Consider the following 61,033-nt stretch of genomic DNA (forward strand, 5'->3'; position numbering starts at 1 on the left):
TAAAATAAAATAACAATAAAAATGCGATAATTAAAAGTGCAATTAAATATAAAATAAAAGAAATTAAATATGAAATAAAAGAATTATGCTTATTTAAACTTCCGTAATCATGATGTTTGACGTGTTGATTTTAGTTTTATGCCCATGGGTTAATTGTCCTTTGTCCTGGATTATTTAATATGTCCGTCTGGTTTTTGTCCATAACAGTCCATCAGTCATAAATATAAAGTGCGAGTGCCCTCGTCAAATTATCCTTATACCCGAAGTTAAATATTCCAACTAATTGGGGATTCGAATTGTAACAAGGTTTTAGTACTTTGTTTAATGAATACACCAGGTTATCAACTGCATGTAAACCAAGGTTTTACTACTTTGTTAGCAATTACACCAATTACCCTTGAATGTAATTTCACCCCTGTTTTAATTATTCTAGTGGCTATTAATCCATTCCCGTGTCCGGTTAAATGAACGATTATTCGTACATATAAATACCCCGCCCATCGTGTCCGATCGAGTGTATATGGTAATTTATAGGGACGCCCAATTATAAATCTTTATATTAACATTAACAAACTTTCATTTAGTTAAACAAATATAAAGCCCATTAATAGCCCATAGTCTAATTTCCACAAGTGTCGTTCTTTTGTCCAAACCCCAATTATGGTACAAAGCCCAATTACCCAATTTTAGTAATTAGCCCAACATCATGATTACTTCGTTTTAAATAAGCATAATAATAACTTAGCTACGAGACATTAATATAAAAAGGTTGAACATAACTTACAATGATTAAAAATAGCGTAGCGTTACACGGACAGAATTTCGACTTACACCCTTACAACATTCGCTAACATACCCTTATTATTAGAATTATAATTAAAATTAAAATTAAAATATAAATTATATATATATATTTTACATATATATGAGAGAAGAGAGAAAGATGGATATGTTTTTGGTTCACCAAAGCTCGATTTTTATAGGAGGTGTGGCCTGACTTTTCATGCCATACGATCGCATGGACTTCCTTCTTCCTGGCCATGCGATCGCATGGCCAGCTGGGAGAGCTCACATGTTGCTTGTTTCCTTGTGCCGACGTTTTATAAATAATATAATATATTAAATAATTATAAGAATTATTTAAATATTATATTATATTTATGTGCATAGTTGACTTGTAATTTTTAGTCCATTTCGTCGAGCGTTGAGAGTTGACTCCGGTCCCGGTTCCGGATTTTCGAACGTCCTTGCGTACAATTTTATATTTTGTACTTTGCGTTTTGAATCTTGTACTCTTGTAATTTCGAGACGTTTCTTATTAATAATTGGAACCTCTTTGATTGTCTTTTGTACTTTTGAGCTTTTTGGTCGTTTGCGTCTTCAATTCGTCGAATCTGTCTTTTGTCTTCACCTTTTATTATTTAAACGAATATCACTTGTAAATAGAATAATTGCAACTAAAAGCTTGTCTTTCTTAAGGAATAATGCTATAAAATATATGTTCGTTTTTAGCATTATCAAATATTCCCACACTTGAGCGTTGCTTGTCCTCAAGCAATATCGTCTTGAAATACTAGAATCACTTCTTTATTCTTCACACTTTGTACATCAGTGATTTTTATACGACGGTATAAACAATGGTAGTAACGATATGGTTTACAGTCCCACATGACTATAAAAATTTAGATCCATTAAGGAAATTGGATCTTTATGAAAACATTTGATCTTTTGAAAATTAAATCTAGTTTTTACCCTAGATAAGTTTTCCGGAATAACCCTTTACCGGTGTTTGCAAAATATTTTTGTGGGTTTGGTGGGTTTCAGATTTGAAAATTTTAGCTCAAAACTTGCGGTTTTGTGTCACCCACTTGCTAACCTTGTATTTGGAAAGCAACACGTCCAGTTTACTTGTCCCGTATATTACCTTTCGGTAAACTACCGTCCGGTTGTAAAGGAAAGCGTTGAACAAGCAACTGTTAAGGCAATGTCCCCTGACATGCTTTTAATTATGGTCTATAACGTGTCGGACGCAATTACTATCCTTGGTAGGAGCAATAGTAAAGCTTACCCTTATGATTTTTCGGTATGGCACAAGGTCCTGTCTTTGACCACTATGCAACCACCGTTCTTACGGTTGACACCCGATTTGGTTCAGGTGACCTAATGAATTCCAGGTGAATTCCTAGGATTTCCCGTTCAATGGTAATGAACGCATTAAAAATAGGGTTTTCAGAAAACAAATCGGTTTGTAATTTTGATCAAAATATTTTCTCGTTCAAGCTCGAGTTTAGATATCATTGAATTCCATGAGTTTGTAATTCTCAATCTTTAAGGTCAATCTCTAGGATTGAGTAATATCAGTCTTTAAAGCTGATTTTTAATCTTTAAGGAGATTATCCTTTCTGGGGATCTGATTCATTAGTCTTATCTAGCTAATTTGCATGGTGCCCCCCCATTTTACAAGATAAATCCTTCTCATGGTTAGGATAAATCTGACCACATGGCTACCCTGTTTTATGCTGAGGTCCGTGGATTTCCTGCTGATTTTAGTGATGACTTTTCTGGATTTTTCGTCAACCTACAACTGGTCTGGACGACAACTTCTTGACCTAAATCAAGAAGCGCGTGTCTTTTTCGGAAGACTTTACTTCCTTTTAATGATGGAATTGATTCATCGTGTAGATCCATCTTTTCTTTTCTTTCATTGGGTAAAACAGTTTAGTTTATTCCAAAGCAAAAGTATTTTCAGTTATTTGTTACAGATATATGTGACATATGTTTAAGATAACTTGGTAAATTTTCCCACACTTGGCTTTTATTTTCCTTTTTTTTATCGTCCTCTATTCCATTTTAAATGAATTTCAACATTTTGGTTTGTTTCTCAATTTATGTCCTTTCCGAGGTAACAATAATTTCGGTGTTAACACCTAGTTTTATCGTTCATAAATATGTATAAACATGATTTTGAGTTCATTTAATTGAAAATTTTGAAAAATTTTACTAGAATTGGGTAGTCAGTATATAAGACTAGAGCTGTTCTTTATTATCAGAGAGCACTAGATTCTAATACAACTACTACGTTACTAGTATTTTTAATGGTTACCAAGTGTATAAAGTAAAAAAAAAAATTTTAAAATCCGAAAGAATTTAACCCCTTCCCACACTTAAGATCTTGCAATACCCTCATTTGCAAGAAATCAGTAACAATTTAAATTATTGAGGGTGATTTGTGTGAAAATGATTAAATTTTACCAAAGTTTCCAAATATATTGGCGTTTGTTTGCTGAATGATAAATGGTGCACATCATTTGTTCATTCCGTCTGTTGTGACATCACATTTATTTGTTATCTTGTCGTCAAAATTAGTAGCTTTTGCTGAACTTAATGCCAGTCTTTGAAAATGTGCTGTTTTACCCTGTTTTGAACAATCGACAATATACATACATACAAGTATAATCATGCATGGCAATTTGAAATGGGACTTAATATCCCACTTTCAAATTCTAAATATGAAATATTAGTACACAATAATAATAAAATAATAAAAATTACACAAATTTATCCAATAACATAATAGAACCACCAGCTGCTATATCTATGTCTTTCCTTGTAGTGATGTCGCATCCTTGGTAGAATATTTGTACTATTTGACAGGTGTCTAAACCATGTTGCGGACATCCTCTTAACAACTTTCCATATCTTGTCCACGCCTCATATAGAGTGGCGGAAAATGAGCAGGTCGAGTAGGTACATAGTTATTTGGTACCTGATATGATAGCTGGCTCATGATTTGGTGCTGATGAACTAACCAGCTATCGTGTTGGCGTCACCTATAATCCTCGTATACTCGCTCGGAGTTCCACTGCTCATACATACTATGTCTTGCCGCGTTCGTCATTGCTTCCTCATCTATACGAACGTGGACGTCAAGAATAGCATCTCGAAAGACATCCCTAATGTCTTCCGCCTCCTCCATTTCCTTGTCTGAGCCTCTCTCTACCTGAGGATGAGATCCCTCATAGGGTACTGCCTGGTTACGTCTACTTTTCAATACCTTAGCACCCACATAAACTTTCAATCCTAAGGGCTCAACCTGTTCTCTACAAATCTGTAATGGACCCCCTTGGTTCCTATCAACACCTAAATACTCTCCAATGAGAGTAACAAAAATACCTCCTCCTATTATACTCCCGTCCTGCATTCCCTCTACCATTTTAGATAAATAAAAAGCAACACAGTAAGGGATATTGACAAAGCTTCTAGGATCCCGAATACACTTTAGGTAGAATAAATCATATAAGGTAATTTTTTCTTTATTATGACCTCTTTGTGTAATCGAGTTGGCCAAAAATCTATGAATAATACGAAGCTCGGCTCTGTCAATATGTGTATAGGAGTGTCCTCCTGCTCGTGTAAAAACATCAAAATGTGACATACGCCTCCAAATGGCGTCAGCGTCAAAGTTACTATCTACCCGTTCACCATAATGAATCAAGTTTGTACAATCGGGTAATAGCAACTCACCAGGAGTATATATCTGTAAGGCCCTGGCCATGTCCAGCATGGACATTCTGTACATCCTACCGCCAAGGATAAACCTAAGAAATCTTCTATCATCTATCCTAACTATATTTGTATCAAGTGATACAGTACTCATCAACTCAACACACCATTCCTTATATACAGGTCTACGAATGGTGAAAAGACGTTCCCAATCTGTAAAAGAAGAACTGCCATACCTTTGAACTAAAAGCTGTCTAACACGGTCAGCTAGATGGACCGTTTCCAAAGGGGCCCAATCAATTACCCTTGGCACCTCTACATTTTTTGTTACCAATTTGAATTTGTTCCTTTGATATGTCTCGTAATCTCTCCATCTTCTATCAAATCTCAGATTAGGATGTAGAGTGTGCTCAGGAATCGTTGGGAATTCTACTGGCGGCCTCATTGGGAATACTATGAATTCATCAACAAACTGTACTGGATCATAATAAGGTATGTGCTGATCAGGCTGTTGTTGTTCCTGTTGTGGTTCTTGTTCGTGTTGCATTTCTGGTTCTGGTTCTGGTGCTGGTCGTCTAGATGATGATGCTCCTGAACCTCCAGTATCGGCTCTCTGTAAAACACATTAAACACAAAAATTGTGCATCCAAATATGCATTAGTGTTAGAAAAATAACAACTTAAAACAATCACTATAACATGTTAAATCAAAATTAAACTTATACACATTTTCACAATTTTTCACAATTCTACACTTTTCAAATAAGCACATATGAAAATGTATACAAAATTCATAAGCATTTAACTCAAATAACATGTCAGAATATTCATTATTAATAATTAAACAAGTCTCAAATGGCAAATATATCACATTAATCAAGTTCATGAATTTTGGACTTAAAAAGTCCACTTTAATCTCCAAAAATCATGTTTAGGATCATTGTTTGGATCATTTAATTATCTAAACATGTTACACTACTCAATTTAGCAATAATTCATGACAAAAATCAGCCATAACCTGTTTATATCAAAAAGCCCCAAATTGCTCAAGAACACAAACCCTAGATTTCTAAAAATTTTGAAGTTTTTGGCTTCAAATCATGTTAAATAGCATCAATCTAGGTTATACATGCATAAAATACTAACAATTTAACACTAATTACACTAGAAATTAACAAAATTGCATTAGGTAAAAAATTGGTAATTATCACAAAAACTAGGAATTTATAGAGTTTAGGAGTGTAATTTTTACCAATTTGCTGAAGAATGAGAATCTAGGCATGATTAGAGCAAGAAAAATGACGAATTACGGTGAATTTTGGTGAAATTTGGTGAATATTTGGGAGTATTTTCGGGTATGTGTGTGTGTTGTGGTGTAGAAGCAGACTCTCTGCTGTATTTGTTCCTGACCAGCATTTGGTCCCCATGCGATCGCATGGGTTCCAAGTGAAAACCCCATGCGATCGCATGGGGTGCCGGCTACAGTGTTTTCAGCCTTTTTTTTTTTTTTTTTTTTTTTTTTTGTAAAACCTTATGCTTTATAAAACTTATAATTAATTAAATTTTTAAAAATTTTGTTTTCCTTTAGGAGCGAGGCCGTTTCGGATCGTTGTCCTAATCTGTCCCTCGACAAAATTTTAAAATTTGTCAAATCAAAGCGCGGTTTTTAAAAGTAAAGATTTTTTTGGTTTTTTAATGTTTTTGGCATACTTTAATTCAATAAGATTAAAAATAATGATAATAAAAGTTCTCGTCCCTCCCTCGGGTAAAGCAATTTCGGTTCAAAGACCTAGTCTTCAACTTACGACGAATTTTAAAAATCATATCTTTAACTTAATGAGATAAAGTAAATTTTTGTTTTTAAATTCACACAACATAAATATAAAATTCAAAAAAAATCACACCAAACTTAAAATTTGAAATGCATAAAATTAAAAATTCATATTTTAAAAATTAAAAATTCACACCAGACTTAATTTAAAAATTCAAATATTTACAATTTTAAAAATATTGTTTTTACAAAGTTTACAATATTAATTTAAGATTTAAATATTTATTTTAAAAACATGGTAAAAATAAAATTAAAAATCTTTTTGGCTTTTTATCCCACTTTAATCAATCAAATATTATCAAAAATATGCGCCCCTCTTTTCGGTAAAGTAATTTCGGTTCCAAGACCTAATTTAACTCATGACGAATTTTTGAAATATTTTGGGTTGATTGATTAAAGATATTTATACCTTAAGAATAAACGTTAAATTTCGCAGTGATGTAATAAATTTTTGAATGATATCAATAATTTCGGTCGCCAAACCTAATTTTATTTAATACCAATTTAATACTTTTTAGCGAACAAATTAGCGTTTATTATCAAAAGGTTAAAAAATAAAAAAAAATAAAAATAAAAACTGTACAAACATACCTGTGAGATAAATTTCTTAGTTATATGATCTATCCCATTCATAAGATAGTCAGTTTAATTGGTTTTCCATGGCTACATAGGCGTAACCTCGAGCATTCAGTGTCTTTTCTTCTAAACATATGAACGGTCCGTCTCTGCATAAAGTAACAAATTCGGTATTTGAATAGGTTTGATTATTGGAACATTTACCTCCATGTGACCATTTTCCGCATTTGTGACATCGTTCTAGGTGTCGTGCTCTTCTTTTCGCTGCGGATTTTGATTTTCCTTTACCAAATTGTAACTTATTATCTTCGCATCTGGATTCTTTTCTAACTCCGTCCATTCTTTCTCTGATTACTGATACTAATTCACTCGGTAGTATGTCATTATTACGTTTAGTGATCAAAGCGTGTAGCATTAGACCATGGTTTAGTTCACAGGCAGTCTTCATTTTGTAAAAACCTAAAAATAAAAAAAATTCAGAATGGGGGGAGAAGACTAGTTCTTTAGGGTCTGCTAGGGAAAGACCATTCGGGTTCCATTTTCGAGAACTACACGAAAACAGACAATCTAACTCTAACAGAAATACATATTATCCTTTAAAGACTTGATTCTCCCCACACTTAGTTAGCTGTGGTGTCGAAATTGTGATTAACTTCGTTGTCGACTTCCATCGGACCATGTATGTAATGTTTAACTCTGTGACCATTAACTTTAAATTCAATCCCATTTGAATTTATCAATTCTATCGTTCCGTATGGGAAAACTCTTTTGACTATGAATGGTCCAGACCATCTTGATTTCAATTTTCCAGGAAATAGCTTGAATCGTGAATTGAAAAGAAGAACTCTGTCTCCTTCTTTAAATTCTTTTGAACTTCTGATTCTTTTATCATGCCATTTCTTCGTTCTTTCTTTATAGATTAACGAATTTTCGTATGCTTCATGTCTTAATTCTTCTAATTCATTTAGTTGACTTAATCGTAGACGTCCGGCTTCATGTAAATCAAGATTACATGTCTTCAAAGCCCAAAATACTTTGTGTTCAATTTCTACTGGAAGATGACATGCTTTTCCATAAACAAGTCTAAAAGGTGTGGTTCCAATTGGAGTTTTGTAGGCTGTTCTAAAAGCCCAGAGTGCATCCTCCAATTTAATGGACCATTCCTTCGGATTTGATCCTACGGTTTTCTCTAGAATACGTTTTAAAGCTCGGTTGGTATTTTCAACTTGTCCACTTGTTTGTGGATGATATGCGGTGGAGATTTTATGAGTTACTCCATATCTTTTAAGAACTTTCTCAAGTTGATTATTACAGAAATGAGTACCCCGATCACTTATTAAAGCTTTCGGTGTTCCAAACCTTGCAAAAAGACGTTTTAAAAAGTTGACTACAACTCGTGCATCGTTTTTTGGGAGAGCTTGTGCTTCCGCCCATTTAGATACATAATCAATGGCTACGAGTATATATAGATTATTATGAGATTTTGGAAATGGACCCATAAAGTCAATACCCCAAATGTCAAATACTTCACATACTTGGATGACATTTTGTGGCATTTCATCACGTTGACTTATTTTTCCGGCCCTTTGACATGCATCACAAGATTTGCAAAGAAGGTGTGCGTCTTTGTAAATTGTAGGCCAATAGAATCCAGCTTCATAAACTTTTCTTGCTGTTAGTTGAGGCCCATAATGCCCTCCTGTTGGTCCTGTGTGACAATGGTTTAATATTTTACTAGCTTCATCTCCAAATACACATCGGCGTATTATTCCATCGGGACAACTTTTAAACAAATGTGGATCTTCACAGAAATAGTGTTTTATATCACTGAAGAATTTCTTTCGTTTTTGGTACGATAATCCTTTTTCAAGGAATCCACAAACTAAGTAGTTTGCATAGTCTGCAAACCATGGGATTTCTTTATAATCTATCTTCAATAGATATTCATCAGGGAAGTTGTCTTGTATGGCCGATTCATTTAGAACTTCTAATTCGGGATTTTCAAGACGAGAAAGATGATCAGCGGCGAGATTTTCTGCTCCTCTTTTATCTCGGATTTCAATATCAAACTCTTGTAAGAGTAAGATCCAACGGATTAATCTTGGTTTAGCATCTTGTTTTGAAAATAGGTATCTAAGAGCAGAATGGTCGGTATAGACCACCGTTTTTTCTAGAACGAGATATGATCGAAATTTGTCAAAAGCAAAGACAATAGCAAGGAGTTCTTTTTCAGTAGTTGTATAGTTCGTTTGTGCTCCTTGTAATGTCTTACTAGCATAATATATATGTTGAAATCGTTTTTCAATCCTTTGTCCTAAAACGGCTCCCATTGCAAAATCACTTGCATCGCACATTAGTTCAAATGGTAGATTCCAATTTGGCGTTATCATGATCGGCGCATTAGTGAGTTTCTCTTTAAGAATATTAAAAGATTTGATACACTCATCTGAAAAGATGAATGGCGCATCCTTTTCTAGGAGTTTATTCATAGGAGTGGCAATTTTAGAAAAATCTTTTATGAAACGTCGGTAAAAACCGGCATGCCCTAGAAAACTCCTAACTCCTCTAACATTGGTGGGATGTGGAAGTTTAGCAATTACATCTACTTTAGCTCTATCCACTTCAATTCCTTCTTTTGAAATTTTATGTCCAAGAACGATGCCTTCTTTAACCATGAAATGGCATTTCTCCCAATTAAGTACTAGATTTGATTGTTCGCATCTAATTAGCATTCATTCCAGATTAACTAGACATGATTTAAATGTATCACCGAAGACTGAAAAGTCATCCATGAAAACTTCCATGCATTCTTCTATCATGTCGTGAAAAATCGCCATCATACACCTTTGAAAGGTTGCAGGGGCGTTACAAAGTCCAAATGGCATGCGTTTGTAAGCAAAAGTACCATAAGGGCACGTGAATGTGGTTTTCTCTTGGTCTTCGGGTGCTATTGGAATTTGAAAATATCCGGAAAATCCATCTAGAAAACAATAGTAACTATTTCCGGCTAATCTTTCCAACATTTGATCTATGAAAGGTAAGGGAAAGTGATCTTTTCTGGTGGCGTCATTTAATTTTCTATAATCAATACATACACGCCATCCTGTTACAGTCCTAGTAGGAATAAGCTCATTTTTCTCATTTGTAATGACAGTCATGCCACCCTTCTTAGGTACGCATTGAACTGGGCTTACCCATGGACTATCAGAAATTGGATATATTAAACCTGCATCTAGCAGTTTAATAATCTCTTTCTTAACTACATCTTGCATATTAGGATTTAGTCTTCGTTGGCGTTGCACATACGTTTTATGACCTTCTTCCATAAGGATTTTATGTGTGCAATACGAAGGACTTATTCTTTTAATATCATGAATCTTCCATGCAATGGCTGGTTTATGAGCTTTCAACACAGAAATGAGTTGTGATTTCTCATTTTCAGTAAGAGAAGACGATATTATTACAGGTAATTCAGATTCACCATGTAAATAAGCGTATTCCAAATGGTTTGGAAGTGGCTTTAACTCTAATTTCGGAGGTTCTTCTATCGATGATTTGTATCGATATCTGTGTTCTTCTTTTAGCATTTGAATTTCTTCTGTTATTGGTTCATATCCATTAGCTATAAGTGTAGCTAACATTTCAGCTTCATCAATTGGTTCATTACCTTCTCCTAAAGAACATTCTCCTGTTCCTTGTAATTCTGGAAATTCTTCTAATAATTCTGCATGTGCATCTATAGTTTGAATATAATAACATGTATCATCTGCAGATTGTGGTTGTTGCATTGCTCTATCAACTGAAAAGGTAACACTCTCATCCTCTATACTTAGGGTCAGTTTCTTACCGAACACGTCTATCATTGCTTTAGCCGTGTTTAAGAATGGTCTTCCTAATATGAGAGGAACTTGAGAATCTTCTTCCATGTCCAAAACAACAAAATCTACTGGAAATACTAAAGTACCAACTTTAACTAGCATGTTCTCCATTATCCCTCTAGGATATTTTATTGATCTATCGGCTAGTTGTATGCTTATTCTGGTTGGTTTCAATTCTCCAAGGTCTAGTTTAGCGTATAGTGAATACGGCATTAGATTTATACTAGCACCTAAGTCTGCCAATGCTTCTATTGAACTAAGACTACCCAGAAAACATGGAATTGTGAAACTTCCTGGATCAGATAGTTTTTATGGTATCTTATTCAACAGCACTGCTGAACAATTAGCATTCATAGTAACAGCCGAGAGTTCTTCCATTTTCTTTCTATTTGAGATTAGATCTTTCAAGAATTTAGCATATCTTGACATTCCTGAAATCACATCAATGAAAGGAAGATTTACATTTATCTGTTTAAACATATCCAAGAATTTGGATTGCTCGGCTTCAAGTTTTTCTTTCTTCATTTTACTCGGGTAAGGAAGTGGTGGTTGGTATGGTTTAACATAAGGTTTATCCTTAACTGTGTTATCTTCATTAATCTTTTCAACTACCGGTTCTTTTTCCTTATCTTGATCAGGTTGTGGTTCTTGTGGAGTAGGAATGGTTTCATCAGAAGTTACAGGTATTTCAGGTGGTTTAAGTGTTGTACCACTTCTTGTGGTAATGGCTTTAGCTGTTTCATTTCGGGGGTTAGTGTTTGTATCACTAGGTAGACTTCCCGGTTTTCTTTCACCTATTAACCTTGCTAGGTTACTTACTTCTTGTTCCAGATTTTGAATAGAAGCTTGTTGATTTCTAAATGCTTGAGCATTTTGTTCATTGGTTTGTTTCTGAGATGTGAAAAACTGTGTTTGAGTTTCAACTAGCTTCGTCATCATATCTTCTAAATTCGGCTTTTTATCATCGGTTTGTTGTGGTGGTTTGTTTTGAAAATTAGGTCTTTGCTGGTTGTAAGTATTATTGGATACTTGTTGATTGCTAAGACCTTGTTGGTTGTTGTATGGAATATTTCGGTTATAATTCTGGTTTTGATTGTAAATCGGTCTTGGCGGTTGATATTTATTCTGATAATTATTTCCAGGCCTTTGGTTTATGTATGAAATATTCTCTCTTTGTTCCATTGTTAATTCAATACTGAGACAATCTTTTGTCAAATGTGGTCCTCCACACTGCTCACAACTAATTCGTATTGAGTGAATATCCTTAGTCATCTTTTCCATTCGTCTCTCCACAGCATCTATCTTTGCGAAAATAGAATCTAAGTCATGACTAGAATCGGCTCTAGCTGCTTTAGATGATCTAATGATATCTTTTTCTTGGTGCCACTCATGTGAGTGGGAAGCAGTGTTATCAATAATTTTGTAAGCATCAGTTTTGGTTTTCTTCATAATAGAACCACCAGCTGCTATATCTATGTCTTTCCTTGTAATGATGTCGCATCCTTGGTAGAATATTTGTACTATTTGACAGGTGTCTAAACCATGTTGCGGACATCCTCTTAACAACTTTCCATATCTTGTCCACGCCTCATATAGAGTTTCATTTGGTTTCTGTGTAAACGTAACAATTTCTGCTTGAAGTCTTACGGCTTTAGATGCAGGAAAGAATTGTTTAAGAAATTTGTCAACTAAAACATCCCATGTATCGATCGCCCCTTCAGGTAATGATTCCAACCAATCTTTGGCTTCTCCCTTTAAAGTCCAGGGAAATAACATGAGATATATCTGTTCATCCTCCACTTCTCGGATTTTAAATAGTGTGCAGATCCTATTAAAGGTACGTAGATGTTCATTTGGATCTTCCTTCGGCGCACCACTAAATTGGCATTGATTAGTCACCATGTGTAGAATTTGTCCTTTGATTTCATAATCTGGCGCGTTAATGTCTGGATGAGTAATTGCGTGACCTTGGCTAGTGCGTTTAGCTCTCATTCGGTCTTCCATACTTAAAGGTTCCAGATTCTCCATAATTGAATTTGTTGAATCGGTATCACTAGATGATTCTGATTTAATGGTTCGTTCCTCAACAATCTCTGTTTGAATGATTGGTGGCTCCGGAGGAAAGTTTAATGGTTCAGGATCTACGAACCGTTCCTAAATATTCTCCGGATTCTCAATTGTGAGGTCGGGTTCAAAAAATGGATTATCGGAAATTTGAACTGAAGTACTTGGTCGACTGGATGACGATTCTAAAGAAAAATCAACGGCGGTTATATTTGCTAAATGTCTTGATCTAGTTACAGGTGGTGAACGTACAAAAGGTGATGAACGTCTTGCTCGGTGCATTCACTGAATATCCTATTAGTTTTAAAAAGGAAAGAAAAATTATAATAAGTTATCCAACCAATAGACTTTTCTGATTTTGCCCACGTTTCGAATAGCCAAAAGATGCAGCAGAGGGGCAGGATTCGTTTGGTCTCAATATAATTGAGGACTGTTTGGCTCCAATAACCCGGTCCACGTACAAATCCAACTATCACTACGAACCAGAAAATTTTGATGTCTATCAATTTAACCACTCAAAATAAATTTTCGTAATTTTAAGAAATTTAGATAAGAAGTAGAATAAAAATCTATGTCCTAAAACTAGAATAGCGAGAAATAAGAAAGAAAAAGAGTTCGTCGAAAAAGGTCGAAAAAGAAAAATGGTTGAAAAATAAAAGGTGACGGAAAAATAAAAGAAACTTATAAAAACTTAAAAATACTTTACTAACCTAACCTTATTACTACAACTAACTTAAAATTATAATCGCAAATTGAGATTACTAATTGGAATGATAATTGATACATAGTAAAAGGTGTCTAAAAATATTAAAGCTTACAGAAAAAACTAAATCCCAAATGGAAATAACTTAAAAAGAAACTAAAACTTAAAAAGGCGTCGCAAAATTCTAGAGCACCTAAATCTTAGTCTAAAGAAAAAGCACTTAAGGAATTCTACGGCAAAGCCTAAAAATCTAGAAGTAAAAATAATTATGGCAAAAACTATGAATTAAAACTAAATATGAGCTAAAAATACAAAAGTTACGCTAAAACGATTAAAAAGGGACAAAATATAAAAATATATAAAAAGTTGTAAAAAGTACAATTTTTATAAAAATATTATTTTTATATTATTTATTTTATAAAACTATTAATTTTATAATTTAATGAAAACTAAAATAAAACTAAATATAACAAATTAATAATAATAAAAACTAAACTAATAAAAAAAAAATACCCTAATTAGGGTTTTAATTATATAATAATAATAATAATTTCGTAATTATTGCAGCAGGAAGTCAAATCTGGCGTGTCAGATGGGCTCATGCTATCGCATGAGTCCTCAGTTGCCCAGCCATGCGATCGCATGGGCTAGGGTTTCGGGCCATAGAGTGGGCTGCTACAGTACAGGCCGAATTAAATTTTTTTTTTTTCTGTTTTAATAAAATTATGTAATATATTTATATAAATTAAATAAAACTTATATTTTTATAAAATAAAGATAAAGAAACTTTTATATAACTTACAAACTCTTAAAAAAATATTTATATTTTTGTTTTTATTTTTATATTTTCGAATATTTAAAACGTATTTCTACAAAACGTACTAAAAATAAAAATCTTTTTTTTTTATGTGTGTGGCGTTTCGCTTCGGCGTTTCCCCGGCAGCGGCGCCAAAAATACTTGATGTGTTGCGAGGTGTATACGAAATATTTTATATTTTACTAGGAAAAACTATTAAATACGATACAATTTTACACAAGATATTTATTTATTTATAAAATGGATATACTTAAACCTTGCTACAACACTTATAGGCAGTGTACCTAATCGTACAGTAGTGTAGTTTTTAGTAAGTCCGGTTCGTTCCACAGGGAAATCTTTAAACAAAGCTTGACGCTATATTAGTTTACTTTTTATAAAAATACAAATATATATATAAGTAATATTATTATTATAAAGGGGGGTTTTTACCGTTTAATGACCGGTTTGTCGATTTTAAAACTTTAGTCGCAGTTAAAACCTAATGTAAAATATTAAATAAATAAAAGACTTAATTTAAAGCGTAAAGTAAATAACGATAATGAAATTGCGAATAATAAAAGTGCGATAAAATAAACTTGCGATAATTAAAGAGTACGATAATTAAAAGTGCGATAAAATAAAATAACAATAAAAATGCGATAATTAGAAGTGCAATTAAATATAAAATAAAAGAAATTAAATATGAAATAAAAGAATTATGCTTATTTAAACTTCCGTAATCATGATGTTTGACGTGTTGATTTTAGTTTTATGCCCATGGGTTAATTGTCCTTTGTCCTGGATTATTTAATATGTCCGTCTGGTTTTTGTCCATAACAGTCCATCAGTCATAAATATAAAGTGCGAGTGCCCTCGTCAAATTATCCTTATACCCGAAGTTAAATATTCCAACTAATTGGGGATTCGAATTGTAACAAGGTTTTAATACTTTGTTTAATGAATACACCAGGTTATCAACTGCGTGTAAACCAAGGTTTTACTACTTTGTTAGCAATTACACCAATTACCCTTGAATGTAATTTCACCCCTGTTTTAATTATTCTAGTGGCTATTAATCCATTCCCGTGTCCGGTTAAATGAACGATTATTCGTACATATAAATACCCCGCCCATCGTGTCCGATCGAGTGTATATGGTAATTTATAGGGACGCCCAATTATAAATCTTTATATTAACATTAACAAACTTTCATTTAGTTAAACAAATATAAAGCCCATTAATAGCCCATAGTCTAATTTCCACAAGTGTCGTTCTTTTGTCCAAACCCCAATTATGGTACAAAGCCCAATTACCCAATTTTAGTAATTAGCCCAACATCATGATTACTTCGTTTTAAATAAGCATAATAATAACTTAGCTACGAGACATTAATATAAAAAGGTTGAACATAACTTACAATGATTAAAAATAGCGTAGCGTTACACGGACAGAATTTCGACTTACACCCTTACAACATTCGCTAACATACCCTTATTATTAGAATTATAATTAAAATTAAAATTAAAATATAAATTATATATATATATTTTACGTATATATGAGAGAAGAGAGAAAGATGGATATGTTTTTGGTTCACCAAAGCTCGATTTTTATAGGAGGTGTGGCCTAACTTTTCATGCCATGCGATCGCATGGACTTCCTTCTTCCTGGCCATGCGATCGCATGGCCAGCTGGGAGAGCTCACATGTTGCTTGTTTCCTTGTGCCGACGTTTTATAAATAATATAATATATTAAATAATTATAAGAATTATTTAAATATTATATTATATTTATGTGCATAGTTGACTTGTAATTTTTAGTCCATTTCGTCGAGCGTTGAGAGTTGACTCCGGTCCCGGTTCCGGATTTTCGAACGTCCTTGCGTACAATTTTATATTTTGTACTTTGCGTTTTGAATCTTGTACTCTTGTAATTTCGAGACGTTTCTTATTAATAATTGGAACCTCTTTGATTGTCTTTTGTACTTTTGAGCTTTTTGGTCGTTTGCGTCTTCAATTCGTCGAATCTGTCTTTTGTCTTCACCTTTTATTATTTAAACGAATATCACTTGTAAATAGAATAATTGCAACTAAAAGCTTGTCTTTCTTAAGGAATAATGCTATGAAATATATGTTCGTTTTTAGCATTATCAAACTACGAAAAGGATCCCCCGCAAACTGTGTACCGTTATCACTAACGATTTCGTTTGGTATGCCGAATCGACAAACAATGTCTTCCCATACAAAGTTTCGCACCCTTTTTCCCGAAATTGTTGCCAGCGGTCGCGCTTCAACCCACTTCGTGAAATAATCGATTGCAACAATCAAGATTTTGATGTTTCCTGCGTGTGCAGAGTATGCGTAAGATACTGACGTAAATAGCATATGGTATAAAATAAATGATAATATTACCTCGGCCTTTTGGAATTGGTCCGACTATGTCAATTGCCCATTTGCAGAATAGCCATGGTAAGGAGACTGGTATCATTGGATGCGCAGGTGCCCTGCTGATAGGTGCATGTATTTGGCAGGATTCGCATTGCTTAACTATTCGCGCAGTGTCTGCGTACATTGTGGGCCAATAATAACCTAGCCGCATAATTTTTGACACTATAGACCTGTGCCCCGAATGAAGAGCACATGCACCCTCATGCACCTCGCGTATAACCTCCTCTGCCTCTTTCGGACCAATACATCTTAAGCGCGGCCCTAAATAATTTTTTTGATATAGGACATCACCCTCAAGAGCATACAGTGGTGCCTTGATGCGGACCTTCTTCGCATCAACGGAATCCGCAGGTGATGTGCCGTCCCGCAGGAAAGCAATAATAGGTGTCATCCATGTTGAGCTGGATTCCTCAACAGGTGCTACCAAAGGCATCATAACAATGGATTTCGCATGCAGCTCTTCTATAAGAACTTTCTTCCCCAGATGATCAAAAGCCAAAGCAGCCAATTTGCTAAGCGCATCTGCTTTCTTATTTTGCCCCCGCATCACGTGGGAGATTTGAAAAGCGTCGAATTGGTCGGTGAGGTTATGAACAAGCGATAAATATTACTGCATGGCAATGTCGTGCGCTTCAAAGTCCCCGCTGACTTGACTACATACCAGCTTTGAATCCACATAAGCTTGCAGGATTTTAACATTCAAATTATGCGCAATGCGCATACCCGCTAACAGAGCCTCATATTCTGCTTCGTTGTTCGTAACGGCGAAATTAAACCTTAGCGCATATGTATGCTCTTCGCCTTCCGGACCAGTTAAAATTACACCCGCACCCGCGCCAGCTACGCTGCAGGCACCATCGGTATATAACTCCCATGGTAACAGAGTTGGTGCATGCGTATCTTGATGTTCTGCTGATGCCTCAACATCCGCAGGTAACTCTGCGAGGTAATCCGCAAGTATTTGACCCTTAACCGCGCTTCGCGAAGAAAAATTTATTTCATGCTCCCCTAACTCAACAGCCCACTTAGCCATTCGGCCAGAGATTTCAGGTTTATAAAGTACCTGAAACATAATATGATTGCGTTAGTCAATGCGGTATTCCTGGTCATTGCCGCAAATTAGGCTTTTACCAACCTGCTTGATTGGCTGATCAGTTAGAACCACAACTGGGTGTGCTTGAAAATAACAGCGCAAACGCCGCGCCGTGTGGACTAGCGCATACACTAGCTTTTCTATTGGTGCATAGTTTACTTCGCTTGCTGTCAGCGTCTTGCTTACAAAGTAGACCGGCATTTGTGTCTGAGAAACCCTCAGCATTAATTGTATACGAAATAAATAATTCACTAGTAAAAGGGAATGGATTACCTTTCCGCGATCTGCGATAAGAACCGAGCTGATTGCTTCTTTAGATGCCGCAAGGTACAGCGTAAGCATTTCTCCTGTTACTGGCGCGGTGAGTGTTGGTAATTCAGCGAGCACCTTCTTCATCTCTTGAAAGGCTGATTCCGCCTCCTGAGTCCATACAAAGTCTATTTTCTTTAAGCAATTCTTCAAAGTATTGAAGAATAGCAATTGTCGCTCTGCGACCTTCGACAAAAACCGGTTAGACTCTGTGTGATGACCCGTCCTAATCCATCCGGACGAAGTCCATATCGATTACAAACGATTCACAACAGTTGATTACATCGCGAGGTAATTGACCTCTATATGATAAATTTTACAAACATTGCATTCATTTTTAAAAGACAAACTTTCGTTACATCGACAGTTGACAGGCATGTAAAGCATTTCATAATATATCCAAATATAATTGACTTAATAATAATCTTGATGAACTCAATGACTCGAATGCAACATCTTTTGAAATATGTCATGAATGACTCCAAGTAATATCTCTAATATGAGCAAATGCACAGCAGAAGATTTCATTCGTACCTGAGAATAAACATGCTTTAAAGTGTCAACCAAAAGGTTGGTGAGTTCATTAGTTTATCATAAAGAATCATTTCATAATTTTAATAGACCACAAGATTTCATACTTCCATTTCTCATAATCATACGTCCCATGCATAGAGACAAAAATATCATTCATATGGATTGAACACCTGGTAACCGACATTCACAATATGCATATAAGAATATCCCCATCATTCCGGGATCCTCCTTCGGACATGATATAAATTTCGAAGTACTAAAGCATCCGGTACTTTGGATGGGGCTTGTTGGGCCCGATAGATCTATCTTTAGAGTTCGCGTCAATTAGGGTGTATGTTCCCTAATTCTTAGATTACCAGACTTAATAAAAAGGTGCATATTCAGTTTCGATCATTCAACCATAGAACATAATTTCGATTACTTGTGTCTATTTCGTAAAACAGTTATAAAAGTTGCGCATGTATTCTCAGCCCAAAAATATAAAGGGTAAAAAGGTAAATGAAACTCACCTAATGTATTTTGTAGTAAAAATACATATGACTATATTGAACAACAGAACAATGCAGGGTTGGCCTCGGATTCACGAACCTATATTCAATTATGTATATTAACACATGTAATGGTAATCGAACAAATATATATATTATTAGTGGTTTTAATTGTTATTTTTATATCATATGTTTTATTAATAACTTAATTAGACGTATTTATTTTTATATAGATAATTAACATTTATTACTAAAGTATTAGTATAGTTAGGTTTTATGTCCTAAATATATTTTTATATAGAAAATCTTTATTTGATATATTAATAATACTAATATTAATAATGATAAAAATAATACTAATTATAAATAAAATTATGATAATTCAAACAATAATAAAAGTGATACTTTTTAATAACAAAATGATAGTTTAAGTAAAATGTTATTTTCAATAATAATACCTAATAAAATGATAAATAAAAAAATACTTTTAGTAATAAAGATCATAATAATAATACTACTGACAATAATAATAAAATAAAAACTACCTCATATAAGTAGGCTTTAAAAGAAAAAGGAATGCCACCAGCAGAGATTGAACCTAAGACCTCTCGAATACCCGAACCTATACTTAACCATATGTTCTAATACGTTTTCCTGTGATGATACCCATTTCAATTTCTTTTATAATATAACTTAGTTACTTCAACTTCTTCTTTATAAAAAGGAATAACCAAAATGGCAAAGTCCGGGTTCGAACCCGAGACCTCTCACTTAACACACAACACCCTTATCCGTCCCTCTGTTCCTGCTTTTCTGTTTTATTTAGCTCCAAATATTTACTTAACCCGTCATTTGTCTCGTCCCAAATTATTCATGGCCCAACATAGTAATATAGGTTGGCCACGGTCCAACAGAAAATCCGAAGCCCAACAGAATATATCTCGGCCCATTGTCATAAATTGGCCCACGTTGAATAAAAATGGGATTTGTTGTGATCGTCCAGAGGAAAAATAAAATAAATAAAACTAGGAAGTAAACCATGAAGTTTCGTTCCTTATCATCACCATTATCACAACATAACATCTTCCTCATCATCAATTATCATGTATCATCATCATATTACTATTCATCATCTTCTTAATCATCATCATAAAACATTTATTATTATCTTAAGTTATAATAGGAATAGAAACAGAAGAAGAGAAAAAGAAGTAATCGTGATTTTATGTAACCCAGCATCATCTTGTTATCTCACTCAACACCATCATCGTTGGCTCGTTCATTTAACAGAAACAGATACAAATTAACAGGTGATGGGGGCGACATTTTGAGAGGCTGATATGTGGTGGTTTGTGGTTTATGGAAAACGGAAAAGAAACTGAAGTACACAGCAGCCATTCACGATGATTATGTGATGTTCTTCGTTGTCAATTATCATCATCAATATTCTTCTTTTCCATCATCATAATACCAACATAATCACGTTTCTTTTTCGTCAATCATTATCATCGTGACTGAATCACTCCTCACCATCGTTATTCATAGTCATCGAGCATCACTGTTTATAACTTCATCATTATTATTCCTCGTTGTATCATCTTGGATTCATCTCTACAGCATCCTTATCATCATCGAACGGTGGTGATAGGTGACTCTTGTCCGTCGGTTAATAGGAAGTGAAGTGGTGTTAGGAGGTGGTGAAAGGTTGAGGATGGTGTGTTGTGTATGTGTGTTCGACAAAAGAAGGAAAGGAATGGGTGTGGTTAAGTGGTTTGATAACATCGAACAAAAAAAAAAATATAACCGGTGGTGGGTTGTAGATGATGGCGGTTGTAGTTAGATGAATGAAGGTGGTTAAATGGGTTCACTGGTGACGAACCAAATATGATACAGATTGTAGTGATGGTTTGTGGTTTTTTTGTGAATGCTCCTAACATATACATTCATGTATATGTATATAAGATTGAGTGCTATATAATATTATAAACTAATAATCAGAAACAGTAACTATCACCTTTATATTTAAAAGTCTTCACATTTTTGTAAGTATGCCTATATAACTATATAGAAGGTAAGTTAGTGGCAAACACATAAACAAAAACAGTAAAGCAATAAATATAATAAACATAATAAAAATAATTTATGTCATTTGTTAAAGGAACATGTAAGCACAGTCCCTATTTTAAATTTATTTCTGCCGACAGTTTTCCATAGTGTGCTAAATCGTGGTTCATTGCTAAACAGTTAAAATATAAAAGTGATCCTAAAAATCTCAAATTTTTGGATTAAATATATTTAATTATTTCACTCATTAACTGTTTGAAACCTGATAAAAAAAGGTTCGATAATTATTTATTTTCTGTTCCAATTTATAGGTACGGAGTACTAATATTTAATCTTAAAAAGGTAAAAATATTTTTGACAAATCTAAAATCTTCGGAATCAATTTACAGTCCAACTTTTATTTCAATCCTTCATGAACATGTACAATATCTATATTAAAACTAACAAAACATCAACCGAGTGTTACTGACGTTTACTAATTAAGCTTAAAATCATTTATTTTCCATTTACTCTCTCTCTATGTATAATCAGTTTTAAATAACAAGTTTTATCACATAAATATATATATCATATATTTTTAAACAAGTAGATTTAATATTATTTTATATATTTACAAGTAATATTTATATACATATTATATATATATATATATATATATATATATATATATATATATATATATATATATATATATATATATATATATATATATATATATATATATATATATATACATTTTTTAATAATAGTTTTCATTATATCGCATATTATTTTACATATTTATTTCCAACAATTAACTCATACATTAGTTCAATTAATATTTCAAATTATTATATGTATTTAAATATATATATATATACATATATCTATTTACATTTAGTTGTTCGTGAATCGTCGAGAATAGCCGAAGGGTAATTGTATTCATAAAAATAGTTCAGAATCTTTGAGATCCAACCTAACAGACATTTCTTATCTTGTCGAAAATATTATATCGTATCAAGAGTTTGGTTTAAAATTAGTCGAAATTTTGCGGGTCACTACAGTACCTACCCGTTAAAGAAATTTCGTCCCGAAATTTGAGTGAGGTTGTCATGGATAACAATAAAATTGTTTTCATGACGAATATGAGTTGATAATAAAGTTTTATCACCATTGAATAATTTGGATAAAACTATTCGATTACTCGAAGCGTACGAATGAAGCTATCACCAAAGAGTGAAATAGGAAAGTAAAGATTTATCTTAACTTTTGACAGAGTCAGGGTTGAATTTAGAAAATAAGGTGCGTCTTAACTATTGACGTTGTCTTTGTTGAATTCTGGAATTCAGGGGATTTAAAGAAAAATCTTCGAAATCTACAAGATATGGTTCTTCGGTGAATAAGAAAATTAGAATCTCTATAATTAAATACGGTGATCTGCCTCGATTACTCTGTCTGATATTTCCATTATAAATTAAACTTTTTCCGTTCCATTATTTTCACCATTCCTATACTTTCTTTCTTAGTTCATACATCCAAAAGATTGTGAAAATGCTTAATCCCGTTCTCATCCTTGATATTTTCCTAATTATCATTTCTGTCATCCTTCTTTTCAATCTTCCACCAGAAAAATCTGTTTACTTCTACTATTACCTTGGAATGATACTATTCGTAATTATACCGTGTCTTTATATTGCTATTCGTATTAATATTCACGGTTTGTAACTTCTGTGTTGTTATTGAGTTTTATATCTTCCCCTTATAATTCAATGTCCATGCTTCTGTCCCCTATAATTATTGTCATCCACAGTTAACGCGTTCACTTATTTGCTGCGATTTATACCCCCTTTCTATTTCGAAGCTTCATGCATTTGTTTACTTTTCGCCAGTAACGGTCCAGAATTCATAGGTATGGAGTTTCGAATTATCATAATATACAAGGTAGAAAGGAAAGGTAGTAGCACGATTTGTTTTGTCAAATTACCTGAATCACTGAGAATAGAATTATCAAGAATATATTTTCTTGATATGTTCAGAAGTTAAGCAGAATGAAAGAGTTATGTAACATGGCACATGATGATGTTATTATCTGTGAATCATCATGTTCCATTTAGAAACTCAGCATGACTTACTGTAATATAATCACGTTGATCAAGTGTCATTATATTATACTAACTCATGCATCAGTTCCCAACACTACTTCAATAACATTCATATTTTAAGCTCGAAAGTTTATAGAATATAGAAACTAACAGTTTCTATATGATGTAATACTGATAGCACGAAGAGATTAATGATTTCAGATAAGAATAGTTATAAAAATATCTCCAGAAATATGGAGGATATTTATAATGAAAGATACGATAATATCTCAGAATATCTAAGATCAGAGGATGATAGAAACTATTGTCTGCAAGGGTTTAGAGTAAGGAGCAAGATATTCACTAAAGACTTTAGCAGACATTGAATCATTTGGATTCTTTGAAGTCAAATTTATTCTTTATGATTTGTCCACGGCTTTCTTCATAGTTTCGCATAATCTGCTTTTCGGTACTAAATTTTCTATTGAATGTTTCCAATATAATGATACACAGGAAGCACGAAGAGGTATATAATTTCGGACGAGAATATTTATGAAAATATCCTCAGAAATATCGAAGAGATTGATGATGATATTTTGGAATTTCTAAGTTCGATGGTTGATGAAGAAAGATTTTCCGCAAGATTTTAACATGAGTACGGAGCAAGATATTCGTTGAAGGTGTCATCGGATCCATAATTACCTGGATTCTTTGAATATAGGGTGTGGTCCTTGTATTTGTCCTTGGTCTCCCTAGTGGTTAGTTCAATCCATTTTCCAGTTCCAACTTTTCTGAGCTTTTCCAACATACTATTCTTTATCATCAACCTTCCGATGATTAAGGTCGTTTTCGGTTGTCTACGGTTTCTGCTGCTTCATTCAGCTTTTTCAACATTCAGAGTATTGATTCGTAGACTGAGTGCTTTTTAGAATTTCAGAATTGAAGATCATAATTCTAAGAGATAAATGTTATATGTATATATATAACTGTTGATGTAGAAACGTTACGAGACTCATAATACAGATTTATTGATTCCCGATAATTGGTATGGCAATTCTTGTTACAAGATGCGAATGAGTACATGATGAGACTTCAATGGATAAATAAAGTGATTTGTCGGAGAGATTTAAGCTAAGGAGCAACGAGGTTGCTGGTACGTCTGCTGGTAATATGATGGAATATAAAAGGTTCCCTGGTAACAATAAAAAAAAACACGCATATATATCAAGGTTATAATAAGGTTGTTTAGAACGAAAAGTCAAAGTTGACTTGCTGGAGCTGTGACAAAATTTGCTACTTTGAAAGGAATTACTAAGTTATTTTGGGTAATAATAACACTTAAAGGAATTAGCACAGATGCGTGTTAAACGTTTACTCAGGTTCCGGGTGTTTTCAAATGAATATCTATATACATCAATCTTTTCTTTCGTAGATGAAGTGCGGTTGGTTCATCCTCTCGATTGAGGTGTTTTCAAGATTCGTGAAAGGTTTGAACGCAGATTGTAATCGTTAAGATACAAATGAGGTTTAAGATGAAATCAAGTGGCAAACTTGAAGAATTGTTTTGTTTCATATGTTATAATCAATATTTTAATTCATTTTAATTGTCCAATGTTGGTAGTCCTCAGTTGATAGTCTACAGTAGACAGTCCAATAATTCATATATAATTTAATATATAATATTCTAATTAATTAATATGTATCGTGACCCGTGTACATGTCTCAGACTCGATCACAACTCAAAGTATATATATTATTGTAGAATCAACCTCAACCCTGTATAGAGAACTCGATCATTACTGCATATAGAGTGCCTATGGTGATTCCAAATAATATATATAGATGCGTCGATATGATATGTCAAAACCTTGTATACGTGTCCCGATATTTAAAGTGCGTAAAAATAAATAACAGAAATTAAATGACAATAATTAAAGTGTGTAAAGTAAATAACAGAGAATTAAATGACGATAAATAAAATTGCGAAAATGTAAATTGCGATAAATAAAATATAATCAGTTAGCTAGGAACAATTAGCTAGAAACAGTTAGCGTGAATTCTTAACAAAATTCCTCATAGTTAATTTGTTTGTTTCTAACAAATTTTATTTTGTCAAATATTTTCTTCATTATGCCACTTGTTGGATTCTGATATGTCAAAATCTAAATATGAAATTGGATGAAAAGGGTTATTCTGCTGGAACGGATACGTATATCGGTGGTTGTAAGTAGGGTAGTAAATGACTGTTGAATCAGATTCGAAGAATGTACAGTGTAACTTATTAATGCGAAATCTAAATATTCCTCGGGTATTACCTACCCGTTAAAATATTTTCACCATTAACAGTTTGTACAAGAGATTTTTTTTTTTTTTTTTTAATTACAATCTTTATGAAAACATATATACATATATATTTTCTTCAGATGTATTCATGGATTTAATGAGTTAATATGATATTAAACTCATTTGCTTTTCGGTTGGAACTAGAATAAATAATCTCTAAAACTTTAGAGATTACATATTCGCCATGTCGAACGAAGATAAATGAGGTAGAACGATACGTAGAACGAAGATCATACTCAAGGTACATATGATGATATTGAAGCATGGATTGTTGATGGTACTGGTGCTGTTATTAATTGTACTGTTGGTGCCGGTGATGTTGTTGAAGCGGGTACATTTTGCACCATATTCTCCGAATTGATTATTCGAGCGCGAAGTTCGTTGACTTATTACTCCAGGATGATTGTCGGTCGGAACGAGCGGATGAATAAGGTTCAGAATTGTGGATAGAATATGATCTTGTCAAGTTACCATGGAAATGAGACTGAAAATGGTGTCTCGAACAGGTTCGCCGGTAAACGCTTCAGGTTCATTGTTAAGAGGTGAATTCGGTTGGTGAAAGGGGTTGCCTTCTGCGCGTTTCCATTAATTAAGTCAACTACGAACCCATCAGATGAATTGATAATGGCTGATTGGTTGATTCATGCCGATGACGCTATTTTCGGAGCTTAGGTGATCATCTATGTCGGAATAGCTGTCAGAATAACTATCGGAATAGCTATCGGAATCTAAAGGACTCGAACTGGTTGCAGGATTCATCTCGTACAATCAGCTAAAGGATTTCGATAAGAAACAAATTATAGGATGTAGATTAGTACCCTGCAATACATAAGTTACATATGCCTATATAATACTAAAATCCCATAAGTTACGGAGGAATATACGGAGTATGTCAGGCAGAGTTTACAGTAACAGATATGCTAAGATATGAATTAGCGGATACGCTAAGATATGAGTTTTATCTATACACAATTTATGCAATCAATGCAGTAAGATGTGTCTAGACTAAGAATGATAAGCAGGTAATTTCTTAAGGAGGATAAGCAGATGCTTTCCAACTAGAAATGATAAGCAAAACTTTTGACATGCAGACACGGTCGAAGTCCAGACTCACTAATGCATATAAACACTATCAGTTAGACTCACTAATGCAAGACCTGGTTCGCTAAGACCACCGCTCTGATACCAACTGTGATGACCCGTCCTAATCCATTCGGACGAAGTCCATATCGATTACAAACGATTCACAACAGTTGATTACATCGCGAGGTAATTGACCTCTATATGATAAATTTTACAAACATTGCATTCGTTTTTAAAAGACAAACTTTCGTTACATCGACAGTTGACAGGCATGTAAAGCATTTCATAATATATCCAAATATAATTGACTTAATAATAATCTTGATGAACTCAACGACTCGAATGCAACATCTTTTGAAATATGTCATGAATGACTCCAAGTAATATCTCTAATATGAGCAAATGCACAGCGGAAGATTTCTTTCGTACCTGAGAATAAACATGCTTTAAAGTGTCAACCAAAAGGTTGGTGAGTTCATTAGTTTATCATAAAGAATCATTTCATAATTTTAATAGACCACAAGATTTCATACTTCCATTTCTCATAATCATACGTCCCATGCATAGAGACAAAAATATCATTCATATGGATTGAACACCTGGTAACCGACATTCACAATATGCATATAAGAATATCCCCATCATTCCGGGATCCTCCTTCGGACATGATATAAATTTCGAAGTACTAAAGCATCCGGTACTTTGGATGGGGCTTGTTGGGCCCGATAGATCTATCTTTAGAGTTCGCGTCAATTAGGGTGTCTGTTCCCTAATTCTTAGATTACCAGACTTAATAAAAAGGGGCATATTCAGTTTCGATCATTCAACCATAGAACATAATTTCGATTACTTGTGTCTATTTCGTAAAACAGTTATAAAAGTTGCGCATGTATTCTCAGCCCAAAAATATAAAGGGTAAAAAGGTAAATGAAACTCACCTAATGTATTTTGTAGTAAAAATACATATGACTATATTGAATAACGGAACAATGCAGGGTTGGCCTCGGATTCACGAACCTATATTCAATTATGTATATTAACACATGTAATGGTAATCGAACAAATATATATATTATTAGTGGTTTTAATTGTTATTTTTATATCATATGTTTTATTAATAACTTAATTAGACGTATTTATTTTTATATAGATAATTAACATTTATTACTAAAGTATTAGTATAGTTAGGTTTTATGTCCTAAATATATTTTTATATAGAAAATCTTTATTTGATATATTAATAATACTAATATTAATAATGATAAAAATAATACTAATTATAAATAAAATTATGATAATTCAAACAATAATAAAAGTGATACTTTTTAATAACAAAATGATAGTTTAAGTAAAATGTTATTTTCAATAATAATACCTAATAAAATGATAAATAAAAAAATACTTTTAGTAATAAAGATCATAATAATAATACTACTGACAATAATAATAAAATAAAAACTACCTCATATAAGTAGGCTTTAAAAGAAAAAGGAATGCCACCAGCAGAGATTGAACCTAAGACCTCTCGAATACCCGAACCTATACTTAACCATCTGCTCTAATACATTTTCCTGTGATGATACCCATTTCAATTTCTTTTATAATATAACTTAGTTACTTCAACTTCTTCATTATAAAAAGGAATAACCAAAATGGCAAAGTCCGGGCTCGAACCCGAGACCTCTCACTTAACACACAACACCCTTATCCGTCCCTCTGTTCCTGCTTTTCTGTTTTATTTAGCTCCCAATATTTACTTAACCCGTCATTTGTCTCGTCCCAAATTATTCATGGCCCAACATAGTAATATAGGTTGGACACGGTCCAACAGAAAATCCGAAGCCCAACAGAATATATCTCGGCCCATTGTCATAAATTGGCCCACGTTGAATAAAAATGGGATTTGTTATGATCGTCCAGAGGAAAAATAAAATAAATAAAACTAGGAAGTAAACCATGAAGTTTCGTTCCTTATCATCACCATTATCACAACATAACATCTTCCTCATCATCAATTATCATGTATCATCATCATATTACTATTCATCATCTTCTTAATCATCATCATAAAACATTTATTATTATCTTAAGTTATAATAGGAATAGAAACAGAAGAGGAGAAAAAGAAGTAATCGTGATTTTATGTAACCCAGCATCATCTTGTTATCTCACTCAACACCATCATCGTTGGCTCGTTCATTTAACAGAAACAGATACAAATTAACAGGTGATGGTGGCGACATTTTGAGAGGCTGATATGTGGTGGTTTGTGGTTTATGGAAAACGGAAAATAAACTGAAGTACACAGCAGCCATTCACGATGATTATGTGATGTTCTTCGTTGTCAATTATCATCATCAATATTCTTCATTTCCATCATCATAATACCAACATAATCACGTTTCTTTTTCGTCAATCATTATCATCGTGACTGAATCACTCCTCACCATCGTTATTCATAGTCATCGAGCATCACTGTTTATAACTTCATCATTATTATTCCTCGTTGTATCATCTTGGATTCATCTCTACAGCATCCTTATCATCATCGAACGGTGGTGATAGGTGACTCTTGTCTGTCGGTTAATAGGAAGTGAAGTGGTGTTAGGAGGTGGCGAAAGGTTGAGGATGGTGTGTTGTGTATGTGTGTTCGACAAAAGAAGGAAAGGAATGGGTGTGGTTAAGTGGTTTGATAACATCGAACAAAAAAAAATATAACCGGTGGTGGGTTGTAGATGATGGCGGTTGTAGTTAGATGAATGAAGGTGGTTAAATGGGTTCACTGGTGACGAACCAAATATGATACAGATTGTAGTGATGGTTTGTGGTTTTTTTGTGAATGCTCCTAACATATACATTCATGTATATGTATATAAGATTGAGTGCTATATAATATTATAAACTAATAATCAGAAACAGTAACTATCACCTTTATATTTAAAAGTCTTCACATTTTTGTAAGTATGCCTATATAACTATATAGAAGGTAAGTTAGTGGCAAACACATAAACAAAAACAGTAAAGCAATAAATATAATAAACATAATAAAAATAATTTATGTCATTTGTTAAAGGAACGTGTAAGCACAGTCCCTATTTTAAATTTATTTCTGCCGACAGTTTTCCATAGTGTGCTAAATCGTGGTTCATTGCTAAACAGTTAAAATATAAAAGTGATCCTAAAAATCTCAAATTTTTGGATTAAATATATTTAATTATTTCACTCATTAACTGTTTGAAACCTGATAAAAAAAGGTTCGATAATTATTTATTTTCTGTTCTAATTTATAGGTACGGAGTACTAATATTTAATCTTAAAAAGGTAAAAATATTTTTGACAAATCTAAAATCTTCGTAATCAATTTACAGTCCAACTTTTATTTCAATCCTTCATGAACATGTACAATATCTATATTAAAACTAACAAAACATCAACCGAGTGTTACTGACGTTTACTAATTAAGCTTAAAATCATTCATTTTCCATTTACTCTCTCTCTATGTATAATCAGTTTTAAATAACAAGTTTTATCACATAAATATATATATCATATATTTTTAAACAAGTAGATTTAATATCATTTTATATATTTACAAGTAATATTTATATACATATTTATATACATACATATATATATATATATATATATATATATATATATATATATATATATATATATATATATATATATATATATATATATATATATATATATATATATATATATATATATATATATATATATATATATATGTATATAAATATGTATATACATTTTTTAATAATAGTTTTCATTATATCGCATATTATTTTACATATTTATTTCCAACAATTAACTCATACATTAGTTCAATTAATATTTCAAATTATTATATGTATTTAAATATATATATATATATACATATATCTATTTACATTTAGTTGTTCGTGAATCGTCGAGAACAGCCGAAGGGTAATTGTATTCTTAAAAATAGTTCAGAATCTTTGAGATCCAACCTAACAGACATTTCTTATCTTGTCAAAAATATTATATCGTATCAAGAATTTGGTTTAAAATTAGTCGAAATTTTGCGGGTCACTACACTCTGCACGTCTTTCTTTGTTTTCGGAGATGGAAAATTATCAATGGCTTCAATCTTTTTGGGATTTGCCTTGATTCCCCGCGCTGTCACCACATGACCTAGAAACTTGCCTTCCTCTTCCCCAAAACTACACTTGAGCGGGTTAAGCATCATGTTTATTCTGCGTAGAGACGCAAACGTTTCTAGGATGTCCGCGAGCATTTCTTCTTCAGTGTTGCTCTTAATTACCAAGTCGTCAACGTACGCTTCAAGATTTCTACCAATTTGGTGTTTGAATGCCGCATCAATTACGCGCTGATAGGTTGCGCCTGCGTTTTTTAATTCGAAGGGCATCTTCTTATAACAGTAGATACCTTGCGGCGTATGAAAAGCAGTTTTGTCCTCATCTTCAGCAGCCATTAAGATTTGGTGATAACCTTTGTATGCATCTAGAAAACACTTGTACCGAAAACCTGACAGTGATTCCACCTTCCAATCTATCTCCGGGAGAGGATAGTTGTCCTTGGGACATGCTTTATTAATATCCTTAAAATCAACACACATCCGCCAGTTACCGTCAGCCTTTTTCACTAACACAGGATTAGCAACCCATGTCTGATAGCGCACTTCCCGCAGAATGTTTGCTTTGACTAGGTTATCTACTTCTGCGCACAACCAATCACTGCGTTCAAGAGCCATATGCCGCTTCTTTTGCCTAACGGGTGTGAGTGATGGATTAACATTCAATTTATGTTCCGCAATATCTCACGGAACCCCAGTCATGTCTGATTCGCGCCACGCGAAAACATCTGCGTTTGCGAATAATATTCCATGTAGCTTAGCCTTGGTTTCAGCTGACAAACCTGCGCCGATTTTAATTCGCTTATCCGGATGTAAACGATTCGCTATGACCGCACAGTTTGCGAGTTGTTCCCCTATGCTGGGAGTGCTGATAGGCACAACTGAGCCACACAACTCGGTTATTTAATGTGATGCAATCGTGGCAACGCCTCCCACGGTAGGAAACTTAATCAAGCCATGCACCACTGATGGTATAATGTTAAAACGCCGTATGAAGTTTCTTCCTAGCAGCGCGTTATAACGCGAAGTCGATCGGACCACATAAAAATCAACCAACTCATGTCTAACCATCTGTGGATTCCTGTCATCCGCAAGCTCTACCATCAGCTCTATACGCCCTATCAGCCATGAGCTTTCTCCGGAGAACTCAGATAACGTGATATCAGACTGGCGTAGCTGCGTCTTAACTTCTGCAGGAAGGAAACGATAGCAATGCTCGTACATAATGTCAACGCCATTCCCAGTGTCAACATGCATGCGTTTAATTTGTACTCCACAAGAAGGGATGCGACACTTGATGATAATCGGCTCATTAATTGTGTCGATTGACATGACAGGAGGGAAAGTAATTGGAAGAAGTTCCCAATCCTGCTGATCATTGTACTTTCTCCGCTGGCTAACTTTCTCTACATCGACCATATTGATGGTTAAGTCAGCGCTTTTTGTTTTATCAACTTTTTGCCATGCGAAAGTTTTAGCCTTTGAACCTTCCTCCGCAGTTTTTCCGTTATCCTTCTTAGGTGGTTTCAGGTGATCCAACTTACCTGCACGTAGTGCCTTGAGCACTCGTTCCATCAAGTTTTTGCATCGATTAGTGTCATGCCCGTAATCGTCATGAAATTCGTAATACTTTGTTTTATCCCGCTTACCAAATTCTGTAAGTGGAGTTGGAACCGAAAAGGTTGCGCATACTGGTTCGGTTGCCAAAATTTCTTTTGGCGTTTTAGACAAACTTTTAAGCAGCGCATAGTTCTGATTATTGATTCCGCGCTGATTATTGTTTCGATAATTGCCACTTGATTTCCCTTTATCATTCCTAATAGGACCACCGCTAGGATACCTTCGGCGAGAGTTGTTGCCACAATTTTGATCACGCGAACAATCATCATCGACTTTCCTCTCGTTACGTGAACTAGCCGTTGGAATATCATTATCTTCGCCACTTCGCATATAGTCATGGCATTCATTAAGCGCTTCAGCATAAGTTGTCGGGACCGTGTGGCGCAGACGCCTTACTAGTGTTGGATGACGTTCTGAGTTTATACCATGTATGAGTCCGGAAATCTGTTGCTCTGGCTTGAGATCTGGTATGCGCAGACACTCATTAGTATATCTTGTGAGAAATTCACCCAAAGATTCCTTGGATTTCTGCACAATATCATGACATTCGATATGAGTGAATTTGCGTGGCCTCTGATTCTGATATTGCAGCAAGAATTTCGTCCGCAGATCCATAAACCCGGCTATACTACCCGCCGGTAGTTTATTAAACCATTCACGAGCAATACCCTGCAGTGTCATTGGATATATCTGACACGCAACCGGATCCACCCAACCTTGAGTGCGCATTGCGCCCTCAAAACGCTGCAAGAAGTCATCTGGATCAGTTAAGTCATTGTAAGTACCCAACGTATGAGGTATCTTTGGCACAGATGGAAACGGATATGCAGTTATATGCGGAGGAAACTTATCATTGGCGGTGTAATCTCATCTGGATATATCGGCTTATACCTCTGAAAAGTCTCGCCGGATACAGGTGGAAGATATGGCGCGTACCCCGCCCCCGTAGTCATAGCCTGCGTATGCTGACTGCCAGATGGTGTGTTTTGATTATCCGTGTGAGTACGTTCCGACGAGTCCCCGGAAGTCATGATACTGTTAAAAGAAAAAATTCAGAAAATTTCGTGAACAATAAGCCTTATAATTCAAAACGTTTTAAAAGAAAAATCAATTAAACAGTCTTGAACTAATTCGACTCTCAATGAAAGCACTACTTGATCATGCATATTTTTACCATAGGGTTTAACATGCCTGCTCAATGCGTTAGTGGGGTTTAAGGATCTTAGAACAAGGCTCTCCAGTCTGGCTACCGTGAATAACCCTGGCCGACATGATGATGTTGGCGGGGTGGCCAAGTGATTAAGTCCACCTTTGATAGCGATCGCTGATCAGAAGGCCCCAAATAAGTTTGTAGGTGCTAGTTTAATGAAGAACTAACCTGTTAACCTTGAAAAGACGAAGAATGATGCTTAATTACGTAAGGCGTGTGGCAGATGATAGTTACGTAATGTGATGATGCTTAGAATGATAGTTAGGGTTTGTATATATAGGCAAACCCTAATTCTAGAACCATCCGAGATATTGGCAATCCTTTCCATAACAAACTCCCCCGAATCACGGATGTAATTATGGAAAAGATATTTACTTGTTAGCCAAGTAATCGCTGTACCGAGAACAAAGGCATCAGATACGAATCCGCATTCCGCATAACGCACACAAACATACGCATACGCACACTAGTAAGAGCCCGCATACATATGAGGTGCGCATGCGGGTTGCGGTATCATTAGCACCAGATGATTTGCCAATGACAATTGAAAAAAGAGGGATCACAAAATAAGGGTTTTGTGAAGAGGCGTTGTATTATAAATATTGGTTAAAATTTAACTGGACGATTTTGCCCTAATATGCATAGCACGTGAGGAAATTTAACGTCATATAACTAACAGAGTTTTTCCAATGAGTCATTCATGTCAAAGTTCGATAGTTGAGGGTCAACGATGTTAAAAATATAGATAAAGGTTATCCGTGCAGTTTGCTACAAACATCATGGACTAAAAGCACAATTTTGTCTAAAAATATTCTAATTTAGATGGAATATATATTCTTAACTCATCCATTCACTCAAAACCCGCTCTCCTAACTCCCAACCCCCCTCTCTTTCTCTCACATTTTTTTATTTATTTACTTATAATTAATACATCCATATAAATATATTTTCTCTCCTTTTATCTCCATCTATCTATCTTTCTCTGCTTCCTTTTTCCATTTCTGCTTCTTGAAGGTAATCTCTCTCTCTCTCTCTCTCTCTCTCTCTCTCACTCTCTCTATATATATATATATATATATATATATATATATATATATATATATATATATATACACACACAAATATAGACATATCTAATTATTCTCTTCTTAACCATGCCTTATTATGGTAGATAATTTAACCGTACTAGTCACCCTATTGTTCGTCTACATTATTGTATTTTTTTTTTTTCGGTCTCTTTGAATAATAGGTGAGGCACGAGCTTCTAACAATATAAGAACATTATTTGTCTTTAAGATGATATCTTAACTCGTTTCTTTAATTCTTCGTTTCGTGAAGAATTCTGTTTATACCCCAGAAGAAGAAATGGCAGGATACGAAAGAAACGAAGAGTTCATCTCTAAAAATGGTCATGATTTTGAGGTAATATTTTAAACTTAATTAATCGCAAAAAATGGCCATGACTATGTGAAAATGATATTTCTAGTGTTCTCATCTTTATATTTCCTATACTTATTTAATTTTGTTTAATATTTCTTTGAGTTGAGATTATATTTGGATGCAAAAAGAAAAAAATGCTTTAATTTCGGTAATATGTTAAAGGAGTAAATATAAATATACTTACAAAATACCATTCATAGATATCTTCTTAGTTGATTATTAGATATTTGGTGGTTCAAAGGACACATGATACGTACATGGCGGAATAAGAAATATGTAACATTGAGGGCAAAAAGATTGCAATAATTAATATGATAAACCAACTTCGTTAAATTATGAACAAAAAACAGTTCAAGTACCTCATAAAAAGTGAACAAAATTAAACATCTCAAAAAACAATAGTAAAACGGTGAAAAATCTATAAAAAAAAACTGCACAATATCTCCCAAAAAAATGCAAAATATTTCTCAGAAAAATGCACAATATCTCCCGAAAAACTGTACAAAAAATATGCTCGAAAAGTCCCCAAAACTACACTTATTCTTTATATATGGAAACACATCTTTTGAAAACGTTTAATTATATCTCCATCTTTAACATTAGCGATAGCTTTTCTTTCTACTGCACAAATTACACAAGCATTCAAAAACTCCTACCAGATTGTCTCATTTTAGTTAATGGGGTTTTGAACTGAGGCAAAATAAATAAAAATATTCCTCCGTCCAACACTAAAAGACGCTAACCATTCAAGCGACACAACATTGCTACATAAAACTCATTTCAGAAATAGGGTAACTAAACCAATTTAAAAATCGCATGAATAGTAAAAGAATAGGTTGTAATGATATATTTATAATAAATTTAAAATTTTAATTCAAAAGTTAGTAATCGAGTAAATTTAGTAATTGAGTGGGGTCATATGAACCCCTTGCACTACACTACTTTCATCCGTGACGCACAAAAAAAATAATATTTGTTGGAATTTAAAAGCTGTGATGGCATATTCCATTTTTAAAATAATTAAATTAATTAGAAGTCGTACTTTTTAAAACGTTCGAAATTCAAAATTGGTATATTGTGATGTAAAAGTCGTACCGAAGGTTAGTTCCTAATTAATGAAGATTACATAATTCTTACGGGTTAAATACAACTTACGATAACCTTATCATTTCGGCATTCGGTGGTGTTACGTCTTCGGTGATATACCTATAGTTAGTACTTCGTAGTATATAAGTGTAATCATACACTTCTTCTTTTTATAGAAAAATACCATATTATCGAACCTGTTCTAACGTCACGTCTCCCTCGAAAATGAGCTTTGAATAAAATAAACTATGTATTCTAGGAAGTCAAAAAACGTAATGTTGCTAGTCACTTAAATTATAGGAAGAAATATTATTTTGTCAAAAACTTATGTACTAATATTCATGGTAGATTAACCTTTAGTTTAGTAAGAAGGAAGTTGCATTATTTTTTTCGTAGGGGTCCTAGAACTAATTTAATCACGTGGTAAGTGTCCTACCATATTATATAGGTGGTCCATAATAATGGTCTTGATTTTGGCCTAGGGTAATAGAGTAATTTTACATGTTAGAGACACATCATATGTTGTTGGGATGTCAAGTGAATCATGTGGATTGCCCCTTTCAAAGAAAATGACTTGTTTATAAATATCACAAACGTAATTGATTCCAAAAAATAGAAAATTAATAATGTCAATGATACACGATCTTTAATTTAATCAAGATAGCTTGTTAGTTGGTTTCTACTTTCTAATGTTGTCAAATAAATAAATAAATAAATAAATAAATAAATAAAAGAATCTTGAGTTTAATCTTATTAGTAGCATATCTCAGGGTGGTTAGGGAAATAGGTGCAGGGCCGGCTAAGGTTATGGGCGAAGCGGGCGACGGCCCGGGGCATCACGCGGTTAGGGGCATCATTTCGAAAAAAATTATTAATACTCATAGTTTAAACCTCATAAAGATATATATTTGCGTAACTGTTAGGGGCATTTTATAACCATTTCGCCCGGGGCATGCAAAAACTTTGACCAAAGTTTGACCGGCCCTGAATAGGTGTAGCATGAAACCTTGGGTCCTTGACTTGAGAAAACCTTATCTGTTTATAGACGACTTTTAATTCAAAAGTTAAACTTAATTGTCAATCTCTAACTTAGTATTGTAACATGAAAGGTCTGATGATGATTGTCCAAAGTTGTTGACTAATTCATTTTAATTCAATAATAAAAACACACAAAATTCTTGCGCAAAGACGAAATAAACCTCTATTTCTTTGATATCCATCCATGTCTTAGTTGATTAATTTAGTAATTATTAATAAAAGTTGCAGGGTGCAGCAATGAGACAGAAATATGGTGGACTTGTACCAAAGAAGAAGCCCTTAATCTCTAAGGCATGTTACCATTTTAACATCATCTATCTTCTATTTCTGTTTTGTATATCAAGTTAGAAACTTATTTACATTTATTCTCCTATAAGGTTAACAAATAGTAGTATGTATTTTGTGATGGGCCAGGACCATGAACGTGCTTTCTTTGATTCAGCAGATTGGGCCTTATGCAAGGTGGGTTACTGGGCTTTACTTGGATTATAATATTATTCTATCATAAACTTATAATTCACCATCGTGCTGAAGAATTGTTGTTAACACAAGCTATTTGTGTTTTTATTGTTGATGTTATATACAGAAAGGTGCAGGAGTCAATGAGAAATCAACTATAGCCATAGAGACCTTGCGGCCCAAGTTAGAGGTATTATAGATTTTCAGTTATATACAATACACAATTATTAATATAGTCACCTCTAGACTAATGGCCCTTTGGCGTGTTGTAGTGTCCTTTAACTAGCTAAATGATATTTTGAGTATCGGTAACATGTTATCTTTTATATTAATGTTATGTTCATTTTTAAGTTTGATCCATTTCGTGTGTTAAATGCAGAGAACGCCTCGTCAATGCTTGCCCCCAAGACGTCCTGCTTGTATATCAGGAGGAGACAACCATGTAAGTTCCTAGATTATACATTTAATGGAAAATATGAATGTCGTTAAGATGCATAAATGACATGTACACGACTGTTACGTGTGATTTTAATGTGGCGTTATTAAATTGTACAAGTTTTTTTATGTACCTTAAGGAAAGCCCTTTTTCCAAAAAATAATCATTTTAAAAATAATAGGTAGATTTAATTTAATAAATTGGTCTAATTTTTGCTGCGACTCGTCATTCATCAAAAATATTGTTTGAATGTGGGCAAACATCTTTTTAACACCCTAGCTTGATGATTAACATGTGACGTTACGTCAGTAATTACGATTGTGTATCTTGTTATCTTCACCATTCGTAATTTTTTTTTTTTATCTTTTCATGATGAGTTGTTGATCAATTTTCCAAATAATTTTTGAAAATTTTCAGACAGGGTAACAAGTGTACATAGTGCATAAAGAATGACGAGGAGTTGCTACCATGCGACCCAATTGTGATTGGAGTACTTAAGGATACATCTGTTCTTCAAATCCTGTTTAATACAAGTTTAATGCATGGTATTGGTGCATGCCAATGCAATATATTACAGTACCATGTTGAAGTCTTGGTTATTTCAATACAAGTTATAAGAGTTTATGTTGTTATGAATTATGATAGTTGATACATTAGCCAGTTCTAGTATAATAAATTACAATCTATCTATTGTCATCAGTTTCGCAAAGATCGAGACGATTTCCTTACAAAAACCACATAAAAATGTGAGGTAGTTTGTAACATGTGATGCTAGCAAACATCGTAGCTTGTTTGTTGTAACTATTCTTATCATAAATCAAAAAAAATAAAAAAATAAAAATCTAGTTTGGCTCAAATTACTAATTGGGCCCAAATTACTTATCATACCCAATCCCAGTGGCAGTTCCATATTTGGGCCCAATTAATTAACCAGGCCGAACTCCAATGAATATGTAATTGGGCCCAAATTACTGGCCCGTATCATTCCCTATGTTGTTTTCTCAATCTCAAATTTCTTGAATGTTTCTACAATTGTTCATCGTTAGAAAACCTCAAACAAATCCCAAAAATATATTCCACACATCAATTTTCAAAGAAACATGTATTTGGGTAATTGGCCCCTAAGTTACCGTTAATAAGCGTCGATTTATTGGCGACTTAACTGACTCTTAGAGCTTAAATTAAATTTCAGGCAGGATTTAAAACCCATGGAAATTTAATTTTACCATTTTCATTGCGTCTCGATTTTATTTTTAATTTAATTATATTTTTTACAATTATTGGTCGGAGTTTCACTCAGAAGCAATCTCTCTATCCGTCGAATAGAGAAATGGATGTCTTTCTCTACTTTTGAGAGTGTTTTCACTATAGGTGAAGAAACGACCTGTCTTTATTATCGGAAAGGGGAAGGATTTGTTAAGAATTGATATGTGGAAATATTTGAATGTTTATTGAGATGATTGAATTACAATTGCAGAATTGAGATGAACTAAAAGACTATGACTTTTAGGACTACATTTTGAATATATTGCTTGAGTTTTCAGTTACAAATGAACATGATTATATACAACTAATGGCCTAACAGCTAATTCCTAGTTGGGGTATGGATCCAAACACATTTTGGAACCACCTTGACATAATTGGAAATATAGAACCGTTTGTTGACTTGTTGACTGCTGACTCTGCTGCTATTGCTAACTTTCTGCTGCTACTTATTGTTGCTTGTGACCCTCTATATTTGGACATTATGAGAATATGATTTTTTCTGATCCAAAGGTCAAATACCATAAAAGGCAAGTTGTTTTTTTACAGTTATATTCTAACACTACCCCTCAAGTTGAATAGTGGGATTCCACAATTCAACTTGCTCAATACATCTTTGAGGGGTCTTCCGTTGACTAATCAATCACAAGCTAGTCTTCAATTTTGTTCAATCGATTTCCGACTTGAACTTCTTTGATTTGCATCGATCATCAAGCTCCCGACATGAACCTAGTTCAATCTTGAACCTTTACTAGTTCGCCAAGGAGTATTCATTTTCTAGACATGAACCCAGTCTAACTTGGGCTTTTATTGGTTCGCCTAGGAATATTCAGATTCCAACATGAACCCAGTTCATTTTTTTTTAACCTTGTTTGGTTCGCCAGAAGTATTTAAGTTTCCCGGCATGAACCCAGCTCCACTTAAACCTTGTTTGGCTCGCCCGACATGAACCCAGTTCAATCTTGAACCTTGTTTGGCTCGCCTGACATAAACCCAGTTCAACTTTAGCCTTGTTTGGTTCGCCGGAGTGTCTTGCTTTATTCCGTTAGATGCTTCGTTAATCAACTCGCGGTGACGCTAGAATCAATCTCCCCCTCACCCTTGTGTTTGATATGTACCGGAAATATCATTAAAGCAAGGATTAGTTACATCGTAAACGTAATCATATTTCTTTTTTTATATCTCCTCTTTATAAAATGACCATCCTTTTTTTTCACTCAATCGATTATTTAAATCTTTTAAAAAACCTAATACCCTTTTGTTTACCCAACCGATGGGTTTTATCCCACTCATCAGATTCATTTCCCAAAAAACTTTTGCTGGTATCGATGGTTTTATCCCCACACGTTTCATCGAGTGCTTTATCCCTACACACTTTTCTATCATCCCTAGAATGGTTCAGTTCCCCAATTTTATTATCTCAAATTGTTTATCATCTCTAGTAACCCTAGATTTGATTCTCCCTATATCTGTAAATACAGAGGCAAAAGATTTAAGTGATGTACCAGTGGGTTCTTTGGGTGCTGCAACTCTACCGAAACCTTGTTCGGTGATAGTGATGGCAGGTTGTTCATCCACCGCTGCCTTGCTCCCTTCTCCGACGTTCAGGTTGTTGATTTCTTTTCCCTTTTTCCGGTTCCATTTAAACACCTATGGCCGCCGTTAACTATCGATGTGAAATGTCCCGTTCATATTGATTATAAACGTTCCATATTAATTGATTTCGTTGCGAGGTTTTGACCTCTATATGAGACATTTTTCAAAGACTGCATTCATTTTTAAAACAACCATAACCTTTATTTTATCAATAAAGGTTTTAAAAGCATTACGTAGATTATCAAATAATGATAATCTAAAATATACTGTTTACACATGACCATTACATAATGGTTTACAATAGAAATATATTACATCGACATATGTTTTTTGAATGCAGTTTTTACACAATATCATACAAACATGGACTCCAAATTTTGTCCTTATTTTAGTATGAAACAGCGGAAGCTCTTAGTTTTCACCTGAGAATAAACATGCTTTAAACGTCAACAAAAATGTTGGTGAGTTATAGGTTTAACCTATATATATCAAATCGTAACAATAGACCACAAGATTTCATATTTCAATACACATCCCATACATAGAGATAAAAATCATTCATATGGTGAACACCTAGTAACCGACATTAACAAGATGCATATATAAGAATATCCCCATCATTCCGGGACACCCTTCGGATATCATATAAAGCATCCGGTACTTTGGATGGGATTTGTTAGGCCCAATAGATCTATCTTTAGGATTCGCGTTAATTAGGGTATCTGTTCCCTAATTCTTAGATTACCAGACTTAATAAAAAGGGGCATATTCGATTTCGATAATTCCACCATAGAATGTAGTTTCACGTACTTGTGTCTATTTTGTAAATCATTTATAAAACCTGCATGTATTCTCATCCCAAAAATATTAGATTTTAAAAGTGGGACTATAACTCACTTTCACAGATATTTCCTTCCTCGGAAATAAGACTTGGCCACGGATCGATTCACGAACCTATACAAATATGTACATATATATCAAAGTATGATCAAAATATAATTACAACCATTTTTATTATGTTTTAAAGATTTGAGTGTATTAAGTCAGCTGTCCTCGTTAGTAATCTACAACTAGTTGTCTACAGTTAGATGTACAGAAATAAATCGATAAATATTATCTTGAATCAATCCACGACCCAGTGTATACACGTTTCAGGCTAGATCACAACTCAAAGTATATATATTTTTGGAATCAACCTCAACCCTGTATAGCTAACTCCAACATTACTGCATATAGAGTGTCTACGGTTGTTCCAAATAATATATATACATGGGTCAATATGATATGTCAAAACATTTGCATACGTGTCTATGGTATCCCAAGATTACATAATATATTAGAATACATGTATAATACAATATAAGTTAGCTAGGATATGATTTGTATAGATTTGTTAAACATTTCCCGTAGCTAAAAAGATCAAAAATATCCAATCTTGTTTTACCCATAACTTCTTCATTTTAATTCCGTTTTGAGTGAATCAGATTGCTATGGTTTCATATTGAACTCTAATTTAAGAATCCCAACAGAAAAAGTATAGGTTTATAGTCAGAAATTTAAGTTACATGTCAATTACTAAAGAGGTAGTCATTTCCGTCGATGGTTCTCACATGTGCTGCTAAGAGGTGATCATTGGAGTGTATATACCAATAGTACATACATCTAAAAGATGTGTATTGTACGAGTGCGAATACGGGTGCATACGAGTAGAATTGTTGATGAAACTGAACGAGGATGTAATTGTAAGCATTTTTGTTAAGTAGAAGTATTTTGATAAGTGTCTTGAAGTCTTTCAAAAGTGTATGAATACATATTAAAACACTACATGTATATACATTTTAACTGAGTCGTTAAGTCATCGTTAGTCGTTACATATAAATGTTGTTTTGAAACCTTTAGGTTAACGATCTTGTTAAATGTTGTTAACCCATTGTTTATTATATCAAATGAGATGTTAAATTGTTACATTATCATTATATTATGATATATAATATATCTTAGTATGATATATATACAGTTAAATGTCGTTACAACGATAATCGTTACATATATGTCTCGTTTCGAAATCATTAAGTTAGTAGTCTTATTTTTACATATGTAGTTCATTGTTAATACACTTAATGATATATTTACTTATCATTTAACATAATTAACCAAGTGTATCAATATCTTAATATGATTCATATGTACCTAGTAAGACGTTGTTATAACGATAATCGTTATATATATCGTTTTCGAGTTTCTTAATTTAATAGTCTCATTTTTATGTATATAACACATTGTTAAAATAATTAATGAGATACTTACTTATAATAAAATCATGTTAACTATATCTATAACCATATATATGTCATCGTATAGTTTTTACAAGTTTTAACGTTCGTGAATCACCGGTCAACTTGGGTGGTCAATTGTCTATATGAAACCTATTTCAATTAATCAAGTCTTTACAAGTTTGATTGCTTTACACGTTGGAAACATTTAGTCATGTAAATTTCAATCTCAATTAATATATATAAACATGGAAACGTTCGGGTCACCACATTACCTACCCGTTAAATAAATTTCGTCCCGAAATTTTAAGCTGTTGAAGGTGTTGACGAATCTTCTGGAAATAGATGCGGGTATTTCTTCTTCATCTGATCTTCACGCTCCTAGGTGAACTCGGGTCCTCTACGAGCATTCCATCGAACCTTAACAATCGGTATCTTGTTTTGCTTAAGTCTCTTAACCTCACGATCCATTATTTCGACGGGTTCTTCAATGAATTGAAGTTTTTCATTGATTTGAATTTCGTCCAACAGAATAGTGAGATCTTCTTTAGCAAAACATTTCTTCAAATTCGAGACATGGAAAGTGTTATGTACAGCCGCGAGTTGTTGAGGTAGCTCCAGTTGGTAAGCTACTGGTCCGACACGATCTATAATCTTGAATGGTCCAATGTACCTTGGATTTAGTTTCCCCCGTTTACCAAATCGAACAACGCCTTTCCAAGGTGAAACCTTAAGCATGACCATTTCTCCAATTTCAAACTCTATATCTTTTCTTTTACTGTCCGCGTAGCTCTTTTGTCGATTCTGGGCGGTTTTCAATCGTTGTTGAATTTGGATGATTTTCTCGGTAGTTTCTTGTATTATCTCCGGACCCGTAATCTGTCTATCCCTCACTTCATTCCAAAAAATCAGAGACCTGCACTTTCTACCATAAAGTGCTTCAAACGGCGCCATCTCAATACTAGAATGATAACTGTTGTTGTAGGAAAATTCTGCTAACGGTAGGTGTCGATCCCAACTGTTTCTGAAATCAATAACACATGCTCGTAGCATGTCTTCAAGTGTTTGTATCGTCCTTTCGCTCTGCCCATCAGTTTGTGGATGATAGGCAGTACTCATGTCTAGACGAGTCCCCAATGCTTATTGCAACATCTGCCAGAACCTTGAAACAAATCTACCATCCCTATCAGAGATAATTGAGACGGGTATTCCATGTCTGGAGACAACCTCCTTCAAATACAATCGCGCCAACTTCTCCATTTTGTCATCTTTTCTCATTGGCTAGAAGTGTGCTGACTTGGTGAGACGATCAACTATTACCCAAATAGTATCATAACCACTTGCAGTCCTTGGCAATTTAGTAATGAAATCCATGGTAATGTTTTCCCATTTTCATTCCGGGATTTCAGGTTGTTGTAATAGACCTGATGGTTTCTGATGTTCAGCTTTGACCTTAGAATACGTCAAACATTCTCCTACATATTTAGCAATATCAGCTTTCATACCCGGCCACCAAAAGTGTTTCTTGAGATCTTTATACATCTTCCCCGCTCTGGGATGTATTGAATATCTGGTTTTATGTGCTTCCTTAAGTACCATTTCTCTCACATCTCCAAACCTTGGTACCCAAATTCTATCAGCCCTATATCGGGTTCCGTCTTTCCGAATATAAAGATGTTTCTCTGATCCTTTGGGTATCTCATTCTTCAACTTTCCTTCTTTTACAACCCCCTGTTGCGCCTCCTTTATTTGAGTGGTAAGGTTAGTACGAATAATTATATTCATAGCTTTATCCCGTATAGGTTCTCTGTCCTTTCTACTCAAAGCATCAGCTACCACATTCGCCTTCCCCGGGTGGTATCGAATCTCAAAATCATAATCATTCAACAGTTCAATCCACCTGCGTTGTCTCATATTCAGTTGCTTCTGATTAAATATATGTTGTAGACTTTTATGGTCGGTATATATAATACTTTTGACCCCATATAAATAATGCCTCCAAGTCTTTAATGCAAAAACAATAGCACCCAATTCCAAATCGTGAGTCGTATAATTTTGCACGTGAATCTTCAATTGTCTAGACGCATAAGCAATCACCTTCGTTTGTTGCATTAATACACAACCGAGACCTTGCTTTGATGCGTCACAATAAATCACAAAATCATCATTCCCTTCAGGCAATGACAATATAGGTGCCGTAGTTATCTTTTTCTTCAATAACAGAAACGCCTTCTCTTATTCATCCTTCCATTCAAATTTCTTCCCTTTATGCGTTAATGCAGTCAAGGGTTTTGCTATTTTGGAGAAATCTTGGATAAATCTTCTGTAGTAACCAGCCAATCCTAAAAATTAACGTATATGCTTCGGTGTTTTTGGGGTTTCTCACTTTTCAACGGTTTCGATCTTTGCCGGGTCCACCTGGATACCTTCTTTGTTCACTATGTGACCGAGGAATTGAACTTCTTCCAACCAAAATGCACACTTTGAAAACTTAGCTTACAGTTTTTCTTTCCTCAATACTTCTAGCACTTTTCTCAAATGTTCTTCGTACTCTTGATCATTCTTTGAGTAAATAAGTATGTCATCGATGAAAACAATAACAAACTTGTCAAGATATGGCCCACACACTCGGTTCATAAGGTCCATGAACACAGCTGGTGCGTTAGTCAATCCAAACGGCATAACCATAAACTCGTAATGACCATAACGCGTCCTAAAAGCAGTTTTTGGAATATCATCCTCCTTTACTCGCATTTGATGATATCCAGAATGTAAATCGATTTTCAAATAAACCGACGAGCCTTGTAGTTGATCAAATAAGTCGTCAATTCTCGGCAGTGGATAACGGTTTTTGATGGTAAGTTTATTCAACTCTCTGTAGTCAATACACAACCTAAATGTACCATCCTTCTTCTTGACAAATAAAACAGGAGCTCCCCATGGTGATGTGCTTGCTCGAATGAAACCACGTTCTAATAGTTCTTGCAGTTAGCTTTGCAGTTCTTTCATCTCGCTGGGTACAAGTCTGTAAGGAGCACGAGCTATTGGTGCAGCTCCTGGTACAAGATCTATTTGAAATTCAACAGATCGATGTGGAGGTAGTCCCGGTAATTCTTTCGGAAATACATCGGGAAATTCTTTTGCGACGGGAACATCCTTGATGCTCTTTTCTTCAGTTTGTACTTTCTTGACGTGTGCTAGAACAGCATAGCAACCTTTTCTTATTAGTTTTTATGCCTTCAAATTACTAATAAGATGTAGCTTCGTGTTGCCCTTTTCTCCGTACACCATTAAGGGTTCTCCTTCTTATCGTACAATGCGAATTGCATTTTTGTAACATACGATCTCTGCTTTCATCTCCTTCAGCCAGTCCATGCCAACTATTACATCAAAACTCCCTAACTCTACTGGTATCAAATCAATCTTAAATATTTCGCTACCCAGTTTAATTTGTCGATTCCGGCATATATAATCTGCTGAAATTAATTTACCGTTTGCTAATTCGAGTAAAAATTTACTATCCAACGGCGTCAATGGACAACTTAATTTAGCACAAAAATCTCTACTCATATAGCTTCTATCCGCACCCGAATCAAATAAAACGTAAGCAGATTTATTGTCAATAAGAAACGTACCCGTAACAAGCTCCGGGTCTTCCTGTGCCTCTGCCGCATTAATATTGAAAACTCTTCTGCGGCCTTGTCCATTCGTGTTCTCCTGGTTCGGGAAATTTCTAATAATGTGGCCCAATTTTCCACATTTATAACAAACTACATTGACATAACTTGCTCCGACACTACTTGCTCCGCCATTACTCGTTCTGACACTATTTGTTCCTTTCGTTCTCTTAACCCCTGGTCCGTAGACCTCACATTTCGCCGCGCTATGACCATTTCTTTTACACTTGTTTCAAAATTTGGTGCAGAACCCCGAGTGATACTTTTCACACCTTTGGCATAGCTGCTTCTTATTGTTGTTGTTGTTGCGGTTGTTATTGTTGTTGGGATGATTGTTGTAGTTGTTGTTGTTGTGCCGTTTGTTGTAGTTGCGATTAATGTTGCGATTGTTGGGATAGTTATTGTTGTTTTGGTGACTCTTATCACCGTTTTCCTCCCACTTTATTTTGACTAACTTCACGTTAGCCTCTTCGGCCGCCTGTTCTTTAATTCTTCCCTCAATCTGGTTCACTAGTTTGTGAGCCATTCTACATGCCTTTTGTATGGAGGCAGGCTCGTGTGAACTTATATCTTCTTGGATTCTCTCCGGTAACCCTTTCACAAACGCGTCGATCTTCTCTTCCTCATCTTCGAACGCTCTCGGACACAATAGGCACAATTCTGTGAATCATCTTTCGTACGAAGTAATATCGAATCCCTGTGTTCGTAACCCTCTAAGTTCTGACTTGAGCTTATTGACCTCGGTTCTGGGACGGTACTTCTCGTTCATCAAGTGCTTGAATGCCGACCACGGTAGCGCGTAAGCAGCATCTTGTCCCACTTGCTCTAGATAGGTATTCCACCATGTTAACGCAATACCTGTGAAGGTATGCGTAGCGTACTTCACTTTGTCTCCTTCAGCACACTTACTTATGGCAAACACTGATTCAACTTTCTCGGTCCACCGTTTCAATCCGATTGGTCCTTCGGTCCCATCAAATTCTGAAGGTTTGCAGGCAGTGAATTCCTTGTAGGAGCATCCTACACGATTTCTTGCGCCGTTAGCTGTATTGCTAGATTCAGAGTTATTGTTGGTATGTAGCGCGGCCTGTACTGCGGCTATGTTTGAAGCAAGAAAGGCACGAAATTCCTCTTCGATCATATTCAAGGTGTGTCGAGTAGTCGGTGCCATTTCCTTCAAAATAGTCAAATGAAATAAGTTAATCATACAGAATATTAAGAGTAGTCAATAGTATCTCGTAGCATAATATGAACTCATTTATAAAAGCTTTTTCTTCATATTAGCGTTTTATAAGTTTAAATTCGGGTACTACCTACCCTTTAAGTTCATACTTAGTAGCTAATATACAATTCAACTACTACAATTCCATATGAAAAACTGATTATAATAATATATCACATACAAATATTCTTCAAACTTACAACTTCGCTATATTACATATAACATGAAATATAGTACACTATGATACAGGACAGTTTTGAAGATAAATCTAGTTAATACGCAAGTTGTTCAGCAAAGGAAATAAAGACACGTAATTCATAAGTCCAGAAACAAGTCATGCATTCTGGTTTAACTAAGACGACTTCCCATCCTTGGTCTTGTGAAAAATAACCGTTATGACCATTGGCTAGGCAGCATGTTGTAATGTCGTCAAAAGGACGAGGGTTTCGTAATGTCCAACAGCCCCGTAATAATCTAAAAACCTTGTTTCTCACCCCAACTACTGAATCCGTCACTTGTGGGAAAGTTTTATTTAAAAGCTGCAATCCGATGTTCTTTTTCTCACATTGGTAGGAAGCGAACATCACTAACTCGTAAGCATAACATGCTTCTTTATGTTGCATGTTAGAAGCTCTTTCTAATTCACGAAATCCTTGTGTTGGGATATGTTGAGTCAAAATAGGTTCTTAACCCGTAGCGTAAAATTGCATTTGGGTTCCCCGCATTTAACGCTTTAAAGAAAACACGGCGTAATTTAAAGTCTCCCCAATGTGATATACCCCACCTATCAAAGGAAAGCCTTTTATAAACTAAGGCATTTCTGGAAAGTCTTTCAAATGTTTGACAAGTTAATTTCGCCATAACTAAATGTGCTGATGAATTCTGACTGACTCTAGACAAGATTTCCTCAATCATATCCTCTGGTAGGTCTTCTAAAATATTCGGTTGTCTACCCTTAACGTCCATTTTGTTTTTGTACTGTAAAATAGACAAGGATTAGATTCGTAATAACAAACAATACAAGAAATTTTTACATAGAACATAAAAGTACAAGCACACTACAATACATTTATTACACAACATGCTCACACCCCTCTAATCTGAATCACTGGTTTCTTCTTCTTCGGACTTGGTTCTTTTTCCTAATTTTCTAAGGATATATGATGTTCCTCTAATACGAGCCGTCGTTTTCCACATTGGTTTAGAAAAACCTGGTGGTTTAGAGGTTCTCGGGTTATTGTCACGATATTGAAAATACGGGTGTTGACGGTACATATAAAGTTCATCGGGGTCGGAATCAGATTTCTCTATTTTGATGCCTTTTCCCTTATTATTTTCTTTTGCCTCATTAAATTGGGTCAGGGTAATTTCTATAACATCATCGGAATCCTCATCAGGATCCGATTCATCGGAAAATTGGTAATTTTCCCAATATTTTGCTTCCTTAGCGGAAACACCATTGACCATTATTAACTTTGGTCCATTGGTTGAGGATTTTCTTTTATTTGACCGGTTTTCTGTGGTTCCTACTATTCCCCCCTCCGGAACCTCTTCTTCTTCCGGTTCCTCTTCTTCTGGTTCCTCTTCTTCCGGTTCCTCTTCTTCCGGTTCCGTTTCCTCTTCTTCCGGTTCTTCGGGAACTTGTGAATCTTGCCAATATATATTCGACTCTTCGTTATTATTAGGTGAGTCAATGAGATTTGTGCTAGAGGTAGACATCTATCACACAATATCAAACATTTTAAGAGATTAATATATCACATAATATTTACATGTTAATAATATATAGTTTCCAACAAAAATGTTAAGCAATAATTTTTAAAGAAAACACGGTCGAAGTCCAGACTTACTAATGCATCCTAACAAACTCGATAAGACACACTATTGCAAATTCTCTGGTAATCTAAGACCAACCCTCGGATACCAACTGAAATGTCCCGTTCATATTGATTATAAACGTTCCATATTAATTGATTTCGTTGCGAGGTTTTGACCTCTGTATGAGACGTTTTTCCAAAGACTGCATTCATTTTTAAAACATCCATAACCTTTATTTTATCAATAAAGGTTTTAAAAGCATTACGTAGATTATCAAATAATGATAATCTAAAATATACTGTTTACACATGACCATTACATAATGGTTTACAATAAAAATATATTACATCGACATATGTTTCTTGAATGCAGTTTTTACACAATATCATACAAACATGGACTCCAAATCTTGTCCTTATTTTAGTATGCAACAGCGGAAGCTCTTAGTATTCACCTTAGAATAAACATGCTTTAAACGTCAACAAAAATGTTGGTGAGTTATAGGTTTAAACTATATATATCAAATCGTAACAATAGACCACAAGATTTCATATTTCAATACACATCCCACACATAGAGATAAAAATTATTCATATGGTGAACACCTGGTAACCGACATTAACAAGATGCATATATAAGAATATCCCCATCATTCCGGGACACCCTTCGGATATGATATAAATTTCGAAGTACTAAAGCATCTGGTACTTTGGATGGGGTTTGTTAGGCCCAATAGATCTATCTTTAGGATTCGCGTCAATTAGGGTGTCTGTTCCCTAATTCTTAGATTACCAGACTTAATAAAAACGGGCATATTCGATTTTGATAATTCAACCATAGAATGTAGTTTCACGTACTTGTGTCTATTTTGTAAATCATTTATAAAACCTGCATGTATTCTCATCCCAAAAATATTAGATTTTAAAAGTGGGACTATAACTCACTTTCACAGATATTTCCTTCCTCGAAAATAAGACTTGGCCACGGATCGGCTCACTAACCTCTACAAATATGTACATATATATCAAAGTATGATCAAAATATAATTACAACCATTTTTATTATGTTTTAAAGATTTGAGTGTATTAAGTCAGCTGTCCTCGTTAGTAACCTACAACTAGTTGTCCACAGTTAGATGTACAGAAATAAATCGATATATATATTATCTTGAATCAATCCACGACCCAGTGTATACACGTCTCAGGCTAGATCACAACTCAAAATATATATATTTTTAGAATCAACCTCAACCCTGTATAGCTAACTCCAACATTACTGCATATAGAGTGTCTATGGTTGTTCCAAATAATATATATACATGGGTCGATATGATATGTCAAAACATTTGTATACGTGTCTATGATATCCCAAGATTACATAATATATTAGAATACATGTATAATACAATATAAGTTAGCTAGGATATGATCTGTATAGATTTGTTAAACATTTCCCGTAGCTAAAAAGATCAAAAATATCCAATCTTGTTTTACCCATAACCTCTTCATTTTAAATCCGTTTTGAGTGAATCAAATTGCTATGGTTTTATATTGAACTCTAATTTAAGAATCCAAACAGAAAAAGTATAGGTTTATAGTCGGAAATTTAAGTTACATGTCAATTACTAAAGAGGTAGTCATTTCCGTCGAAAGAACGACATCTTGATGACCATTTTGAAAAACATACTTTTACTTTGAGTTTAACCAAGATTTTTGGATATAGTTTCATGTTCATATGAAAAATAATTTTCCCAGAAGAACAACTTTTAAATCAAAGTTTATCATAATTTTTAATTATCCAAACCAAAACAGCCCCCGGTTTCACTACGACGGCGTATATCCGATTTTATGGTGTTCATCGTATTTCCTGGTTTTAAATCATTAAGTTAGCATATTATATAGATATAGAACATGTGTTTAGTTGATTTTAAAAGTCAAGTTAGAAGGATTAACTTTTATTTGCGAACAAGTTTAGAATTAACTAAACTATGTTCTAGTGATTACAAGTTTAAACCTTCGAATAAGATAGCTTTATATGTATGAATCGAATGATGTTATGAACATCATTACTACCTCAAGTTTTCTGGATAAAACTACTGGAAATGTGAAAAATGGATCTAGCTTCAAAGGATCCTTGGATGGCTTGAAAGTTCTTGAAGCAGAATCATGACACGAAAACAGTTCAAGTAAGATTTTCACTCGAAATAAGATTGTTATAGTTGTAGAAATTGAATCAAAGTTTGAATATGAATATTACCTTGAATTAGAAAGATAACCTACTGTAAATAACAGAGGTTCCTTGATCTTAGATGATTACTTGGAATGGATTAGAAAGCTTGGAAGTAGACTTGCAAACTTGGAAGTATTCTTGATTTTTATGAAACTATACTTATGGAATTTATGAAGAACACTTAGAACTTGAAGATGGAACTTGAGAGAGATAAATTAGATGAAGAAAATTGAAGAATGAAAGTGTTTGTAGGTGTTTTTGGTCGTTGGTATATGGATTAGATATAAAGGATATGTAATTTTGTTTTCATGTAAATAAGTCATGAATGATTACTCATATTTTTGTAATTTTATGAGATATTTCATGCTAGTTGCCAAATGATGGTTCCACATGTGTTAGGTGACTCACATGGGCTGCTAAGAGGTGATCATTGGAGTGTATATACCAATAGTACATACATCTAAAAGCTGTGTATTGTACGAGTACGAATACGGGTGCATACGAGTAGAATTGTTGATGAAACTGAACGAGGATGTAATTGTAAGCATTTTTGTTAAGTAGAAGTATTTTGATAAGTGTCTTGAAGTCTTTCAAAAGTGTATGAATACATATTAAAACACTACATGTATATACATTTTAACTGAGTCGTTAAGTCATCGTTAGTCGTTACATATAAATGTTGTTTTGAAACCTTTAGGTTAACGATCTTGTTAAATGTTGTTAACCCATTGTTTATTATATCAAATGAGATGTTAAATTGTTACATTATCATTATATTATGATATATAATATATCTTAGTATGATATATATACAGTTAAATGTCGTTACAACGATAATCGTTACATATATGTCTCGTTTCGAAATCATTAAGTTAGTAGTCTTATTTTTACATATGTAGTTCATTGTTAATACACTTAATGATATATTTACTTATCATTTAACATAATTAACCAAGTGTATCAATATCTTAATATGATTCATATGTACCTACTAAGACGTTGTTATAACGATAATCGTTATATATATCGTTTTCGAGTTTCTTAATTTAATAGTCTCATTTTTATGTATATAACACATTGTTAAAATACTTAATGAGATACTTACTTATAATAAAATCATGTTAACTATATATATAATCATATATATGTCATCGTATAGTTTTTACAAGTTTTAACGTTCGTGAATCACCGGTCAACTTGGGTGGTCAATTGTCTATATGAAACCTATTTCAATTAATCAAGTCTTAATAAGTTTGATTGCTTAACACGTTGGAAACATTTAGTCATGTAAATATCAATCTCAATTAATATATATAAACATGGAAAAGTTCGGGTCACTACACGATGGTTGTTGGTGGTGACCACCGTTGTTGGTAGCCTCTGGGTTACCGTCAGCTGCACCCCACTCCCTTTTTTATTTATTCAAAATCTTCAACATAATCACCATGTAAACCGCAACTATTCTTTGTTGCTTGGTCGCCGGTGAGTTTGAGGCTTGATTTGAGCTACCGTCACTTATTTGACATGGTAGTTTGATTTAAGAAGCTTATTGCTTCGGCCTTTTTAAGCTGCCGTTATCTCTTGACATGGCAACTTGTTTAAGGTATTTTTGAGTTCTCTATTGCCCCTCTTTTGACAGTCATTTATTTGACCTTGCCTTAAGAGTTCTCATTGGCAGAGAACAATCAGATCATACAGAACATTAAGTTTGAAAAAAAAACATGTTATTTTTGAAAAAGTTTGACATTTGACTTGCAAAAATCAATGTTTGAGTGCTGCTAATCCGAATTCAGGCACGATTGAACTGAGCTACCGTCCAAGGACATGGCAGCCAGTTTCTTGGTAAGTGATTGAGACAAAAAACGAGTGTAATGATCACGGATCTACACCGTTAGCTCTGATACCATGTTAATAATTGATATGCGGAAATATTTGAATGTTTATTGAGATGATTGAATTACAATTGCAGAATTGAGATGAACTAAAAGACTATGAACTTTTAGGACTACATTTTGAATATATTGCTTGAGTTTTCAGTTACAAATGAACATGATCATATATAACTAATGGCCTAACAGCTAATTCCTAGTTGGGGTATGGATCCAAACACATTTTGGAACCACCTTGACATAAATGGAAATATAGAGCCGTTTGTTGACTTGTTGACTGCTGACTCTGCTGCTATTGCTGACTTTCTGCTGCTACTTATTGTTGCTTGTGACCCTCTATATTTGGACATTATGAGAATATGATTTTTCTGATCCAAAGGTCAAATACCATAAAAGGCAAGTTGTTTTTTTGCAGTTATATTCTAACAGGATTGTCTACGTCTCACATCCCCATACATCACTTATGTAGTATTGGGTTTTGTTGTTGTTGTTGTTGTTGTAATCTAGCTTTGTATATGAGCTGTGAAATCTCTTATTTATGCTATTGTTTTTTATTTTGTGCGTTACATTTAATTCTATGCCAAATTTTATATCTAATCCGAAATTGTGAATGTATGTGCCTTCAGTTAACTTTTGATTAACCTGACTCAAAAACTTGGTACACCGAGAAATATAGCACACACTTGGATAATTTCGCATTAAAAAAGAAAACACATAGCAGAAATTAAGCCAGATAGTTAATTTCGACATTGTTTTTACAAGTTTTGTTGTTATATTTAGATATCTGCTCTAAATTCAGTGAAAGTTTGAATCATTAAACTTACTCATTTGACCAATTCAGAACTTTAAAAGACTTAAACTGCAAGAAAGTAAAAACTGTAAATTAGGTTTGATTTTTTGCAAATAAATGTTAATAATAAAAGTTTTGGTGTGTTCTTCCAACTACTATGTCTAGTTAGTCAGTATAAACCCAACCAATATCTCATTTTCCTTCTCATCAACCAATAAAATTTCATTAAAAATATGTTTCTTACACGTTTACCCTTTTTTTTTTTTTACCCACAAAGATGAATTTGTGTTCATCATGGGTAATAAATAAATGGAAGGTAACATTCATTATGTTTGTGTACGTCTGTTTAATTAGTTACCATTATGGCATTTTCAGTCTTTGTTAATCAATGGTTATTTTCTCTGATGCTGCTATTTGTTGCTATTTTTTGTTACCAATTAGGTACCTCTTAATAATAAATGAACTTGGAATCTAGAAATTTTTTATACATAGATTTTGTTTGATGAAAGTGATTTGTTATAGGAAAAGGTGATACAGGAGTTACTGGAACTGGTGTTGGATATTTACCTGAACCAAGTGATGGTGGTGCAGTGTACGATGGAAAAGGTGGTTATGAATATGAACCTGATGAGGCTGTTTTGAAATCACTTCAATGTTTTAGCGATAAAAATGTAAGTGATTCTTCAAATTTATGTTATAATTGCTTCATAATGTCGAAAACTAATTACATTTGTGGCCGACCTAAGTAATTTTTGATATTTAAGTGTGATACACACCCCGTATTGTGGTTCAAGCAAAAGAATTAAGCTTTATCTTAGTGCAAAAACGAAGAACACTAGATGTTTCTCTAAGTTTAACGTTTTATTGAATAAATGAAGAACATATATTAAGAAAAACTAGGGATAGACACTACAAGGAATACGCCTTTTTGTGGCGAGTTTTCGTGCCTCAAAAGGGCGTTTATATCAGCACAATTGTATTTTCAACATTTGACCAAATCTTAAATAGAAAGCAAATGAAATAGAAAATGAGTTATTTCTTTTGCGGTGACATTCTCAGAAAGTATCGCCGCAATTGGTTGGTGGACCCAGATGCTGGTAAAAAAGGTAAAAATTTTGTCGTGTAGTGGTCTTTTTGCGGCGTGATTTCGTCGCTACAAAACGTCTTCGTCGCCCGTCCTCATTTTTCTTATTGTGAGATAATCTCAAAATTATGAGATTGAGTTTTGATGCCGGCAAAGACAACTAACCACCCCCAAGATCTCTTTATTTATATAGTTTGGGGATAAAAATTAGAAAATAAATCCCCTCAATCCTCAGTAAAAATGCAAATCCCACTAATTGAGAGATTTATTTTTGACATCCCGTCAATTCAATTTCTAATAACTAGGAAATAATTTCCTAACGAAGTGGAGTATGTGATGTGAAGTTGTCTGAAAAAGAAAAGGTTTTTTCTTTAAATAAAACATAAACAAGATAACATCGTATATCAAAACAACATATGACATCATGGAAACAATGTACATGTTTTTGTTTGTTCTTTTAGGCTTTTGTTTTTGTTCACTTTTAATGGTGTGGTTAAAACTGCTTGTTTTTAGTCTCTACGTCTACACGAAAGAAGACTTGTTGCAGTATCAATGTACTAATCTTTTTGGGCTTGTGTTTTTGTTTTTTGTAATATTGTTTGTTTTAAATAAAGTTCATAGTTAAGTTATTCCAACTTAAATAATAATTTAAATATAAGATTAATATAAATATATTTGTGGATGAGTGACCCATCAAATGTGGTTCTTGATACCATAATCAACCAAACACGAAAACAAAAAAAACCTCCATTTAATCTCATTAAGATGATGGAATAACTAACTTTTGATTCGTAACAGCTTTACAGCAGCTGTGAAGAGTCTTACAGGTTAACTGAAAGTGGGCAAATTCATGTTCCACCTGAATACACCGACGAATATTGCAACGGGCCTTGCATACAAGAGACCCACCTCGTGCTTAACTGTGTCGATGATATTATATCGCACTATCTTTTCTACAATCATGCTACCATAAAAGATGTTAAAGAAACGATAAAAACAGGTTGTAGCTATGGCCCACACAGAGGTATGTATAACCAGAAAAATCTTTTTCTTTCATGTAATTCACTTTTTTAAGGTGAATGTTCTTTGTTTGTTACACGTTAACCATGTTATGTAGAATTTGCCTAAAACGCTTTACTTTTCACAAATGCCAAAAAATTGTTTTAAGACCATACATACCGGTGTGTCAGACTCCATCCATCAGTTGATGTGATATAATACTGACGGAATATAACGAGGCGTTAGTTTTTACGGCCTCAGAGCGTCAATTGGACTTCTGACGTAAAAAAAAAAAAACGTTAGCTACACGTGTAACTTTCTAATTGGTTGATTCTTATTGACTGACCTCAACGGTTTCACTTTCTCTTTTTAATTCCGAAATATTTTAAATTTTAAACATTATTTTCTTTAGTATTTTGTAACTTTTTCTATTTTATTGAATATTATATTATTAATTTTATTAAATAAATTTGTTAATTTTATTAATAAAATGTAAAAAAAATAAAAACCGGTGAACCCTACACAAAAACTGACATTTTGAGTTATTGAGTGTCAGAAACTGACATTGCACTGTCACGGGCAGATTGTACTTTTTGGACAAAAAGTACATAAACTGCGTGTGATATCACAAGCAACATCAGAAATGGGCTAACTGGAACATTTTTCTTCAAAATATTTTATTCTGCAAAGTGTAAATGTACTCCATATTTAAAACTGTATCTAGTTTGTTTGCACAAGGAAATAAAATTTACATTTGAACTTTTTTTTTTCCGGTTGTTTTGCAGGTGATTTCAATGTGGCTAAACACATTGAGCGACATGAAAGCAGTTCATACCAGCTTATTTCAAACCCTGTGATACTACTATTTGGTCTTCCATCTTTTATATGTGCTCTTAATGTAATGTTATTTTGAACACATTTTATGTTTGGGTTTTATGTGTTAAATATAATAATCGTGTTGACTGTTAACTATGTATAACGTTACTATTTTTAAATCGTAACTATTATCTTACGGATTATATCCTGAAGAGTAGTACTTTTGGCAAGGTACTGTGCAGTGGCGAAGCTTGAACGTTAATATTGGAGGGGCGAAATAATTCAAACAAAAGATGGGGCCACTTAAAATTCAAGTTAAAACAAGTATAATGATTAATGTCGAGCACAAAGTTACAACAACTCGACTCGTAGACCCTTAATATATAACAACGATCATCATCAAAATCATCGTTTCATTATTATTATTATTGTTATAATTCTAAATGGCTAATTAACATATTTGCAAAAAATGATAGATTTTTAACCAAGTAATAATATATTAAACCTAAATCACTACGGAGTATTTATTTATAGTAATAGGCAGTGTTGTAAATCTCCCGGGATCTCCCCGAGATCTCCTCCGAGATCTTGTTTTTAGAAGAAAATCGAGACGAGATGTTCATCTCCCGAGATTTCTCGGTCAACGAGGTCAAACTTAGTCAAAGCCAGGATTTCTCGAATTTTCATGCTAATTTGTAAGATTGTTTTTGTAAAATTCGTAATTTCTAAGATTTTCTTGCTCATTTCTCGGATATTTTTGTAAAATCTCGTAAAAACGTATATAAATATACATATATTTATGTTTTATGTATATTTTTATTAAAAACCCTATAAAGTCAACATAAGTCAACGTCCGAGATCTCCCCGAGATTATTCCGAGATGCCGAGATCTCCCTAAAAAGTCCAAACGAGATCTCCCCGAGATCCGAGTTCTTCAACCTTGGTAATAGGTTAGTAGTTATGAATAAACATAATACGGAGTATAATACTAAAAAAAATAGAAAAAATTACGTCGTTGGTACCTGTGGTTTGTAACCTTTTTCATCAAAACACCTAAACTATTTTTTTTTGCGCAGTTGATACATGTGGTTTCATTTAATTTCGTGGTTGATACCTGAAGATAACCGCCGTTAGTATTTAACCCTTAACTCCTCACATGTGCCATGCATGTGAGGGTAATATGGTACGTTCAGTTAATTTACCTCATATGTTTTTTAAATTCCAATTCCAATTCCAATTAGTATACGTAACAAATACGAACCTGAGAGAATGTAGTCATCTAAATTTACGTGTTCATATTAGTCGATAAACATTAATATTATAAACCCGTAACTCAAAATGTCAACAACTATGTACAACTGTCAGAGAATTGTTAAACTTTAGTATGTTTATGTTCGTTTGGATCAGACTTAGATACTGGCTAATTAATAGAGCCTACTTATCTATATGATAAGTGGTTATTGATGGCCTACTTATCTACACTTAATATTAGTTGTTTAGAAGTTAATTGATCTTATAGTGACTGTACAACGTATTTTTTCACAAATTATAGGACAATAAGGTAAATGATTAGGTTGGCTTAGTTAAAAATTAAAAATTTATATAATAAACAAAAATACTGCTTCAAACTTCGAATTTTTGGGTTTAAATCAGGTTGCTCACATTTTAACTTTGATGAGGATAGATTTGACTGTTAATGTAAGCGAATATAGATCTGAAGTCAAAAATTAAATAAGAATTGCTTAACGATATTAAAGTTTTTTGTTAAAAAAAAATTAAATGAGGCAAATTAACTGAACGGACAATATTAACCTCACATGCGTGGCACATGTGAGGGATTAAGGGTTAAATACAAACAGCAGTTATCTTCAGGTATCAACCACGAAATTAAATGAAACCACAGATAACAACGACGCAAAAAAATAGTTTAGGTGTTTTGATGAAAAAGGTTACAAACCACAGGTACCAACGACGTAATTTTTTCAAAAAAATATTTATATACTAGTAAAAATTTTATACGTACAAAAGAATACTATAATAGTAAAATAAAATAAGCAGAGTAAAGGAGATAACCAATTTGAGACATTTACATTTACATTTACATTTACAATAAGTATATTAGCCAACACCAATGAATAGTACTCGGGTGATGTCATCACGACATCATCTATTTCGTCTTTTTCTTTCTTTCTTTTTTACGGTTTTTCATCCCGATTATCGGGCCCAACGGAGTGGGCTACTCCGGACCTCCATCTAGTTGTATTAATTACCAATTGTCTTCACGGAAAACGAGAGATGAACAGCAATAGAGGAGTTGGCGAGAGTGCGAGACTAGATGAGGGCAAGAGATATTTTCTAAGTTTGAGAAAAAGTAATTAAATGTCATAATAATTTATTTGGAGGGGCTAGAATTAAAACTTGATACATTTAGTCACTACAAAAAAATATTTGCTACAAAGGACAAAAGTTATTGGGGAGCCCACTCCTGCCCTTTAAATCCTTCGCCATTGGTACTGTGGATATAATCATTTATGAAAGTTGGGTTAATATTTCGAAAATGTTTTAAAGTTTATACTTTAACTTTAGTACTTTAAATACTTTATGCTTTATGAAAGAATGAAGATAGTTGCAACTAGGGAAAATTAATCGAACATGTAATGAAATTTCAACAAAATCATATTGTATTCATCCAATTTTATATGACTTATTGTATATATTCAACTTTAGAATCTCTAATATTGTATGTGTTTAAACTGTTATAACAGGTAACTTCAGATCAACTCAATTGCAAAATTACATCATTGGCTCATCATATTTGTCAGATATTACATCATTAATTTTTTTTAGGACTAAATTACATCATTAGTCCTTCACTTTTTCATCTTCTATCCTTCTTCACATCTTTCATCATCATCTTTTTTTTTTTCCAACTTTTGAATCCCAAATTATAAATCATGACCAAAAATTTAATCATTCAAAAGCATAAAAATAATTTCAACTTCTTGTTAATTTGATATCATTAGAAGCAAAAAAACATCACTAATTTTGGCACCAACTGATTTCTTTCGAGTAGATCTGGTGTTTATCTCCGATAACGTTGTCTGATTTGCAAACAAGGTGCCATCTTTGTCTCCCAAAAAGGTAACGTAACCCATCTCAAATCCACCATTAA

At 33.8% G+C, this 61,033-nt stretch overlaps 2 protein-coding genes across 3 annotated transcripts; both read left to right on the top strand.

Annotated features, from left to right (window-relative positions):
- Window positions 1-34,608: 34,608 nt before the first annotated feature.
- LOC139863887 (uncharacterized) lies at window positions 34,609-38,844 on the top strand. 2 transcript variants are annotated; one of them, XM_071852491.1, is made up of 7 exons: window positions 34,609-34,760; window positions 35,085-35,168; window positions 37,533-37,601; window positions 37,725-37,772; window positions 37,897-37,959; window positions 38,149-38,211; window positions 38,623-38,844. In XM_071852491.1, the coding sequence occupies exons 2-7, from the start codon at window positions 35,112-35,114 to the stop codon at window positions 38,629-38,631; spliced, it is 309 nt and encodes a 102-aa protein (XP_071708592.1). In that variant the 5' UTR covers window positions 34,609-34,760; window positions 35,085-35,111; the 3' UTR covers window positions 38,632-38,844. The 2 variants fall into 2 exon arrangements, with proteins under 2 accessions (XP_071708592.1, XP_071708596.1); XM_071852495.1 differs by having other exon boundaries at window positions 37,539-37,601.
- Window positions 38,845-55,271: 16,427 nt separating this feature from the next.
- Window positions 55,272-57,958, top strand: LOC139888038 (uncharacterized). Its single transcript, XM_071871075.1, has 4 exons — window positions 55,272-55,278; window positions 55,485-55,633; window positions 56,845-57,070; window positions 57,831-57,958. Exons 1-4 carry the CDS (start codon window positions 55,272-55,274, stop codon window positions 57,956-57,958), a joined length of 510 nt encoding a protein of 169 aa, XP_071727176.1.
- The last annotated feature ends 3,075 nt before the right edge of the window (window positions 57,959-61,033 follow it).

The sequence above is a fragment of the Rutidosis leptorrhynchoides genome, chromosome 1, assembly GCF_046630445.1.
Source record: "Rutidosis leptorrhynchoides isolate AG116_Rl617_1_P2 chromosome 1, CSIRO_AGI_Rlap_v1, whole genome shotgun sequence".
NCBI lineage: Eukaryota > Viridiplantae > Streptophyta > Magnoliopsida > Asterales > Asteraceae > Rutidosis > Rutidosis leptorrhynchoides.

Coding starts and splice junctions, on each gene's coding strand:
- LOC139888038 (XM_071871075.1), top strand. Junction 55,634..56,844: donor AATGTTTTAGCGATAAAAAT/GTAAGTGATTCT, acceptor GATTCGTAACAG/CTTTACAGCAGCTGTGAAGA. Junction 57,071..57,830: donor TAGCTATGGCCCACACAGAG/GTATGTATAACC, acceptor GTTGTTTTGCAG/GTGATTTCAATGTGGCTAAA.
- LOC139863887 (XM_071852491.1), top strand. CDS start 35,112: ATGGCAGGATACGAAAGAAACGAAGAGTTCATCTCTAAAAATGGTCAT. Junction 37,602..37,724: donor AGAAGCCCTTAATCTCTAAG/GCATGTTACCAT, acceptor GTGATGGGCCAG/GACCATGAACGTGCTTTCTT. Junction 37,773..37,896: donor CAGATTGGGCCTTATGCAAG/GTGGGTTACTGG, acceptor TGTTATATACAG/AAAGGTGCAGGAGTCAATGA.